The following is a 67,569-nucleotide window of genomic DNA, read 5'->3' as shown; positions in this document are numbered from 1 at the left end:
ATCTAATAAGGCTTACAAGGAAGCCTCAAAATGATCAAACTATTTCTTAACTACCTCTTTGAGCAAAGTTACAAATATTTTAAAAAATACAAAAACGCCCTGCAACCAGTAAAGTAAAATTCACAGTATCTGACATGCAATCTAGAATTACCAGGGATGCAAAGACAAAGGAAAATATAACCCATAACAAGGAGAAAAATTAATTAATGAAAAGACACTGAAAAATGGTACAATCAGTAAACAAAGACATTCAAACAGTTATTATAACTAATTTTCATAGGTTCAAAAAGGTTAAATAGACATATAGAGGATATAAAAATAACCCAAATTGAGTTCCTAGAGATGAAAAATATAGTTTCTGAGATGAAAAATAAACTGGATGGGATTAAAAGAGATGAGGCAATGCAGAAGCAAAGATTGACCTCCCTGCAAAAGCAAAATTTTGTTATTATAATCTGTCCCACTGAGTAGTCCAAATATAAAGTCTGAAATGAAAAATGCCAGCTTGGTCACCTTTTTTCATTTCGAATTTGCTTTACCCTTGCTTTACCCTTTCAAAAATAATTAAAGTATAAAATTATGAAAATTGTATTCAATGGTATTAATATTAAGCATCTATCCATCTTATGGATTGCCCTGCATAATGCAAATATCTAAAATCTAAATATTATGTGTATATATACATATATGTATATATATCTCACTAGCAGAATGAAAAGAAGATATGAAAGTACACCACAAGTTGTGAGGAATATAGTAAAGGAAAGTAAAATAGTATTTTTGTTTTTAGATATAGTTGCTCTACGCAGTGGAAAAATGATATACGGATTAGCATATTTTATTTTCTGAGAAGCATGAATCAATTTAAAAGGCGAATGGGCAGATGAATTTAAAGAATGATTAATTTAAATACATTATCAGTCTTCAATTTTTCTGTTACTGACAACATCCCCTTTAAGATTTTCAAAATGCTGAAAGGTGGGATTCCAAGATTTTTAGTTGCTATAGAAGCAATTATTAGCAAATCCTTTCTTCTAATCTCATTACAGAAAATACTGCTCTTTGTGCCCAGAGAACTCCCATTAGAACAGATAGCTAGTGGGAAGCAGCCACATAGCACAGGGAGATCAGCTGGGTGCTTTGTGACCACCTAGAGGGGTGGGATAGGGAGGGTGGGAGGGAGGGAGACGCAAGAGGGAAGTGATATGGGAACATGTGTATATGTATAACTGATTCACTTTGTTATAAAGCAGAAACTAACACACTATTGTAAAGCAATTATACTCCAATAAAGATGTTAAGAAAAAAAAAAAAAAGGAACTGCATTTCGGAGCAGCTCAGAACATAGGGTGTAGCAGTCTGGAGCTATCCCACATTTCCTGTGTCTTATTAAATATTGTGTATATGTGCTATGTATTTATATCTCCATCTAAATATACATCTATATCTCCTAAAATACTGTCTCACATATAATGAAGGCACAGTTTCCAGATAGTTGTTCTGGTAGTCATTAGACAAAATATAGTCTCATTTATTTAAAAAATGTGAAATGAGAGAAATGTATGAAAAACTTGATCCATCTTCTGACTGAATTTGTGTTATTAGTACCTTCAGAAGAGGAAATAACTAATTTATTGTAAATTATTTTATTCCTCATTTATTAGAGAGGAAATTTATAAACTGAATCTGTTAGGGCTTAAAGGGTTTTTTTCCAGAAGATAATATCTGTGGTTCTCACCCTACACTGAGCAGTATATCACTAGTGAACAATCTGACAAATATGTACATTATTAAGTTATTTTATTTTAACCTGGCTTTTTAATACTATCATCTGATATACATCATATTAATTGACACTGCAATTTCTTCCTTGATTTGTATATTTTTTCTACAAACACTTTGCATTCCATCTTCCACGTATCTTATTTACTCAACCATGTGATGGTCTTCATCTTCAGACATCTTGCTGTCTGAGCTGTTCAACCCTGTGACAGTAAAAGCACACTCACTAGGGACTAGGAGTTTGAGAAGGACTTAGAAAATTGTTTGACACCTGAAAAAAATGGCTCCAGAATATGAAAAAAAATCTGCAAAATTGAGATCAAAACTTGTGTAATTAATATTTTCAACTAATATTACTACAACAGCAGTGTTACTCAGCTTTCATATAGTTATCTATAAATTATATTGGATATGTGACTTGGGCACATATTAATGCATTTGATAACATTTAGGGTAAAGCTTCTAAAAGGGCAATTGCCTAGGACTGAGGAAGGTTTAAAAATGGCCCTGCACAGAATGAACTAGAAGTGACTTGAATGGGAGGCTGAGGCAGAGATGCTGGACCCAGAGAGTTACAGAGCAGGCGTACATTGGAGAGAGCTTTCCTATATAGGAGAGCCAAGAATTTGTTACTTATTGAGTGGGGAACATGAAGGTAGTGGACCCTATAATGAGAATCCTAGGATTGCTCCTAGATTTCTAACTTGGATAAATGACAGGACGGTACTCGTTGGTGAATACTAAAGGAACAGCAACAGCAGCAAAAGTCTAAGAATGGAACTTTAACATATCACAATGCCACCTTTAAAGTAAATTTGGCATTCTTCTTTTTGAATGAATGAAAATGCATTAATTAAAGACATACACGTTCACACACCTGCTAATATCTGCTCTTCTGCAATCATGTGTTTTCTGTATAGTGTCTAAATATCTATTCCAGTTGAAGTAGTGCTTAAACACTGCAATATGCCTCTTTTCAGCCAAAAAGAAAAACTGTCTATGACTGCTTCAACATATTTTAAATATATGTATAATCATTGCCAACTTATCTGCTTTGCACATACTCGTTTCCTATACAATATTTAATATCTCCCTTTATTGAAAATGTCATTGCTCAGTATTATGATTATTTTTCATTTTTATTATATGTCTGAATGTTAGAATTATTGATTAATCTCTTTATGAATGGAATGATCTCAGCACAATGTTAAATACTCTTCTTCTCTACCATTATTATATGTTATTTTAACGATTTTCCATACAGTTACTTCAAATGGGATTTTCAGATTTTTCAGGCTTTTTGAAGTCAGTAGGATAGGCTCCACTGAGTAAAAGAAATGCTGAAGAACAATATGAATTAAACAAAATTAAGTAGTTAAGAAAGCACTAATCTAGTCATTGAGAAATATATAATATTTACATAGTATGTATATATAAATCAATAGTTTCAAAATGAGATAATCTATTGAACAAAATATCTTAAAATGAGAATGAAAAGATGTTGTAAAATCTCTATATGATTAAAGTACAAAAATTTTTATAAGCTTGGAATATAAATAATAAGTGCATTTTTGTCTGGGAGACAAGTTGTTATCTGGGAAACCTCAAGACATTTTGTAGATTATCGAAATCACTTTACTATCAATCTTGAGCATTTCTCCTATCAACTCTATAATTAATATTGGAAATTAGCATAATGACTATTTCACTATCAGGAACATTGAAGAAACTAAAGTGCTAAACATTGGTTTTAACAAAAAACAATTCATCTGAAGAAGATGTTACAATGAACTGAGGAATTAAAAGACCTCAAAGTAGAGAAATTTCACTGACTGCAGTATAAACAACTTGAGGGTAGAGAGTGTTTGTTTTTCCTGTTTGCCCTCCAAATTTGGAAATAGTGTTATATGCATGGTGCAGGGTAATAAGCAAATATTTAACAAATGAAAAGTACTGAATTCGTTACCTTGTGGTACAAATTAGGATTTCTTTTGTACTGTAACAAGAAGATTTTAACTTCAGCATTATGAATTATTAATGTCTTTATCTGATTCCCAGTTCTGTGTCAACCAAACTTATTTGAGTGATAATTAGAGGACTTCATGTTTATCCTATCTTCTAGGATTTCACTTTTGCATATCTGTTAATTCATAATTTTGACATTTTTATAGCACAACCAAAGACTATAAAAACACATCGAGCAAGCACTTGCCAAAGAACTCTAAATAAAACAGGTCTCAGATATGAAATTAGAGCCATGCTTGGTTATACTTCTAAGTGCTTCATCTAAAGAGAGACGTGCAACACTGCTGCATGAATTAATCACCTAGGGTGACTTTTAAACCTACCAACAGCTGGCCCCTCTATCATATCTGATTTTATTCAATAGTCTAAGTGATAATAATTTTTTGATCAAGAACTTTATTTTACTGGTTGTAAAGGTGCGTGCATGCACGCGCACACAATCCCCAGTGCTTTTAAAAATTGTGGGACAGAATTAATCATAACTATTGAGTTTAAATGTCATTTATCAACTTATTAAAGTGCAAGCATGCAGGGAAAATAAGCTAAAGACAAGACTTTCGTTTTTCAATTTATTTTTAAAAAGTCTTGTAGAAATCTTTATGAAATTAACACAAAATGGTGGTACCAAAAATCTTTTGGCTTTGTTTATTCCCTAGTCTGTGGCAATGTAAACAGTGGAAGTTAACCCGGAATTTAAGTTAAGGAAAGCTATATTGTATTAAGTTTAGCCAAACATTGTCTAACTTGCCATCATATTTTTTCAAATAAATAAAATTTCTATTCTCTTCCCTCTCTCCTCATCTCCCTTAAGGTATGTCAACTCTAACCCCGACCCCCCCATACATACACCTTGTTGCCTCCGACATTATCTCCTCTACTAGACGCCCTTTTGTACTTATTGCTACACAATAGTTCAACAATAAAATGTGATAAATGCAGGCAAAGGTGTTTCAAGAAAGAAGGTAAATGTCCTTACACATTTTCAACATAGAAACAGAATTTTTCAAAAATGAGTTACAAAACAGCAAAATTAAAAAAAAATAGTTATAAAGTTTGCAGATAATGTTGTCATCCCTCTTAAAAGAAGAGGGATAAGGCACAGAAGAAATGTAGTGTTGAGGACAATGAAAATAAGCAGTTATTGCAATCTATTTATGCTGCATTTGATGGATTTAGAAGACAGAGGCTTGAGTGCTGTCGTTATTACTTGTTTGCCATTTGATGGTGGGCAAAATATTTAATTTCATTGGGTTTCTCTTTCTATGCCTCTAAAATGTGGATTCCCAGGTTAAGAAAATATTTCAAATCTTTTCCAGGTCTAAAAGTCACAGACCTTAGTGTACCCTTTATAAAGGCCACATTTTCACAAAAAATAGCATTCTTGTAAAACACCTTTATAGAAAGAAAAAGCTATATTTAGAAGGTTCACTCAGTGTCCAAGGTTTTCTGAAGTCGTACTGCTGTTTATAACCAGGTGTAGGCCAGTAGGACAACACATTTGCTTTAATAACTGTCCAGATTTCTTGGAGTTAAAGATAAGTTTTTCATTGTTCTAAGTGTTGACCTAAGAAATTATTGAAAGTAAGAATTGTTCTAATTTACTTCTTGAATTGCCCAGTTCTTACATGGCCTGACATGAAAGGTGATTTAAAAGATTGCATTTAAGTTTGGACATATAGCCTTCATCCTGCTGTTTCATCACAGACCTCTTACAAGATAAACATGTGCAACCATTTTGAGTTTCTGAATGGGAGTGCTCCTTATAGTATTTTCCCCTTATAAATTTCTTGCCAACTTACTCCAATTTGAATGCAGGTAGAAATTTATAAATTTCTCCAAGAACTTATTTTTATTTTTATGAATCTTTCTGATTTTGTGTTAATACCGAGGACTTTATCAAATTCATAGACATTTGATAGAATAAAAAGCAAAAGCATAATTAGGAAAAATCCAAAAACCTCAAAGAGAAAATAAGATGCTATGTTGTTAGTAACAGAAATTAGCACAAATAGACTGAAAAACTGACCACCATTGTAAACTGAGCTTTTAACTATGGGAGTCGCCAGGAAAAGGAGGGTTACCTGACTCAGGGGTCTTCTCCTCTTTCTTTGCCTTCTTTTAACGATCTCGAAAATTAAAGAAAGATTGAAATGACAATAAAAATAATTTATTTCCCAAACCATTTGAGAGTAGTTGCCAACACAATGCAATGTCTCCTCCAAATCCTCTAGTATTTCCTACAAACATATATCCAAATATAATCATGAAAATCAGGAAATTAACACTGACACATGACCACAGAGCTACTAATCCTCAGACCCCTTTCAAGTTTTGTCAATTATCCCCATCATGTCCTTCATAATAAAAGGATCAGCCCAGTGTCACATGTTGCATTTAGCTGTCCTGTCTCTTTAGTTTTTTAATCTGGAAAATTTTCTCAGGCTTCCCTTGAATTTCATGAACTAGAAAATTTTAAAGAATATGGATCAGTTATTTTGTAGGACTTAGCTGTTTGTATTTGTCTCATGATTATTCAGGATATGTGTCGTTGGCAGGAATAACACAGTGGTGAAGCTCTGCTCTTCTCACTGCTTCCTATCAAACAATTTCGGCAAACTTTTAACTTGTAACCTTACTGGAATATTATGTTACTCTTTTGATTAAGGTGTATCACCCAGTCTTCTCCATTGTAAAGTTATTTTTTTCTCCTTCATTATTAATAATTTTTGTGGTAAGGCACTTTGTAATTATGTAAATATCCTGTTCCTCATCAAACATAATTTATTCAATTTAATTATTTAAATCAGTATGAACTCATAGACTCCTATTTTATTCAATTGACTATAATACGTTTCTACCATTATTTATTTTGAGGCTTAGATTGTTCAAGATTTGTCCAGTGGAAACCCCTTCAGTTTGGCTTCTATATCCTTTGATGTTTCCCAATTATTCTGTGATATCGCCCTTCTTTTTTTTTTTAACATCTTTATTGGAGTATAATTGCTTTACAATGGTGTGTTAGTTTCTGCTTTATAACAAAGTGAAGCAGTTATACATGTATCCTCATACCTCTTCCCTCTTGCATCGCTCTCCTTCCCACCCTCCCAATCCCACCCCTCTAGGTCACAAAGCACCGAACTGATCTCCCTGTGCTATGTGGCTTCTTCCCACTAGCTATCTATTTTACGTTTGGTAGTGTATATATGTCCATGCCACTTTCTCACTTTGTCACAGCTTACCCTTCCCCCTGCCCATATCCTCAAGTCCATTCTCTAGTAGGTCTGTGTCTTTATTCTTGTCTTACCCTTAGGTTCTTCATGACAATTTTTTGTTTTTAGATTCCATATATATGTGTTAGCATACGGTATTTGTCTTTCTCTTTCTGACTTACTTCACTCTGTATGACAGACTCTAGGTCCATCCACCTCACTACAAATAACTCAATTTCGTTTCTTTTTATGGCTGATCCCTTACTTCTTGAAACAATAATATGTTCTAGGGTCATCTTATATTTTCCCTGTAGTGGTTCTAGAATCAGCCATTTCTCCAAAGAGCTTTTGTTCCTTCAGTTGGAGAGCTGTATTTAGAAACCAAGATCTGGACACTAGGTGTATTCATTGCTCTTGGGAAGTAGTGGTCCCAGGTACTCTCAATAGGCAGAGCTAGGGGATTTAGGTACATATATACATACACACATATGAAAACACATATTCATAACCACTTACACATATTCACAAACACATTCATAAACATATGCAAACATATTGTCTATGTTTATTTCTATAATGTCTCTGTATTGAAAATCATGTGTTCACATTAACATCCTCCATTCCCTTTCAACACCCTTTCATTCTAGTTTTTGCCCTTTTCATATTTTAACTCCCTCCACAGATATTAAAATAACACTGATTACCATATCCTTAATATCCTTACTTATTTGATCAATCTTCCTGTATTTAAGTAAATTCTTGTAGCTGCCACTTTCCCATCCACACATTTTCTCCACCTGGCACGGGTTATGACTATCTGTACAGAGTGGTTGCCAAGGCCACTTCCTCACGTGGATGCCCTTTCACACGAATCAGACTTCAGCAGTCAACTCCAGGCTCCCTTATGCAGACATCCTCTCCCCTTTCTCAGACTCTGAGACCCAATGCCAAGTCATGTGGTTCCTTGAATGCCCACCTACCCCATGTTGACAAAGGTTATTTTACCTCACTTAATGGACTAATTTGTTCAAGAAGGGAAGGGATCACAACACTATAAAGCAATTATACTCCAATAAAGATATAAAAAAAAGAAGGGAAGGGACAAGGAAGGGGATGAAGGGAGGTGGACAGGGATGGACAGGTATCTTTTTTTTCTAAACAATATTTGAAGAGGTCCTTCATTTAGAAGTTACAAAGACATTATGAAGTATCAGCTGAAGAACTGAAACAACGACATATATTTACACATCTATATCCCTACATCTATGACACACAATGTACACCTAATTTTATAGCAACCAAAATATAATTTAACGAAACTTATGATGCTTAGCCATACACTTTAATACTCAGCAACTTAAAAAAATATGCAGTGCCATTTGGCTGTTAACTATCAGTCCATTTATATGAATGGATTTGTAAAACTCCTAGCCAAGAGTGCTTGGGATAGCGTCTCTACTGGTCCTACTGGATCCTCTTCTTCTTTTGTCACTCTTTTCGGTCATTTGTTGATTCTCGATTGTATCTCATTGGTGACTTGCATGACCTTTGCTAATCATATCTGGGCAAATACCCCAGCTTGGTGTCTCTCAAAGGGCTGACTGAAAACCATCTGCAACAGAATCAACTGTGGTACTAGATAAAATTCAGGTCCACAGGCCCTGTTCTGATTTCCTGCTCAGAAGCTCTTTAGAGAGTAATGAGTATTTGGAAAATACCTTAGCTAATTCTCACACATTAACACTGAAACCATGGTGTAGTTTGCATGTCTACAATTCCTCAAAGTTCACGGTTTAAAACACATAGGTCTCACCAACTACAGTTCTTTTATTTTAGCTTCATCAATTCACATTTGTTATTTAACCAACTTGGAAATCGCTAGATGTGTGATAGCCGCCAAAGTAAAATTTATCTATCTTCTGCAAAAATGTCTTCTACCAAATATCTCTACAAAATGAAATGTAAATACCTTCTAAGATCTTGCTTGGAGGAATCTTACAGATTTTTAAAATCTTCCAGGTTGTAGGGAATAGCAAGTGCAAAGGCGCTGATGTTGGGAAAGCCACTGCAGAAAGAAAATCTGGATATGTGTGTGAGAGAATAGTAGTAGTAAACGAGCTTGGAGAGTAGGGCAGAAGAAATACTGAATAAAGCATGTAGGACACGTAAGAAGTTTAATTTTTATTCTAAAGTGATGGGAACGGGTTTTGCAAAATAATGTGATATGATTTATGGGTTTTTTTATTATTCTGGCTATTGTATTGCTTATAGACTATAAGGATTGGGGCAAGAGGGGAAGAAGCAAGGAGGTTGTGGAAGAGGCTACCTATTGCATTAGATGAGGCAAGCAATGATGGCTTGGAGTAAGTAAAGATGGCAAGAGTAAGGTGAGAGGTAGGTGGATTCAGGATGTATTTTCAAGTTAGACTGGCAAGAATTTCTGATGGACTGGACATAGGAATTGTGGGAAAGTGAGAGTTTAAGGATGAATCTAACATTTTTGGCCTGAGCAACTGGATGAGTTATGGAGCCAGGAAAAACTGGAGTGCAATGGATGGATCAAAGCAAAATATTTAGTTTTATTTGCTAAGTTTGAAATGTCTATTATGCATAGATTGGAGATGTTTAGTGGGAAATTGGAATTAGGAGTCTGGAGGTTAGGTGAGTGGTTAGGGCTAGAAGTATGAATTGGGGAGTCATAAGTCATCTTCCCATTAAAGTAATGGGACTAGATTAAAACTCATGAGTAGTTAAGGTAGATGGAGAGTGAAGGGGGCCAGGAATGAGCCTTAGGGCATTCTAACAGACTTTGAGGGATGGGAGGCATCACCAAGGGAGACTTCCAAGGAATGGTGAGTGAGGAGGGGAGAAATCTAGGAGAGGATGGTGTCCTGGTAGCCAGTGAAACAAAATATTCATTCTGGAAATTATGAAGTTCATTTTCCAAAGTTTCTTGAATTGATGATCATTTGAAACTTGGTATTTTAAAAAGAGCTTTAGCAAACAGAAAAGAGAATAATTTTCTATCATGAGTGATTGATTGCAGTAGCATGGGGAATGGAAAAGTTGTGAAAAGGGAATCAAGAATTTATGTAAAAGACAACTTTAAACAAAAGTCTTCATTTAAAAAACAAGTACACAATATTTAAACATTATATTTTGTCTTTGTGTCAACAGCAGCTACAGCATGCTGTAAGTGAAAGATGAAGGATTACAGTTGAATATCAAATCAGGGAAAAAGGTGAAATAGTTGAATTCTTTGTAGATTTTTAATAGATTTCAAACCTCTATTGGTTTTGAATAATGTCATATTTCAAACATAATTTTCTAAATAATCATAACAATTTTAGAATCAGAATAAAACTTATACAAGCCTTATTTAAATGCACATATAGTTCATTTTTATGGGTAAAACTAGGACTCTAGTCTTCTGATTACCAGTACTATTTCTTATTGCAACACACTGTTTAAATGTATAGATGATTGAAAAAAAGAGCATACCAGTGATCTCTTAAATGGTTTACAAAATATTAAGTAATTAAAATTAGGGGAAATAAAGCTCATGAGGGTTAAATTACAGGAAGAGTTTAAAGGGGGCAAAGAAGTAGGAGATGTATTTCCACATGGATAAATATGATATTTTAGGAGAAAATGACCCAAACTGCATTTATAAGGTCATGATACTAGCTAAATGAAATAAAGACAACCATCATGTGAATAACATATAATTTTGATGGTGAATTTTGAATATGGAGACTGATACAGATTAACATCTGATTATAATAAAAACCAGATAGGCAGGGTAACAAGGTCTTCTTCATCCAATCACAGCTTATCAGGAATAAGGGAACCTCTTGTGCCATTTTAGGACAATGAACTTGCTACAAAGTGAACACTTGACACAAGAAATAGCTTAGAAACATAAATATGATTCAAGAAATTCATGGATGGTGAAAGCTATGTTGGATTATTTCAAAAAGTTAGGGATGACTAGGTTAAGTAACTTCTCTTTTTAATAACAGAATAACTGTCACATGAAAGATCTCACTATGCCATTGACAAAGATAAAATCCCGGGACGCCATGGCTTCACAGTCTAATAGTCTAGAGATACAATGTCCAGTATAGTGTCCATTAGTCACAAGTGGCTATTAAATACTTGAAATGTGGGCAAGTTTGACTTAGGAACTTAAATTTTAATTTTATTGAACTTACATTTAAAAATTTAAAAACATATGTGACTAATGGCTATAGTTTTTGACAGCACTAAGAACATTTCCATTATCATGGAAAGTTCTATTGACCAGAGCTGACCCATAACATTTTTATTTAATTTTACATTTATTCCTCTTTGCTAAGAAAATCCTCTCTCTTACTAAAAAACAATATTAGCAAGATGGCTAGATATAAGCTCAAGATGCAAAAGTCTATTGGATTTCTATAATCCAGGAACAAAGAGAGAGCTTAAAAATTATTTAAAATGGAAAAAAAACTATCTAGGAATAAATCTAAATAAAAATGTGCAAGACATTTATGGAGAAAATAAAACCTTATTGAAAGATATTAAAGAAGTCTTAAATAAATGGAGAGGTACATCTTGTTTATGGAGAGAAAAGACTCATCATAATGATGTAAAATTTTCCCCAACTTAATTTATATAGTCAATACAATTACAATAAAAATACTTAATAGAGGTTTTACAGGATTTCCAATTCTGAAATTTATGTGAATGCTTAAGAACAGCTCAGACACACCTAAAAAATCCATTCATTCCAAAATGGTCCTGGAAAACTTAATTATTCATAAGAAAACAAAGAAATTGGATAATACAGACAAGTCGATTGTAAGTGAATTAATGGCTTGAATATAAAACAAAGATACACTAGAACTTTCAGAAGAAAATATACTATATCTGGGTAGCATTAAACTAGGGAAGGACATTTTAAGTAGAACAAAAAGACACTAAGCTAAAAGATAAATTTGATTTCATTAAAATTGAGAGCCGCTATTTATCACAAGACAACATTGAAAAAGTGAGAAGGCATGAAGTAACTTATTTGTGTCATATATAGCTGACCAAGGATTATTTGCTTGTATTTAAAAAACAATAGAAATAAGTAAGAAAAAGATAAACAGTAGAAAAATGGACAAAAGATATTCTCTGGACTTTCATAGAATAGGAAACATAGGCAACTATTAAACAAATGAAAGGATTCTCAACCTATCGGTAATTAGGGAAATACAAATACAAATTGTTATGGACTGAATTGTGTTCCCTAAAATTCGTATGTTGATGCCCCATCTCCCAATGTGGCTGTTTGGAGACAGGGACTTTAAAAACATAATTATGGTTAAATGAGGTCATAATGGTGGGGCCCTAACTGATATGACTGGTGTCCTTGTAAGAAGAGGAAGAGATACGAGGGATGTATACACACAGAGAAAAGGCCATGTGAGGACATAGCAAGAAAGCAGTGGTCACCTGCAAGTCAAGGAAAGAGGCCTCAGGAGGACCCAAAACTGCCAACATCTTGATCCTGGACTTCCAGCCTCCAGAACTGTGAGAAGATAAATCTCGTTTTTTAACCCACTGAATCTGAGGTATTTTGCTAGGACAACCTGAGCAGACTAATACAAGGAACAAAAGACTAGAATGGCCATTCTAACTGGTGAAGCTATAGAGCAAAAGGGCTGAAAATTGATTCCATATCTTTGGAAAACATTTTGACGTTATTTTTTAAAGTTGAATATTTGAATTCCCTACAACTCAGCAATTCTACTCTTAGTATGTCTACTCTTTTACTTATGTTAAATCTTGCACATGTCTACCAGGAAACATTAAAATAAATGTTCATGGAAGTACTGTCCGTAATAGGCCCAAAACAACCCAAATATCATTAATAGAATAATAAAGACATTTTCTTGTATTTATACAATAAAATATTATACAGTAGTACAAATGAATGAACACTAGTTAAAGTAAAGTGGGTGAACCTTAGAAATATAAGGTTGAGTAAAAAAAGCAAGCACAGAAGACTAAAGTATGATATCAATTTTATAAATCTCAATAATAAGCAAAATCAGATAAAAATTATGTGGATGTTGAACATAAAGCCAAGATCAGAGTGATTTCTTGGGTGAAAGCAGGAAGGTGGGATCAGGGTAGAGAACAGAGAGAAGACTCAGCAGTTTTGATTGTAGTTCTTAGTTTCGGTGGTGTGTTTGCAGGAGTTTTTATTATTTATCATAACTTACATACAATTAAATATATTCTTTTGTATATTATCTAATAATATTTAAAAAATCAAAATCCATTGTATACCAAAGATAACCCTTAGACATTAATTATAGCGAGTCCACTTTGAAACAACATACATAGTTACTCATAAATCTTCTGTAGTTGAAAGCTTTTAGCTATGAAATTCTTCCCCCTTCATATGAGGACTTTATGTTCCATAATGAAGGAAAATTGTTCCTACTTTGGGACAATTTGCCTTCTTTATTTAAGTGATACTAGTCCTTTGGCTGCCTAGAAATTTTAAAAACAACTGATAACTACATCTACTGCCTGCAAGAGAATAAAGGAAAAGGAGCATAGGAGGCAATCTCATACATTATTGATAAACACATACAAAGACAATATTGGTACAGAGCTATTTCTCCATATAGCAACTCTGAATTTTATTAATAAATACATATATGTATATATATCTAACATTAATAAAAGAATAAAATTATCCAATATGAGTACATTTGCTCTTTTTTTGCAATTAGTTCCAGGATTCTATTTTAGATTATTACTTCATATCTGCGAGAGTTGGGTGTGTGTTTGTGTGTTTGGTTTTGTGGAAGTTGCATTGTGCTAAATTTTACATTTCTTTCTTGAATTAAATGGCTTTTGTTATCCCTTGGGAATACTGAAGATAGCAACAGCAGATTACTACCTACCGGTGGAAAAGTATAAACAGCAATTTTAGCTGCTAGTGATTCTGAAATTGCCCTTAACTTTGCCCTTCTAAAAATGCTCCAAGAATTACGTTTTGCAAATCCACAGATTTACTATCCATATTCAAGTCATTTACGTGGACAAAGAATGTAGCCTGCGGTATCAGAAACAAAGGATGTTACAGCCATCAAGCCATCAGCACCCTGAGGGGATTCAGGATGGAGAAAACAGGATACTGGCCCTAGATAATTAAAGTGCATATCAAGGGAAAGATTTCCATGAGACCAGATTCCTGCATCTCACCATATATAGGAAAGTGCTAAATTTATTAACTTAACTTAGTTTCTTTTTTTTTTTTTTTTTTTTTTTTTTTTTTGCTGTATGCGGGCCTCTCACTGTTGTGGCCTCTCCCGTTGCGGAGCACAGGCTCCGGACGCGCAGGCCCAACGGCCATGGCTCACGGGCCCAACCGCTCCGCGGCATGTGGGATCCTCCCAGACCGGGGCACGAACCCGCGTCCCCTGCATCGGCAGGCGGACTCTCAACCACTGCGCCACCAGGGAAGCCCAGTTTCTTTAATTAACAGTAATCTTTTGATGTTCCAACTACCTGGGGTTTTTTTTGCAACAACCCCTAAATATCCTGTGCCCTCCCTTACCTTTTCAGAAGGGTCCCTCAGAGCTATCTGAGAGGCTGTCTCCTGATTTAAGTCCTCAGTATGTCCTCCAAATAAAACATAATTCTCAACTTTCAGGTTGTGCATTTTTTTTCAGTCAACATTTAATTGTATGGCTCACGTAGGTACTATGCCTAGATGTAATGGGATGAGCTGTAAATTATTAAAACTAGATAAATTCTGTCAGCTCTACCACTAGCTGAGATCCAGGCTTTCATCTCTGGATACTTCTGTCATAGACCTTGGCAGATATGGGGTCTGTGTTGGTCTTAAAATTATTCTTAGAATTGTGGGGACTCATTCATTCTTTCAACAAAATTTTATTGATTATATGCTATGTGTCACGTACAGTTCTGGGTCTTGGAATATAGAAGTCAACACACGAAAATACAAGGATAAAACACATTTTCTACCATATTAACTTTCTTCATTCATTAATTCATCCTTAAGTCATTCAACACGCATCTTCTTATTGAATACTGATGAGGGGTCAAATGCCATGCTAAACACTGAGTATATAGCTGCAAATGAGATGGATAGGCCCTGATTTTGATGTCACTACTATCTTTTGTCCTGCCATATAATGGGACAGCTTCATTATTCCCTTTACCCTAAGTTTTTATCACAAATTGCTAATGAAAATAAAACTGTTAGTGGAGTTTCAACATGCATAGGTAAATGAGAACAGAGAACTCCCCTTTCGCATGCCCCATTCTCCTCCTTCTAACTCCCTATGTGAACTCACTTTGTGCCAAGACCAAGAAGATGTGCCCCAATAAGAACTAAGCTGATTTCCTCACACTGACTGGGGCTTTGCTCACTTAGAAGACTTGATGCTTAATTTTGATAAGGAACTAGAAGACCATGGAGACAACCTATAAAAATGATTTGTCTTGGGAGAAAATACTAAAAAGGGTTAATGTGCTGTTCCACATGTCTAACCTCCTGGGATTAAACCACAGGCACCAAGATCACCAAGTGTACGTGGCAACAATGAGCTAAAAATGAAAAAACAAAGCATCATACTGTTATTGTATTCGTCTTCCCCCAAGGCACTCTCTGATAAACACCACAACCTCTAAGGGAATTGAGACCAGCTTCCTTGTGAGGTAGGTTATATATGCATCTTTTTCCAAGAAGTTAAATCATATCCAGCTATCAGCACACTTTACTTAAGGTGATTGTAATGTATGAGATTAAATGTTCCTACCTGATTGGAAACTTTCTTGTCCTCAATTCATTGGCTATACTGGATTATTTTTCTTGGGTCAGACCTTCAGACTTCTACCAGAAATCGTTCCTTTGGGGAAACAAGGCCTTCCCAGAAACTCAGGAAACTGAAATGGAAACAGCAAGAGAGAAGGAAATTATTTGGACATATAGACCTCAATTGTTTGGTTTTAAGTAAACGTCCAAGCAAACATCTTCTAAATGGTATAATAACTTTAGGGAAATTCACGGTTTCTAAGTTTGTGTACTCATGAACTGAACATATTATAAGAGTACAGGTTGCATTTTGTGTCTTCAACTCAAGCAAAGACTTCAAAAAAGGCCCAGTTATCCTTTGTTCATTAAGATACAAAGAGAGGGCAAAAAGGGCAAGTTTCTAAGTCTTTTTCTTTAAAATTTACTTCCTTTCTTCAGTCTTCATCAAGATCTTCAGGAAATTAACTTTACTAAAGTTAATTATTCATAAAATAAACATAGGAACCTGCAGAAGACTATTTCACAGAGACCTGTAATGTACAATATCCATTGCATACATGCACCATGAGCTTGTCTTTTCAAGCACTGGCATACACAAAACTCTGTGTGTGTGTGTGTGTGTGTGTGCACATGTGTGTCTTTTTTGTGATGGAGCCATAGGGAGAAAATAAAGCTATTGGCTGCAATTCAGTGATGTAGAAAGATTTAAGGGTAAAGGAAAAGGCTACATCAAGCGAAGCAATAAAGTCATGAGGTTGTGCCTCCATAATAATAACAATAGCAGTCTTCTGTAACCAAGGGAGCAGGCTCCTCAAATTATAGTCACACCTGTTAGACCATCTGCCCATAAATTTCACACTATCATTAATGGAAAACAAATGGCACTGTCTCTCCTTCCCTTTATCCATTGGCTATTCTCATATAAATTATTTTTCTCTTCAAGGTCACGCTCTTTTCTATCTGTTTAAAAATATTAGGATTTAGGAGGAGTGATACAAATGTGCCATGCCTTGGTACTTGTACCAGTGATGGCTCTGTAAGGAGCACTGGATTGGTAGGAGGCTATAAATTGAATTCCCCTAGAAGCAGAACCTGAGGCAATAATTTGAATGTAAACTGTTCATCTGGGAGGTGCTTCCAGAAAACTCAGAAGTGGAGCGGGAATTGAGAATGGAGGCATGGAAGGAAGACAACAGAGGTGCATTGCTGAATAAATTACTCCTGCAGGGAACTGCTGCCAGTACTTCAGGGGAGTTCTGTGAAACTCTACAGAACATGTCTCAGAGTTATCCCAAGAATCGGTGAGAAACTTGAAGTACTTATCTTCCAGTCCCCTCTGTCCTTGGTTGAAAGCTACACCCAGATACATTAACTCCTGTACATTTCTGGCCTGCCTTAAGGTGGATAATTGCAGGTGGTAGCATGAGTCTATCAGCATATAGTGGAATGATGAGTGCTGGGGAGATATGAGTGGAACAGTGAAACCATCTAATACAGTCGGGGCAGGAGATATTAATTACTGGCTTGCAAGTCCAACTGGATAACCTTAAATTCCTGGGTTAATGGTTTTACTTTGAGGTATTTAAGCATGATGTATGAGTAAAAATTTCCTCTATTAAATCAAGTTGAAGATCCTAAGTCCCTAATCGTCTGGAAAAATGTGGGTATCTTTTTAACAGATTTTTGAAAAGTAACATGATTAAGATTTCAAACTGACCATTCATTCATTCATTCATTCACTAATTCAACCAACATTTATTGAACACCTAAAGTATGCCATGGGTTAAACTAGGCACCAGTGTTACTGTTACTAAAATCATTATCGTGCCACCTAGAAGTCAATGTATTGTGACACTCAAATAAGAAAATCCATAGTTACCATAAAAATTATTATAGAGTGCTATAGGAGGACACGGTAAGACCTTAATGCATGCTGTGGAGAGTAGTATATGGGGGATATCAGTAGGGCTTCCTGTAGAAGGCAATTGAAATGGATATGTAACACGAAAGAAGGGTGAATTTTTGAGGAAAAGAGAAGATAAATTCATGTTTGCCAGAAAATGAATGGTTAAGGATCAGTCCAGAAAGGAGTTCCATTCATAATCAGTATAAGAAATGCTCACTGGGGCTTCCCTGGTGGCGCAGTGGTTGAGAGTCCGCCTGCCGATGCAGGGGACACGGGTTCGTGCCCCGGTCTGGGAAGATCCCACATGCCACAGAGCGGCTGGGCCTGTGAGCCACGGCCGCTGAGCCTGCGCGTCCGGAGCCTGTGCTCCGCAACGGGAGAGGCCCCAACAGTGAGAGGCCCGCGTACCGCAAAAAAAAAAAAAAAAAGAAATGCTCACTGGAGTGTAAGAAAAGAAGACAATGGAGAGGGTGGTAGAAGCCAGACCATGAATGGTCCCTGCATGTACACTAAGTGCTACGGTCTAGTCTTTGTGTTCCCCTCCAAATGTATACGTTGCAATCTTAATTTCCGGAGGTGATAGTATTAGTAGGTGGGGCCTTTGGGAAATGATTACGGTATTAGTGCGCTTACACAGGAGACCCCACAGAGCTCCTGAAGCTCTTCTGCCGTGTGAGGTTGCAGTGAGAAGTCTGGAACTCAAAAGAGGGCCCTCATCTGACCGTACTGGCACCCTATTCTTGCACTTGCAGCCTCCAGAACTGTGAGAAAAAAATGCCTGTTGTTTATGAGCCACCCAACCTGCAGTATAATCTTACAGCAGCCCAAAAGGACAAAGAGAGTTTGGATGTGAGATTTTACTCCAAGAAAGATGGGAATCCACTGAAGGATTTTAACTGGTAACTTAGAAGAGAGACAAGTTTCATAACACAATCAGGTATTTTTATAAGAAACATTTGTTTCATTTTCAGAACGATCACTCTGGAAATACTGTGACTAGATTTTTGGAGAAGGGTGACGGCAGTCCCGGATATAGAAAGATGAGTTAGTAGTCCATTAATGTAAGTCAAACAGGAAAGTGGAGATAAAAGTGTGAATTTGTGGCTGAGCGTTCTTTTCTGTGAGCACTTGAAAAATGTTATGTCAATGCTTCTGACTCCAGAGTTTTAGACAAGAAATATGCTGTCATTGGAATTGGTGTTTCTCAATAAGTGATGCATTGTTTCTGCCTGTCCACTTGCGAGATTTTTTTTGTCTCCACTTTTCAGAAGTTTAATTATGATGCGTCTTGGCAAGGATATCTTTGCGTTTTTCCTCTTTGTGTTTGTTCAGATTCTTGAATTTGTGTTTATGTCTTCTAAAAAACTGGGAACTTTTTAGTCATGATTTCTTTGAATACTTTGTCAGTCCTACTTGCTCTCTTTTTTCATTCTGGAACTTTGATGATATAAATGTTAGTGGTTTTGTTACTGTTTACACATTCTTGAGATCCTGTTCTTTCTCCCATCTCTACCGCTCAGTCTATTTTTCTCTGTACATATGGTACATTGTACTGATCTCTTCTAAGTTCATGATTCTATGCTTTGTAATCTCCACTCTACTCTTGAGCAAAGTTTTTTCATTGTTTTATTTTTCAGTTCTACTGTTCTCATTTGTTTTTATTGTTATAACTTCTAGTTTTTTGTTTACATTTTCTATTTTTCCCATTTCTGTCAAGGAACGCATAATTGCTAATTGAAGCATTTAAGTGACAGCTTATTTAAAATCCTTGTCTGATCATATCAATAGACGTTTTATCTCAGTGTTGGTGTATGTTTATTGTCTTTTCTCATTTATTCTGTGATTTCCTGGTTCTTGGTGTCATGAGTATTTTTCCATTGTATTCTAAACATTGGGAGTTATTATATGACTCTGTATCCCATTTAATTTTATTATTACTTTTTAGAAGGAAGTCATCCTATTTGAGGCGTAGTATGAGGACTGGGGGGTGACGTACAGATTTCCATTGGGCCCTACTGACAATACCCCAGCAAAAGTGGGCACTTACATTGTCTCACTGCAGAGAGATCAAGTAGAAGTTCAGCTAGCCTATGGCCCTTCTGACACCTTCCCCCCAAAAGTGGGAACATTAATATCATTGTGTTGCCTTTTAGTAGGAGTGGAAGTTCATCTCCCCAGTAGTTTTCTTGACACCAGGGGAGGGGAGAAGTGAACTGTTTGCTGTCCTTCCTCCCGCTTCATTCCTTCTTGTTGATGCCGGGTGTGGGTAGAGGGTCAGCTACCTGCTGGCCCCACTGACACCAGGGTAAGAGGAAGAGAAGTGCCAACTAGCCCTGCTTGTGCCATCTCATTCTGTCTTACTGCCTCAGGATGGTTATGGGGATTCAGCACCCCAGTGGGTCTCACTGACATCATGTGTTGGGGGTTAGTGGGGTGCCTACTCCCTCCAATCTGTAACACCCTATTCTTATTGATGTCAGGGAGAGATGAATGCTAAGTCCCACCAGTGGACCCCACGACTGTGTGAGGGCAGCCCAGTGTTAACTAGCCTGTCAGGCACCACCTTTTAAAGTCTGTTTGCTCATGGAAAGGGTTGGAGGCTCAGCTCACCACTGGACCACACTGAAACAACCCTGGTGGGGAATCAGAGCGCTGGCTCTTCTGGAAGGCAGGAGTGGGTGGTGTGGAAGATCAAATCCTACCTTGGCCCAACTGAAACAACAGGACGTAGGGGATGGGTGCAATATTCCACTGGCACTTGGCTCGAGTAGTGTGTATATTCCACTGGCACTTGGCTCGAGTGGTGTGTATATTATTGCCCAAATGGTCTTCTGTCTTTAGCAACCCCTTTCCTCATACTTTGGCTAGGGGGAACAGGGTTTTGTAGGGGTTTTTTTGAAGCTTTTTTGTCTGTTGTTCTGTTGGTGGTTATTGATTGGGGGTCCTGTAATACCCTCTCAAGGATGTATGGGAAGCAACAGGAAACACAGGGGACTCATCACCATGTCATTCCTCAAGTCCCAAAGTCCTTAGTTAAGTCTGCCTTCTCATTTCCACCTTTCAGCGTCTTCCTGTTTGTTTGTTGTTATGTTCAGGGTTTTAGTTTTAAGTGGGAGAACCTGGGAGAAATGGGCTACTTCATCTTCTTGGAAGCAGAGGTCTGGAGGCCTTTTGATGTTAAAAAGTACTGCTGACTGTAAATTAAAATTTGATGATATACACCTTGCCCTTTAAGAATTATTTTGCTAGATGATGTGGCTTCCCAAAGTTGCTACAATTTGATTTTCATACTTCTAAAAGCCAAGTGTTGTGCTGGAGTTGAAATTTAAAGATAAGCAAGAGATGAGGCTAAGATGATCTATGTGGTAACAGATTAAAGTTGGAAACATCAATATACATTCATGTTTAGCTTAATATTGCTTCATATTACCTTAATACACATGGTCATGTAGAGAGATACTTACAGATATGTGCATATACATGGGTAATGTGCACACATATTATCTCTTTGCTCTGTCAGCTGAGAAGATCTAGAAGCAATGACATCCTAGCAGCAATTAGCACACCCCACACCCAGATCCTGCTGTCTAATACCGTTCTCCACTAAAAAGACCTAGTTATCCTTGAAGAAATAGCTGATTCTAGGACTGGGGCAGTAAATATACAAGATTTATATGCAAGACCATCTTATAGTGTCAGAAAGTAAGGAAGTTCCAAAAAAAATATAGGATGGGGATACCTCAGAGTGGCACAAGAGCCAACTGAAAAGAGTTCACAAGGGTCAGGACTAGAGCAATTTGAGGAACAAAGTAACTAAAGTAGAATTCGATTATAACCCAAAGTATAAAATAAAAATCCATGAGTTCTTCTGATATAAATAAATAATTGGATACATAAATGCAGGAGAATAGATAAATCTCCAGTGCAAAGGAATTCCAAATAGTTTATGTAGTACTCCATCTTAAGCATAACTCCCTATTCCTTAGTTGTGGGCTGAGCATATTGACTTCCTTCCAAACAAGTACAGTATGAAAAAGGGAAAACAGTAATCTTACGATGGAGAAACCTGAAAAACACTACCTCAGCCTGGTGATCAAGGTCCACCTCAGCATTCATAATGCATATTGATACTTTGTACACTTGATGTGATCTGACAAAATAACCCTTCTACTCTGTGGTCTTCCTCCCCAAAACACATAATCCCAATATTATCATGAAAAATGCATCAAACAAATTCTAGTAGTAGGCATCCTACAAAAACCTAACAACTCAAAATTGTCAAGGTCATCCAAGGAAAATCTGAGAAGCTATCAAACCCAAGAGGAGCCTAAGGAAACACGGCAACTAAATGTAATGTGATGTTTTGGATGAAATCCTGGAATAGAAAAAGGACATTAGGTAAAAACTAAGGAACTGGACTAATGGATGGGCTATAGTAAATGATAATGTATCAATATTTGTTAATTGATTGTAACAATGTAACATACTAATGTAAGTGGATCATCATAGAGGGAAATGGGTAGAGTTTATATGGAAACACTTTATACTATCTTCTCAATTTTTCTGTACAATTAAAACACTTCTAAAAAATAAAGTCTATAAAAACGGCTGTGTTTTCTTGTTTTATGATTATGTGCCTGTATTTCCTAATAAATACGTAAATTTGATTAACCTTCCTTGATACTGATATTACAGAAAATACTAAGTAACTCTGAAAGAATTTGTAACTCCAATGCAACAAGCAATAATTCTTGGTATAAACTTTTTGGAAGAACCCACTGAATAAATCAAAGCAAATTGTCTTTAAAGGCTGAATTTCTTTTCAGTGTTTAATCTTTTATATGATTAATGCATACCACAAGCATGATTCTGTTTCAAAGAGCAGAAAATGTTGATTGTAGGCAATGTCTAAAGTACAGTGAAATATTAATGCCTGATGCTATAACAACTTTAATGTATTTGATGTTTTCAAAATGATGAATTGTTTTTTCAGTTGATAAAGTATTCACTTTTATACATTTCCTACCCGCCTTTTCCCAAAACACCCACAAGGAAATGATACTATCATCTGATATTAGGTTCATCAATTTAAATTGGAGTTTTTGGTAGCTGTGGTTGCCAATGGTACTGGAATGTGTGATACTTTTACAGATCCTATCCATGGCAAAATCTGATCTTCACAAGGTAAATCACAGTAGGTGCCTAAAGCCAAATGACATATAGCTTTGTAGCTAGATTACCAAGCATTTTACTTAGAGGCACAATAGGATGTAGAAAAGGCCATTTCTCTTTCTGTCTTTTTCTGCTCAAAGATCACTCACCATCTTCCTTTTTATCAGCCATTTCAGAAGTTTTCCACAAATTTAGACTATATAATGTCACTTAATGTGAATGTAGCTCAACATTCTGTTTTAGTACAGCTAATCTCACATTATTTTATTGGTGCTAAATATGTTAATCATCAGCAAATTTTTGTACTTAACTTTTTTTTTGATGTGGACCACTTTTTAAAGTCTTTATTGAATTTGTTACAATACTGCTTCTGTTTTATGTTTTGGTTTTTTGGCTGTGAGGCATGCGGGACCATAGCTCCCCGACTAGAGATTGAACCCACACTCACTGCATTGGAAGGCAAAGTCTTAACCACTGGACCGCCAGGGAAGTCCCTGTACTTAACTTTTAAAAATAATTAAAATAAGCTATTCAACACATTTCCCCTTAAAAAAAAAAAAAGTAATTCTCCTTAGGCTGGCCCTGGGCACATACGTGACTTTGCCATTTTTTCCATGGACTATTTTCTTATCTGTTCAACTGTGTCACATCTGTTCTACCTTCTCAAAAAGAAACATTTAAAGATTCATCTACGCACGCATGCATTCACACATTTATTAAATAAATCGATTGAACACCTACATACAGCACAGAAAAAAAGGCAGAAAACTAATCTGGGTTGCACAGAAAGTAATGAACTCAGTTACAATTTTTGGTGAACACAGGTGTTACTCAATCTACTGGAAATTACATTTCATTATGGGGACTCACAGACTCAAGGAAAATCAAGACCTAAATAATAATAAAGTAATAAAAGCACTAGCCATTTACTGAGTGCCTGCTTGTACCTGACTCTGAAACTCTAAAATCATTACGGATGTTTTGAGCATTGTCGGATATAATTGTAATCTCCATTTTACAGATGAAAATAACAAGGTTAAGAGATATTAGGTTACTTGCCTAAAGTGAGGTGGCCCAGAAACTACAGAACTAGAAATTGAACCTTAGACTTCATAATGCCAAAGTCTGTGCTTTTAATCACAATGTGTGTGTGTGTGTGTATGAGAGAGAGAGAGAGAGAGAGAGAGAGAGAGAGAGAGAGAGAGAGAGAGAGAGAGAGAATGTGTTTAATAGAGAACTTCTGAGAAATGGCAAGAAAACTGCCAGGTATCCATAAAACAATAATTTAGGAGATTCCTACTATACAAGTAATTGTTAATCATATGGCTGAACTAAGGATCTCTCACTTTTGAACCAAGAAATCAAAAGCTTCCAGAAGTTGAGTCTAAATTTTACACTTACATAAGATACTTCATACAGAATGCTAAAGTATAATAACTAAAGAGCTCTGAAAATACTGGAAGCATTCATATTAGTATGATTTCATAATGTGGATAATAGAGGATTTAAGAAATTGGCAGAGGCAACTGCAGACTCATTTGTTATCATTTCTGTAAATAAAATGAGAAAAACGAAAAAAGAATGGCTGGCAATTTTAGGTAGTTTGCTTAATCTCCATACTAGGAAAGACTAAGCAAAAAAAAAAAAAAAATTCTCAAAATCTTATTTTTTGAAAGTACCTACAAGTGTATATGGTCTTTTTATACCAAAAAACTTGGAATTATGAACTGTCAAATAAGTCTAATCTTCTCTGATGATAAAATTGCTGACTTTATTTGAAACTATGAAATGAAAAATGAGGTAATAATCAGAAATTCTTAAGAAAAGGAGTAGAAAAAATATAATTATAAGAGTTATGTTAAAAAATATTTTGAAACAAACATAAAATCCCCATTACTGGTACAGAGCTTTTAAAACTTTACTTTGGTTTAAGTTTTAATAAATATGTTTACATAATTACTGTCATAAGGAAGACACAAATTTAGGTCAGCTTTCTTCATTCTTTCTTTATTAAGCATTATTCTATTTTGCTCCATCATCTTGTAATTATAATATAGTAACTGTGTAATTTTCTACTAAGTGGATATAATTTCCTAAACTGTTTTCCTACTGTTAACAATTAAAGGTGTTTCCAATTTTTTGTTATTACAAATGACATAACAATGAGCATCTTTATATAATAATTTTCTGGATTATAAATTATTTATTGGCATAGGCTTCCAGAATTAGAATTAATGTGTAAAAAGCTATTAACATTTTTATCTTGCTAGACATTGCCAAATTACTTGTCAAAAGATGGAACCAAATTATATTGCAAGAAACTTTGCCAACAGAAGACATTATATATAATTTTCGATTTTGCTAAATTAATAAGTTGAAAACCTATGTTCCATTTCTTTGAATTCTTTGATAACAGAGTGCCGCTGGAGGCTGGGAGGGCAGCCATGTCCGGGAAGGCTCCCCAGAGTTGGAGCGGGGAAGTGGAAAAAGGTAAAAAAAATACTAATTGTATTTTCCCTCGATTGTTATCTCTCACTCTTTTCTGCCTCTGTGTAACTTATATCCAGGTAGCTGGAGAAAAATCATGTGGCAGGGCAAATTGGTATTCCAATAAATTAATAATCACCAACTTCAAATGGATTTTCAAGACTGGAAATACTGCTCTGACTTACAGTACGTTCTTTCTAATTCTCCTTAAGGACTATTTTTTGAGAAGCTTTACCTGCCCTCCTCAAATGTCCCTCCATCCTCTCTACTTCCTTCATTCTGAGCTGGTGAGGTGCTTCACAGCTCATTAAGAACTCAGAAGTCAGTAAATAGTCCACTGCCAAATCCATTAATTCATTAGCATTTGCGTTGATCTTTGTATTCCCTTTTACTACACGAGTGAAAGTTAAAAGGCCATGTGCACTACAGAGAGCATTTCATTTTCTCTCATCTTCTCAAGTACTTCACAGCACTGCATTTTCTACAACCCATCTACTCCTTATGAATGATTCTTGCCAAAATTCAACCTCATTCTAGACTAGTAACTCCAACTTAAAATGTTAAAAACTATACCTGTAACATGAAAGCCTCCCTCCTCCCCTAATCCCTGCATATCTTCTTTAGCCAATTCCTGTCTGAACTTTTCAAAATTGTTATCTTCATATACTGTTTCCATGTCCTCACGTCCCATTTACTCTAGAATTTACATCCATCTGACTTCTCTCACCGTAAGCTCTTTGCCCACTGTCCTGAAATTTTACTTATGAAGGTCACCAGCGATCTCCATGTCAGTATAGCCAATGAATAGTTTTTGTCCTATTTCTAGGCTTTTTCCTTCTTTACAAAAGAAAAAGAAAAACAAAAACCGTTTTTTTTCTTCTATGCTTTTACACTCTCATCATCTTCTGTCTTGGTATATTTTACTGGCTTTCTGTATTTAATCAGATTTCTAATATTCTATTAGTTTCCTTTATCTTCAGTGGAATAAACCACTATATGAAGGATTATTCTCAACAGTTAGTTCTCATAATAACAGTACTAGTAGCAGCAGTCAATACTCTATAAAGCTTATCATGTGCCAGACACTATTCTAAGACACTGTTTAAATACATATATATATATACACACACACATATATATATATATATATATATATATATATATATATATGAGGTTTTCCTCCTCATAGGCCTATGAAATAAGCCTATTATTATACCCATGTTACAAATGAGAAAACTGAGGCAATGAAAGGCCAAGGTCACATGATCAGTACTTGGTGGAGCCCCACCTAAGTTAATGCTGGGTTAATGCTGGACAAGTTAAATAATGTCTCACAGATTGGCCTTAAATGTGAGCAACATTTAATTAATGACTTGTGAAGTATCAGAAAAAAATGGAACATTTTAAATTGAATGGGAACTACTAAGCCATGTATCAGTAACTAAGAATAATTCTTATTGAATGAAATTATTTTTCATTATTCTTTTGAAAGAAGAATATTCTTGTGTTAGTGTTTTACAGTTTTCTTCCATTCACATATTTATTCATTTATTAGACACACATTTCCTACACACCTTCTATGTGCCAGTGTCTGCTGCAAGTCTTGGAAGATTCAGTGGTGAGCAAAAAATTACAAAGTCCTTGCTCTTAAGCAAATGTCCAGTGGTGGAGGAAGACAGAGTCAACATGTAAATAAATTTTGTACAGCGACAGAAATACGACTGGACAATGGGACGGAGAGGCAGTGAGGAGGCAGGTCTCTTTGGTCAAGATAGTAGTGGTGGCGTTTGAACCGAGGCCTTAGTGATCAGAGGGAAATTGGTCTGGGTAGAAGGATTAGCCAATCTAAAGCTGGGAGAGCAAGAAGTAGAGCTTGTTGCATCTGAGGGACTGAAAAAGATAACTGTGCCTCGAACCCCATGAAGGTCAGGGAAAGATGTAGTAAGTGACCAGACCACATGGTCCCTGTGAGCCTGGCTAAGTAGTTGAAATTTTAATCTCTTTACAATAGACAGCCTTTAGAGGTTAGAAGCAGTGCAATAATAGCATCTGATTTGTGCTTTTTAAAAGACTACTTTGACTGTTGAGTGTCCTACAAAAGTAAACTACTTGTGTCTCTATGAAGTGCAGATAGTAAATTTTAAAAAGCCCAATGAGCTCATAAGTAGTTGGTTTACTAACTGTAATCATTTCTCTTAACTAGACTTCATTAATATAAGCTTGGTGACCTTGGGGTCCTGGGGCATATTAGATTAGGGAAACCCAACTATTTTCAAATAGTGATTTGGAAAATTCTCGAAATTGTTGGGGTTCAGGAAGATTATTTTATTGCTGGGCCTGGATGGGAAGTTTAGAATAAGAAAAGAAAGTATGATGGCTGGCTTCCATCTATTCTCCCTTTCTGTGGGAGAAATGATGGTGGGGTGACTACTTTGCTGTTGACCCAATGCTTAAATTTCAGAGCTCGTTCAATCCAGTAAATATTTGCTGAACAACTATTATATGTTAGGCACCTTGCTGAACCTGGGAATATAGAGAATAATTAATAATAAAAGCAGGTATTCCTAATAAGAGACAGGCACTGTGCTAATGCTTAACATGCACCATCTCAAGTTAGATTAATTTACACACTGACCATATAGGGTAGATGCATTTATTATACCATTTTCCGGGTGAGAAATCTAATCCGTTTAAGGGGCTTAAGTTACTTCTCCAAGGTTACACAGCTAGTTAGGGGCATAGGCAGTATTTGGACTCAGGTCTGGTATCAGCACCAATTCTCTTAGCCATTATGCTCTATAAGGACCTTACTCGAGAAGTTCAGGATTATCCATATATGGGTACAACCAACCCTAAGACCATCTGGCAAAACTGGCTGCTTGAGAAGTCCTGGATTTATGTAAGATGCTCTTGCAATGGAGAAGATCGTGAAGGAGGGTCCCCAAAACACACTCTCTATACTAAGGGGTAACAAGAGAGAATTAGCCTACAGCAGTATGATATTGAGGACCAAGAAACAGTGTTTCTCTCTTTTGTGAATAGTTATTAAATTATTTCTACTTCAAAATATCAGAAAGAAATCACAGTACTATGGACAGTTTGTGGAGCCACCCTATCTTAGCGTGAATCCTGGCAGGTGTAGAGTTCATAGTATGACTCTGGCACCTAAGTGTAGTTAAGTAAGCTTTCATTTTTCTTTAGCCTTAAAGCAAAGTAGCTTTCTGATAGGTATAATTTAGGAAAGTCTTCAAAGAAAATATTTGAAGTCCACTATCTCAGAGAAAAGCAATTTTGCAAAAGATCTATCAGCAAAAGCAAGGCCAAACACACTAATTATTTAGTGAGACTTGTATTGTTATATCATTGCTCATGTTGTTTCTTTATGCATTTACCTGGAAGAAGGTTTTTAATGTTCAACAATTCTCAAAGAGATAAAGACCCACACTGATGTGTCAGAAGGAGCTTTGCCCCGGAATTAGATCAGTTTAGGTTTGGCTACTTACTAGAATTAGGTAACATTCTTAATCTTTCTGAGCCTGTTTCCTATCTGCAAATAGGGATAACACTATCTATTACAGAGGGATGGGGTTAAATTAAATGACACATGTAAATGAAATATATCCTTCCAGACTAACATACCTAGTAAATGTTAAGTGATCTGCAAATATTCTGCTTTCTTGAAATGGATGAAACCTGTTATCATGTTCTTAACCAATGGTCTAAATATCAAGACAATATTTAGTTAAAAGTTATATTTGTTCTTTCACTGTCCATCTGCATTTTAACATATTCTAACATATTCTCCTTGATCAATTGTGTCAATATTAGTAACATTTGTCATTTAAGCTATTACTGTTCATATGTTTAAAATATTTCAACATGATATAAGTCATTACTCAAAGGGATGCCTAGCTGGCTTTGTCAAAGATTTATTTGAAGTAAAAATAAAAGACACAATTTTCATTTTTACCTAGTTTTATTGAACAGTGTATTCATTAACTGTATGAACTTTCTGGCCAACCCAATACAGTAGCCAAGACATGGAAACATCCTCAGTGTTTTTTTGTGGATGAATGGATGAAGACAATGGGGTGCATACAACCTACTATTATTCAGCCATGATAAAGAAGGAAATCTGGCTATTTGTCACCACATGGGTGGATTTAGGAGGCATTATGCTAAATGAAATGTCAGACAGAGAAAGATAAATACTTTAGGATCTCATATGTGAAATCTAAAATACTGAACTCATGATAGAAAGGATGGAATGATGGTTGCCAGAGCTGGGGGTTGGAGGTGAGGAAAATGAGTGAAGATGATCAAAAGATAAAAACTTCTAGTTATAAGATAAGTGAGTAATGGTGATGTCATGTACAGCTTGGTCACTACAGTTAACAATACCGTATTTTACGTTTGAATGTTTCTAAGAGAGTAGATCTTGAAAGTTCTCATCACAAAAATAAAATTTGTAATTATGTGAATTAAGGTTAACTAAACTTATTGTGGTTGTCATTTCACACTATATATATATATATATATATATATATCAATCATCACATTGTACACCTTGGACAGATAGAATATTATATATCAATTCAATCTCAATAAAACTGGAAAAATCTCATTTATATTTTAGCATAAATATATCAAATTGGGTTTCTTGACAAGATTAATAATAACTATAGATAAAAGGAAATAAGATATTGTTGTTGCTGTTGTTTGCTTTTCCAGAGTGCAAAACACTAAAAAGGGGGGAGGTGAGTATGGGCTTGCAAATGCTGCTTCATAGGCCCTGATGCTGTGATACAGACATTTAGTCCAGATCTGAAAGAGAACTTGAGTCATTTCAACCAATCTGCAAAACAGTCGTGTTCAAACGTGAAGAGATGAAGAGATATCAGTAAATTCTTTTTCACACTGCAAGAAATCTGCCTTCAGCTTTCAGCAAAACCTCAGTTTTGGGGTTATGAGGGTAACAGTTCTTAAGCAAGCAGTACAATGCTTCCACCAGTGCTTTCTCCCTACGATGAATAAGTTTTCAGTCTCCCCACCAGTGCTCATCCCTTCTCCCCTTAATGTCTTGGCCAAAATTCAACCATCAGCCCAGAAAACTCTTTCCCAGTTTCATTGCCTGTACGTGACCACGTTATTTCAATCACCTTGGCAACATTTATATTACCTACTTCCTAAGGTAGGTATTATATATATGAGATTTTAAATAAAAGAATGCCTGTAAAGTACTTAATGGTCAACTCCTAGCACAATATGAATATTCCATAACTGCTGACTAGCATTATTATTATATCATTTACATTAAAACTGATCTGTACTTTCTTTCACACACCCATGTTCTTTGTCCCCAACTGGGGTAAAGGAAATAAATGAACATTTATTGATTATCTACAGTAAGAGTATAGAATGCAGTGTAGGCTACAGAATTAGGGGTGTTCAAGACTGAAACTGACCTGGATTTGAATTCCAGACCTCTCACTTACTTAGACTTTACGACGCCTCAGTTCCCTTACTGATAATTAGAGATAATAGACATTTCAGGCACCACGGTAAGGATTAAAAATATTATAATGTTTGGATCCAGAAAGGGCATTCATTACCTCATTTAATGTACACTGTTAGATAATCTGATTGAGTTTTGAGAATCTGATAACGGCTCTGCATCCTTTTGCTAAAAATAATTAGATAGGTAGATAACTATTCATAGCATTTTGCATAGAATTCCAGGGCTTTGCTAATACGAAAATCAATCAAAGGCTTTAGTTGGCACAAAGAACTCAGAGAAATTGTTATGGGGCAAGAATTAGAATTCTTCTTGAAATACAGACTATCATCCTGGAGAAGAAAGGACAACATTTTAATGTGGTTAAATTTGGGTCAAAACTATGCACTTCCTTAATGGTGTTTCTACCAGCTCTTGATTTGACTGGGATTGAAATTTCTGACATTACTGTCCCCATCACAGACTTGAAAACCTGGCAGACAATCAAGTGCAACCTACAGTTAAAGGTCGCTCATCTAAAAACATGGGTATGTTACTACCATTCTGACAAGAGCGTTATGAAGATTAAGAAGAAGCACAAATAAACTCTCCTAACACCTGACAGCCAAGTAATACATCTTTCAGCTCTTTCAATTCTTTTTCCTGCTTACCTGACTTATTTCCTTCCCTGCTCTGAGTTCTCACTGTGTTTCATGTCCCACAATGCTGAAGTCATTGTAATGCTTTTACTCAGGAATCTCATTTAACATTTAGCATAGTAAATAAGAAAGCCTAAGAAGTGACTGAGGTAAACTGTCATTATTGCATCATTCTGATAACCTGATTTGTCCAGAAATGTAACTATGTGATTCTCCTTTACTTCCAGTTGCTCACCATTCATGGGCACAAATTGAGTGTATATCAGATATATTAAATTCCTGGAAAATTATCTGTGGTGTGATTTGGGGTTCTATTTGTGTACTACAGCTTTCCTAAAACTAAACTATTATCATTTCTACCCCTCTTCTGTCTGAAAATCCTCAAAACATAATTTCTAATTAATAGTTATACTAGTTGGCATTATAGTCATTCTTTTTTGCTTTTTCTCTGATTGTAAGTCTCTTCTGACTCTTAAGTCAATCAAATGGGTTCTCTACATTTGAGGAAGCTCAAAGAGGAAAATAGGATGAGTAGGGTAAGAAGACATTCACACATAGAATTAGTGGAAGCCTTACCAGTAACAAAACTAGTGAAATTAGAGCTAATTAATTAGCAGCCAGGAAAATTTCATTATGTGTTGTCATTAACTGGTCAACTAGGGTAACTAGGCTTACACACAATAGAAAGAAAGAGTAGAAAATCTATTGTTTCTGCCAGCTTCTCCTGCTCGTTATCAGCTCAATTTTCTCCTAGTTTATGAAACAATAACAGTTTGGTATTAGAATTTAAGTGCCATCAATATAAGATATGGAGATATGTGAAGCCTACTCCACTTTCTTTGTAAACTAGTACTATAGCATCATAAATTCCACATTAGAATGATTCAGTTGAAAGACAAAATTCATGCAGAGTACACTATTTGTTTAAACTTCAAAAAAATCAAAAAAGATTGCTATATCTTGTTAGATATGTTATGATCCCAAAGATATGTTATGAATCCCAAAGCCAGCCAGGCTATCCCTCTGCATTTCTTTGTCCTAACACAGGCTTTTGTCCACCAGCATCCCCATCGGCCCCTATACAGAAGAGAACACCGTCTGTTCATCAAGAGCCCCGGGCCGCAGACACACGGCGCGGAGTTAGAGCTCAACGATGAAGCTGGAGGAGAGGCAGGGATCTCCCAGTTGTGTCCGGCCTGGTGGGATTTTAGAGAAGCTATTTCTTTAGGAAGCGTCCCTTTCTTCAGACAGACTGGGGCATTTCCAGTGGCTGGCCACAGTGCCCCGAAAAGGTGGACTCAGATGGACTTGGGCATCAAGGAAGGTTCTGTGCGGGGCTCACGGGCTGTTCTTCCGTGTTTCGAACATACAAATCAAGTTGGGGGCAGGCCACCACTAGTGCAGGGCCGACCAGAAGGCACGTTCAACAAAGTTTCCCCTCCCTAACCCCTGCAGCCCCTTCTAACAAAAGGAAGACCAAAAGGAAGATGTCCAGGGAAGCCTCATCTAAAAGGTGGAGGAGCAACATTCCTCGGTGCAAGTGTCCTGGCCGTGGCTGCAGTGGGAGGACCACACCATGCCACCCCCTGGCTGGGTGTCATGATGAAATTTGGACATTATACCAGAAGCCAAAGGGTCACTCCACCAAACCCTTAAGAAAAGGATGAGGGACGAAGCATGTGTGCCCTCGAAGCCCCAATCTTCTGGTGCTCCAGTCTTCAAAACTTACACAAGCTGCCTCTTACATGTCTCCTTTAGTTGTCACCTTGGGACAAGGACCTCTGAGCACCTGACTGAGGAAACAGAAAGGCCGCTGCCACAATCATCCTACTGAGCCCTCTCCCCTCCCCTCAAAAAGGGCCAGCAGCCCCCTTCCCTTGAAAGGGCTTTTCTTTAGAAAGGGCGGCCTGGACTTAGCATGAGAGGGGAATGCAGTTTAGAGACACCTGGGACCACGGGCTGCTTTCAAAGCCTCTCCCCGCCCTTCCAGGTCTTGTCTGGTGGGGTTTTCAATATTAACGCCGCACAGATAAATAACACCCAGTGTCAGGATGAAGTGTTCTTACGTGCACAGGGTCAGATGGAGGGTTGAGGCCCCGAGCGTGGTCCAGTGTCACGGGAGTGGGGGCGGGGCGGGGGGCTGGCCGTGAAGAAACAAGAGGAGGAGGGGCAAGGCTCAGTACTGGATCCTGCTGACTACACACACCCACACACACCCACACACACACTTATAATCTTTAGCTGCCCCATGAACTTTTTGTGAACTGTTTAAAACTGGAGGTCTGTTGAACAGCGGCGCCACTGCCAGCCATAATTTCATTGCAACGAGCTAAAGACTCTTTAACTCTTCAGGTTCCAGGCCAAAGATGGACCTGAGCGGAAAGGGACAAGGAGCCGGGGGCCCTGCCTGGCGTGAGGCCCTTCTCCAGAATGACAGCCCAAATCCTGGGCAGGAACACCCTCATCCTGGGCAAAGGCCGTACTGCGTACACCCCACCATCACTGAGAAACGGGCCCACCCCCCATCTCTCTGGGATGTAGAACTAACTAAGGGGATCTTGGGCACAAGGGACACACAGATAGGGTCAGAGACACCGCCACGCTCACCCCATTCCTCTTCTAGAAGCGGCTATTGAAATAGTTGGGGGTCTTTCTTACTTTCTTCTTCTTCTTTTTTTAACCTCCAAGGAAAAGTTCTTCAAAAGTGACTTCCCTCACCCTTGGCTGTGGGTCATGCTGCAGGGGGCAGATGACGTGATTTAGATGACAGACAGAGCAGGCGCTTTGCTGCTGTATATAAGAGGCTCATCTGCCCTTATTTCTCAACGACCCCCCCCCTTTTCTTCCACAGGTGGGTGATGCTTCTGGAAGTGCCAAGATGTGTGAAGTCCATGAAAAGCACTTTACAAGCACCAACCTGTTTCCAGTGGGAGCTGCTAAGCTACACCTTGGCTCTGGGTTTTAACCCTTTTTTCCAGCAGTGGAGAGAAGGGGGCAAGGATGTGGGATAGGGATGAAGAGGGAAGGTGGCCAAGAGAAGGGGTCAGCCGGGGAGACGGAGGAGGGTCTGGTTTCTGAAGAACAGACCAGGAATTGTGGTGGCTGCCCGCTGAACACCCAGTTCTGGGAGAGACCCGGCTTGCAAAACGCAGACTCGCCGCGTGGTCTCCGGCTTTCGGTCTGGCCCTAGGGGCAAGCACAGGAGAGCTTGAGTCTCCCTCGACAGACTTGGGCAGTCATCTGGTCCGGGAGCCAAGAGTTATGATTAGCATCCGAGCTTGGCCTGGACGCTGGGGAGAAGAGCCTGATTGGCAGAAAGAGGTCAGAGGGACCAAGATTAGGAGCTGTCCCCCCAACCTCGGCATCCCTGAGTGAGGGCACCTTGGCCCTCTGTGAAAAGACACGAGGGGGCACACGGGTCCCCAGCTGTACCCACCACCGTTCTGCCGATTCCTGCTATGAAGACACCATTATGGAATGAGGAGAAGGAGAGAACATTTGTTTTGTTTTTTTTCTTTAAAGGCGACTTCCCTTGCCAGGCAACAAACAGATTGCAAAGGAAGGAGCAGTGGCCGTGAGAGGCTGGCGTGAGCGCAGGGAGGAAGGCAGCACCAGGCCACTCCTGCCACCTCTCCTTTCTCTCCACCCCAGCTCCTCCTGGCACCGGGCCACTTTCCACTGCCTCCGCCCTTGAGGCGCTGATGGATTGGTTCAAGTCTGCACAGCACGCTTGTCAAGTGACAGCGACGGAATGGGAAGCAGCGCCACCAAACCATCCCAACTCCACTCCAATACTAACGGTGCCCCTTCCTAGGGCCTCACTCTCTAGGCACCCCATGCCGCATCAGGCACTTATCCAGTTAGTGACCAAGAACACCTGGACGGGTTTTGGGGAGCTTCTGGCTCAGAAGGCCGGGCAGACGGCAGGGCTCCCAGCCAGCATGCCATGTGCCACGGCCCTCCGTAGGCTGGGGACCTCTTCGGGGAAGGGGTGTCTCTCACTGCACGGGCATGGCTGGTTCTCTGTGGAGGACACGCGCGCGCGCGTGCGCAGTCACCACAGCCTCCCAGCTCCCACTCTCATCAACGGCGTGTCTCTGGGCAGGTGGCCGGACCTCTTCAACTTTGGCCCCCTCATCTGTAAATCTTTGGCACCGTGTTTTCCAGAGGATTAAACTGCACTATGGACTTGAGTTCTGCCTGGCAATAGCTGGTGCAGGCCACATCTAACCCATTAAACAGCATCTGACTCCACTAAACATTCTACGTAACAAACAAACCCCAGAATGGCTATATAGTTTCCTTGCGGCAGAGGGAAGGCTGAGGCAGGGACACAGAGGGGGCCAGGGAGGGGTGACCTTCTGCAGAGTGTGTGGCTTTCATGGAAGCCCAAAACTGATGGCACGGGAGCCCTTCCTGGGACTGCTCCAAGCGCAGACTGAGTCACAGACAGGCACTTCTCTACTGGCGTCAAGGAAGGGAGGGATGAAGAAGTTCCTATTTTAGCATTGGGGGCCGCGAGGAGGTGGGAGATGAGAAAAAGCGGTCCAGGGTGTGCAGCGTTGGGGCAAGTCCTCCTGGGATGTTTTCCCCAGTATGTGTAGCAGTGGGGAGAGGGGAACCCCAAGGATGCCCCCAGGTCGGGGGGAGGGTCGCAGGCTTCCTGGGGTGTGGCTGAAGGAGGTCGCCCGACTGGGTCCTGCAGCCGGGCATGGGTGCTGGGGGGGAGTGGGGGGTGGGAGGAGTGATCCAGCCTGTCCAGGCGCTGTCTCTTGGCACACTCCAAGTCATGGCTGTCGCCGCCTCCAGAGGCGTCCCCACTCACGACCCAAGTTTTGCATTAGTAACAGAGCTGCGGAGCAGGAGTGCGGGTGTGACGGGGTGGGGGACGGGAAACTCACGTGGCTGGCCCTGACCTTTTGAGCAACCAGAACCTTCCCTGCCTCCTCCCAGGGCGCCAGGATAGCGCCGCGAGCCACTCGGGTCAGTCGGGAGTGAACTTGGCCGGCAGCGGCGGCGGCGAGTGGGGGAAGGGCGCCCCCTCCCCCGCCTCAGCCCTGAGCACGGATTGGTCGGCAACAAAGGGATTTTCTCTCCCACCACACACACCCGCGCTGCCGCAGGCTCCTCGCCCCTCCTCCGCCAGGTCCCCGCGCGGGGCCGACCCCGCACACGCACCCCCCGCCCGACCTTCCAGGACCCACGGATCTCTCGGCTAGCCCGACCCCAGCTCACCCCGCCCGCGCGCTCCTCTGGGCTCCCCCTTCCCAGGCGCCTGCCGCTGAATCTCTGACAAAAAGCAACTTTGGGTGGGCGCACGGAGAACCCAGGATGTGCGGCGGCGCGCCCCAGGGGAGTGGGCACTGACTGGAGACCGCTCCAGCCCATCGTCCTGCGCTCCCTTCGGCCAGTCTGGAGTGTTCTCTCCGTGGACGCCTCCCCCACCTTCCCCGATTCAAAGATGCAAGCCAGGTGTAGCCAACTGTAAAAGGGGGCTCGGGGGCTTGGGGAGGGGGGCACCAGCAAGGATCGACCGGGAGAGCCGCTGCCAAACCGGGGCTGCCCGCCACACACCCCCTTCCCCCAAAACAGAGCCGTGGCCCCCCGTCAGTTCTTGGACCAACCTCAGACACTTCCCCTTCCCCCTTCCAACCCGCCCCCCCCCACGCCAGGCCTCGGCTTTTTGTTCCTTTCACTTTCTTTCACGGTTGTGCCACACACAACCACGCGTGTATGCAAGAGGGGGCCCCATTTGGAAGCTGGTGTCCCTCAACGGGAGGCAGCAGCCCAGGACAGGAAACCTCGGTTGAATGCAATTAATCGACCTTACTCCACTCCTCCCCGCCCACCCACCCTCCACACCCCCCCGGGTCTGGTCCCTACAGGCTGGGATCCCACTTGGAGTCTACACAACCTGGAAACAAATCCAGAATAAACGATCCATAGACCACGACTCTAGAGGGGGTGTCACTGCACTGCAGCCTCCATCAGGGCTTTGTAGAAATAAAGTGAACTCACTGCAAACTCCTCCCCCCACAAGGAACAAGCTATACCAGAAAGCTATTAACGACAGCTATCATTAGTACACACAGGAAGCACAAAGGAACTTTTTACGAATGAAAGATGCATAAAACACAGGGTCCTGTGATCTGCACCCGGCTTCCCTGCTGACTGTGTGCAGCCTGGGAGTCCTGGGAAGGCTGGGGGTGAGGGTCAGAGGAGGACAGGGGCTCCCACTTTCTTTACGAGGAACAATAGGAACCCCACGTCTGTTCATCTTGGAACCCGGAACACCCCCAAACAAAGCTGTGGGAAAACTGCGGTAGACGTGGGGGCCCGTGAATTTTTCTAGCTGTTCAGAGCTTAATTACTCCTCCTTGATCCGTGGGACCAGACACGACACCACCAAGGTTAAAATGCCCCAAACAGCGCCGAGCAGATGTGAGCGAGCTGGCAGACGCGCAAATGAGGCCTGCCTCGGAGCACGATAACAAGAGACTAATACGTTGCATATCGTTGAAAGAAAATTATTTTTCTCTGATTTGCGTTTGCTTCGGGGGAAAAAAAAGCCAACCAGAGTCCCTCTTCACAAGCACGAGTCTTATCCTGGAAATGCAGCCCGGCTGCATTAAGAGAGCTGGAAGGAGGGAAAGACTGCCAGCGCTTTGGCGTTGCAGGCTTGTTTATCTTTCCCCTTTTCCTCCAAGGCGAAACTCGTTTTGCAAGCAACATTCCTACAGAAAATGGCACACGTCATAAAAAGAGACCAGTTTACAGAACTGGCACCGAAGTTCATGTATCATTCCAGAAGCATCTCCCAGCTCCCCACTAGGGAACCCAACTAGATGTAGAAGTCCACATTATAACCCAGAGAGTAGATCTGGGGGCAGGGTGGGGCGGAGGTGGACCCATAATTTGCAGATATCCTGCAAGCTGTACACTCAGGGGCCGAAGTCACACAGAAGGGCAGGATATAGAGTTAAGTCAGCTCTAAATGATCCTCCAAAGCCCGGGGGCCAGGGCTGCGGAAGCCTTCAACCTTGAGGTTGGGGGGAGTGGTGTTTACACCCAGCTTGCCCCAGGACAGCCCAGGGGCAGGCCCATCTTCTGGACCATCCTGAGCCCCGCCAGCTTGGACCGGCCCAGCGGGGTATTGCTGCCACCCACCAACTGTTCTCCCTCCCACCCTGGCACCTCCCCGCAGTGCCTGGCAGAGGACCAGGAACTCAGAGAAGGCCGGGCTCTGGGCATTTAGTTGATTAAGTCACAGAGTGGGTGGCGCTGTGGGCAGACCTCAAGACAGCACCGTTGGTCCTGCAGCTGAAAGGCAAGCGCGCTCTTAAAAACCGGGAAGGCAAAGGGAGGCGGGTGATCAAAAGCCGACTTGCACCCCTCCCCACCCCCATTCACCCCCCTTCGGGTCCTGAACCTACACACTTGTGTTTCCAATCCAGGAAACAGGGCCGAGGGCATAGAACACAGCGGCCGCCCGTCTCTTGAACTTGTCTGAATAACAGGGCCATTTCAGAGGAAGAACAACGGCCTTCAGAGCCTCTGCAATTTCCAGAAAGCCTTCAGTTAATAATACATTCTTTCCAACAGGCTTGCTTTAGGGCGGAAAGTTATTTTCCCAAATCTTAACAACCCGGTCACAAGCCACTGAGGCCCCAGGTCAACAGATCCCGGCCAAACCCCTCCAGACAGTTGACACTCATGACCCCGCAGGCCCTCTCCTGCCACCTCTGCCTAACAAGTTCCCTAAACCACAACACACCAACCAGCGCGCACGTCCACCACGATCCCAGGAGCCAGAAAGATGCATGTCGCGGGATGCGGGGGGGGCGGGTGCCGCCGCCCAGGGCTCTCTCGCAGCGCATCCGAGGGCTCCCGGGCCAGCAAGGGGCGGCCACCTCTGCAGCTCTCCGCGGGCCTGCATAGTGCGCGCTTTGTGTGAGCGCCGAGGAGGCACAGCGCTGCTCGTGCACCAACAGCTGTCACATTATTTGCACTCGCTGTAAACAGCCTTCACATTCCCCCCTTACCACACAGTTAAAGCCAGACTAACAATCCAGTTAGAGATCAAACCAACAACAGCAGCATTGTGTCTGCCTTCGCACCAAGCCCAGCAGCTGGCAGGTTTCTCCGGAACAAGAGACCCCCCTCCCCCCACCCCTCCAGGCTCCAGCCAAGGCTAGCCGAGGCAGCAATGCGTGTGTCGCTGCTGATTGTTAAAGCAAGAGAACACAGCCATTTCGCGCAGAGTTCTGTGCGGTTCATCAGCTCTCCCAGAGTTTCCTCCTCCCAGGCCCCCTCCCCCATTTCCTCAGCTGGGAATAAAGGTTGTTCAGACTCCCAGGGTCGGTTTCTCTGCTCAGCAAAGTGTGGGTCGGCCTGCCCCGGCCAGGCCTGGGGTCCTGCAGCCCTCTCTACCGTGGTCCCAGAGGCTAGGCAGCCCGGCACTTTCTGCAGCCCAAAGCCTCGTGCGTTTCGGAAAACCGTCCAACTCCCTGAATCCTTCCTGGTCGCCCCACTGACCAAAATGTCTCCTTTTATGATTTTTGGTTAAGTCGAACATTTCCATAATCGTCATTATTAGCGCAAATTACATGCCTGATCGGTCCTTAAATAGATTTTAATTAAATAATCATACAAGGCTCATTTTATGACTTAAGAAAGGCATCAGTTTTCGTTATAAACTTTCCACCAGGATATAGAATAATGATAGCAGACAAATACTTATTCTTTGAAAAGCACCAATAACTGATGGGCAGAGTGTTGGGAAAGAAGACCCTGCTTCACACCTTCTGGAATCCAAGTGGAGACTAGACAGACCACATCTGCACAACTTTCCTCCGGAAAAGGGAGAGGGGATTTCTTCCTCCAAAGCATTACTTTTGTCTTCTCTTTGGGGCCAGGAGAAAGGAACCCCAAATGTTCCTTTTCCTTGCCCATCTGAAGAGATCTCTCCAGCTTAGAAGTCTCTTCTAGAGACCACTCCTCGCCACCCCCATCTGTTTTCCACCCCTCAGTCTGCTGAGAGCCGTGGTGGAAAGCAGGCAGGCTGTGCTTGTTAAATGCTGTGTAAAATGCTGTTAATAAAATAATAAATACAAAGGATGGAGGCTGCTGGTTCCATGGGTGTTTTGACTGGAAATGCCTTGGCACTTGTCATGTGTTTATGGGAGGGCAGACAACTCTAGGATTTACATAGTTTGGACATCTCTGTACTTCATTTATTCTTTCCTAGTTGACGTAGGCCTAGAGCTATTTCAAGTTTGCATTTGTACAGAACTGTTAAATGCCTAAGAGTTTCTCCAATTAAACCAAGTTTTAAATCAGACCCAAGGCTGGAACGTACTCTCGGCCTCGCCCCACTCCACCCCTCTGCCTCTGTGGCTGGAGAAAACAAACAGACACTCAGCAACGATCCCCTGTCCTTGCTCTCCCCACCTTCACCACCCCCACCCCCGGGGGGGGCACCTAGGGCAAAGGTTAAGGTGTCTTCAGATTACAGGCAAGGCCCTGGCTACACACACTGGAAAGCACTGCAGTTGGGCGCATCCTGCGCATACTCGAACCTCTAAAATAGTGAGCTAAGATGGGGGGAAAACTGCTGGCCTGGTAAAACCCACTGTTCACAAAACAATGTCAGCAAAGGCTGAAAGGCATTCTTTAGAGAGGTACCAGGGACTCATGCCTACTGAAGCTCTTTCAGCACAAAGGCTTTTAGGGGAAGAAGGGAAAAGGGGGATGGGGTGGGGGAGGAGAGAAAGGGAGCGCTCCTGTTTCAGAGCAGGCATCCCCAGAGAGTCAAGAACCAAGTGTAGCTTCAATCAAACGCTGACTTCCCCTCTGGGAGTCTAGTAGGAAACCTGATCACAGTAGCTCACTACCGGCCTGGATCCATACAGGTCTGGTTTTCTTCTCATGCTAGTAATTTTTTAAAATACATATCGATAGAAAAGAAGCAATCCCTGACAGACTTTTATTGAAAACCACACTGAGACCTCATAACATCCAGACTTAATCCCTATCAGACAAACCACAGCACCTCTGGCCCCTGCAGTGGGCCAGACCCTTTCACCTCTTCCCACCAGGTCTCTCCCCTCCAGCCGCTGCTGTTCCCTCTCCCCGAAAGAATGACGGGAGGACTTGCCAAAGAGCACCTAGATACCGGTTCTGGAATCAATTCCTAACCATATAAATGATCCCACTTAGGGGGAGAAAAAAAAAATCCCAGCCTTTTCATATGGATTCCTTTAAAGCCCAGAATGCAAAGAACTGTAACAAAGGGAAAGAGGAACCCACGGAGGCAGACCTGGAGGAATAGCCTCAGGAATACCCTTGGAGGGGAGCTTAACCTGCAGGTTGGCCCCCAGACACTGGCCTACGCAGGTCTTGCGGCGGGGGGCGGGGGGGCTCGGGCATCTCATGGGCAGCAGGGGATGGAGAAGCAACCTATAGGAATCTGACCAGTCATTCAAAGCAATTACTAATCCTCCGGGCCTACTATGTGCCAAGTATTCTTTGATCCTAAAGGTGGAAAATTATTCCCAGTCTTACAAATGAAGAAACTTACTGAGGCTCAGAGGCCATAAATAACCTGCCCCCAAGGTCACACAGCTAGTAAAAATGGGCCACGGTCAAACTCAGTCCTGGAGTTGAGGAGAGGAGCCAATTATTGGTCAAATTGTGCCATCCAGAATCCACAAGAAGTTCGGAAGCCTTCCTTGGCCCTTGTACTCCAATACAGAGTAAAAGGATAGCACTTAACACCTATGAAATTCGGTCCACAAGGAGCCCGCACCCTAGTTTCTCCTACACCCAGAAATCTCTTGGTCCATGTGAACTCTTTCGAAATTTCTGCCAACATCCTACCCATCTCCCTACACTGGAACACCCTGGTGTGAGGCCAGGGGTTCCCAACAAGGCTCCACTTTCCCCTCCTCCAGGAGCCCAGAACAGGCAGTGGGAGGTGGGTGCTACTCTTAGGTCTCTATAAAAAGTGCTGACACCTGGAACTAGAAGAAGGCTTGCCACATAAAGCAATAAATCAAATTATCTAGACAGAGCAAAAGCCCTTTGGAAAGACTGCCTACATCTACCTTTCCTAGGACTTGAATGAAAAACTCAGGGACCAAAGTGGGCTGGGGAGGCAACTGAGGGGGAAGCGGCTTGCAAGATGCTGGACCCTCCTGGACTCCTGGGGGTCCCCCCAAAAAGCCAAGTCCCGAGACAAGCCGGAGGTTGGGGTTATCTCTCCTCTCCCCAACTTCTCATCCCAGCAGCGCAGGGTCAGCGCTCAACATCCCCTCCCCACCCCATCTTCAATTTCCTGGTCTGCCCCGGGCTTTCAGAAGCTCCGGGAACCATCCACACCCGATGCCACAGACGCCACAGGCTCCACGACCGAGGGCCGTCTCCAGCTCAGCTCGGTGGGAAGGGGAACGGGCAGGAGCGCCGGACACTCAGCCGCCCCTGCGGCTTCCCGGCCCCGGGCGGGTGGCTCCTCCAGTGGCCGAGGCTCCGGATGTGTGAAATGGCTCCAGGAGCGCCTGGGGCAGGCCAGGGCCTCCGCAGCGGGAGGGACCGAGGCGATGGCGGAGCCGGGTCCTCACCCCTCTAGTCAGCCAAACACGCCCCGGCGGCCCGGCAGCCCCTGGCTCGCAGCCAGTGGCTTTCTCTCTTTTTTAAACTTTCCGGCCTTGGCCATCACCGCCGATTGGGACAGGATTTCCAGCCCCCGCCTTCCCGCCTCCACACCCTCCGTGCAGGCCCTTCCAACCTCCAGGGAGGTGACCCCCGCCCCCGGGCACCGTGAGTCCCTGGCCCCGGCAGACCCTCCCCCGCCCCCGCCACTTGGGCCACCTGGAGCGAGCCGCTTCCCAAAGCGATCGGCGTGCGGCCGAGTCTGGGGCTGCTGCTGCGTCCGGGGAGGAACTCCCGCAGCCTCCAAAGGTCCAGGCCTGCCCGCAGCGGCATGCAGAACCGCCCCCTACTCTCGCTCTCTTCGAAAGACCAGACGCGGGGGGAGGGGGGGCGGGGGAAGTTTAAGGCCTGTCTTTAAAAAAAAATTTAACTCTTCAGATGCAAGAATTTGGGTGCTCTTGGCACGGTTATGAGCGCTCGGGTAGAACAATAGAAATGGGGGGTGCCGGAAATGGTGCAGGAAGACCCCTATAACCCTATAAACCTCTCCTCCCCCCTCGCAGTTACTATTAGCATTAAAAGATCCCAGTGCCTTCAATGCAATAGTGCCTGTTTATAACTTTTCCCTGCTGGGTCCCCATACCCTATACAAGCCCCCTCCTCACGTTTTGAAATCACCAGGGCAAAGATCGCTCCCAAATCTGTGACCTCCCGGAGCTCTTGGGCCTCTCACCTGCTCTTGCCCCTGGCACCCTGACCTGACTCACCCTCTTCCCCCCAGTAGTTCCTCTGGTTTGCACCTAGACAAGAAATTTAGTTTCATTTAGCTTCCGGTCTTTAATTTTAGCAGGTCTCCTTTTTGCATGCAAATCAATATGGCAATTACCATCTAAAAGCTCGCCCAGCCCCGGGTCAATGTAAATTGATCATTGTCCGCCTTCCACAAAATAACACCGGGAGTCTGTGATGCATAATGAGATTATACTGGAAACTGTCTTTTAGATCAAATTCTATTTTATGCTGTCAGGATCTTCTCCTAGCGGACTTCCCCGCTAGTCTAATCACGGGGCGCCAGAGCCCATGGGTGCTGAGGGGCGATGGCTGGCCGGGGAGACATGGTTCTAAGAAATAACAAAGTGCGGGGACGCGCCCCCCCCCATTTCCAACACCCTCGACTAGGGGCCGGCGGAAATGAGCCTGCGCTGGGAAAGGGGGCCTTCTACAGAAACGTTGCGGGGGGGAAAAGTTCGTTGGTTAATTCCCATCCAACAGAAAGTCAGCTATCCCTTCCGGAGGAACACATGGGGGGCAACCAGCGAAAGCCGTCGGGCCGGGCTGGAGGTTGGGAGACGTCCACGGCCAAGTGCTCGGGGCACAGGCGGCTTGGCTGCCACGGGGGTGGCCTGAGAAGACCTTCCACTCCTGCCCCGGCTGCTTCTCAAGCCAGCGCCACCATCTAGGCCCCGGCAGCGCAGCCAGCCTTGCAAACAGACGGAATCCTGCCGGCCGTACACTCGGGCGAGGCAGCCCGGTCGGGCCGGGCTCCTCCAGCCAGGAGAAGGTCCTCCCGCCCCCGCGCGGCCCCCGGGGCACGGGTGTGACCCTGGAGCTTAACAAAGGGCCTTCAGAGCTCCTCGGGCGGGCGGGGGAGCGGTGGGGCCAGCGGGGAGAGGGGCGGTACGGCGGCCCAAGTGAGGCCCCCCGCCCCGCCGGGCTGGGTCTGCCGGGCCCGCCGCCCTCGAGGAAACCACCGAGGTGGCATTGCCGGGGCTGCTGGGCACTCCCGAGGACCGTCCTGGGGTTCGGGCGGCTCGGAGGCCGGCGAGCCTCCTGCCCAGCCCCGCGGGCCCGGCTGTCGTGCCCGACCCAGCGCGGGCTCCACCCGAGTGCGGTCTTCCCAATAAAAGCTGGAATTCCCGGCTGGGCTCAGACAAAGAGGGACCGCGGCAAATCGACGCCGCGGGCAAATCAAACCCAAGCCGAGTTTACGCGCGCGTCTGGGGTCACAGAGGCGCCTGCTAATCCTCCCTACACTGGCCGTCCCCGCACGGTCTCCTCAAGGGGGGAAAAAAAAGGGAAAGAAAGCATACCTCCCCCCTTGATTCCGCCCAGAGGCCGAGCTTCGCACTTCTTTCGGTTCAGTCTCTCTCAGTTCACTAGGCCCTGCGCCACCTTAGCAAACAGGGCTTAGAGGAGCGCAACATCCCTTGCTTCCGACCCAGAATGCAAAGCTACTCCTCTTTTTCCTCCACCATCCATCCTCTCAGGGTCCAGAACTCAAAAATCTTTCAGAAATCCTCCTACCTGCTCAAGACATACTCTCTTCCCCACTCTAGATGCGAAGAAACTATAACCAGAAGCAATCTTAGTAACCAAGGGCCATCCACCCTTAGCTAGGCACCGTCGCCCTCAGTTTCCCTCTAGCCGAAGACACAGTATTTCCCAGTGAATGAGTGTGCGAATGTGGTCGTGTGGCCCACACTTCCGTGCCCTGCTCTGTCTCACCGGGCAGGAAAATCTTCATCAGGCATTGAGGAGTTTTTGTCATTCAGCCTGTGTATCTAAGCATGGATGTATGCATGTGAATGCTTTTTGTGTTTCCAAGTGACCCTCTTCACACCTTTAAATGGGCTTTTGTCTCTCGAACGAACTTACAGAAATTCTGCTCCAGTTTCCAGCTCAACAAACTCTGGGATTTTCTCCTAGAATCTCGCTCTAGGTCTCAGTATTTGCATACCCATGTTTACATTCCTCGCGGCCAGTTCTTTCTCTCTTCTGTATCTCTTGTTCCATGTGGGCACCAGAGCCCAAGTGTCTTGATTTGTCTCAGCACATGTCATTCAGGCGCACATCTTAATCTGTGCATTCCTGTCTAATACGTACACCTCCCCACGACTTACATTCTTGCTTTGCCTATAATGGGGCTCGTTCCCAGACCAATATGGGTTTGCAGTTTAATGTAACTAGAGGATCCCCTAAGACTCCAAACCCTAAAAGGAAGAGGAGGGGGAAGGAGAGAGGAGTGTGACTAATGATTCATTTCTCTATAGGGTAACCCACCCACCAATTTCTACCTCAGGGAAAGAACGAGACCAATGCCTGCGGAGTTGTATTAAATTTTTAGACCCATTCAATGTTGACCCCATGGATGTGTATACAAATGATCGATCTTGTACACATCACTGTCCAACTCCTGTTTGGAGGCTGCCTCCCTGCACATATCTTATTTGAACTCTCCACAAGTTCATGGTTAAAAGTGTTTTTATTTACATAGACAACTCAAGGACCCCTTTGCTCTCTCCGACGCATACCTGTATGCACTGGCCAGGCATTTCAGGCTTGGGTCTTTGGTAGGCAACACTCTCGGTCAGAGGCCCCACTGACTAAAGCTCTGAGCAGACCTTCACATACTGGGCCGCTGGGAACGGTAAGGTCTAACCTCTGCATCTCCCCAACTCAGTTCCTTAAGTGAGGGTGCCCACCGTGTGTGTTCACACCTTCCCCATTGAGAAGTATCGGGTCAAATTAGATCACCTAGCAGCTGCGTTTGGTTCGTCGAAGAATCGAGCCCAATGTACCAGGATGTGAGACTGCATACACAGAAGAGAAAGGAAAACCCTAAGCCCAGACTCCCGCCTCCTCTCCCCAGGGGGCTACTTTGCCTCCAGGAATTTCTACTACACTCCCCACCCCCACTCTCCCTATCGTCTTTAAAGGGTTAAGAGAAAGCCTCGCAGCCTTCCCTCCACCCTGGTCGCTGGGCCCGAAGGCTCGCTCGCTCACGGGAGTCTGCCGCCGCCTCCGCGGCCCGCCCCCCGCTTCCCGTCCTTCAGCCGGGAGGGAGCCTGCATGCCTGTCTAGACCCATCTATCACAGGCACACCAACAACACCCGCGAGAGCGCGGAGACCCTACCCAGGACCCCCTGCCCGCACGGTTCCCGGCGGACAGAACGCTGGAGCGTGACCGCGCCTGCAGGGTCGGGGTGGGACTCTACGGGCTCGGGCTGCCCCGAGCGCACAGCGGGTCTGCCCCGGCCCCGGCCCACAGCGCTCCCGCCAGCCCGGCTGCCGGGGCACAGTCACAGCTCTGTGCGCTGGGCAGTCCTATTTTTATCTTGTCTAATCCCAAACTGGGCGGGGAGCACAGGCGTCGTGCTTAGAGAACAAGAGATAGGCGAGGGAGGCGGGGAGGAGCAGCCAGGCAGCGACGCGAGCGGGAGCGAGTTAAAGACACAGTCGAGGCGACCGAGAGCAGGAAGAAAGAGCGGGCTGTGCGGGCCTCGAGGCGCCGCACGCAACGCGCCGCCCGGCCAAGTTACACTCGCCTCCCGGTCGCCCCTCGCCGCCCATCCCTCCCCACTTCCCAGAGGCGCTCTCCGCAGCCCGGGCCGCGGGGCCCCGGCCTCTGTGGGAGGCACAGGCCCGGCCGGCCCTGCAAAGGGCTGGAGAGAATCGCTAATGAGCTGTGCGGCCCATTGATCCGGAGAAAACTTCCTAATTAACTCTCAGTCACCTACTGGTGACAGCGCCTCAAAGGACAGCGCTGGGGCCGTCCGAGCCCCAACCCCGACCTGCCCGCGGAGCGCCTGGCGCCCGAACCCCGCGCGCGCGCCCCCCCCTCCACTACCCCAGGCAATCCCGGTGAGTGGCGGCGTAAACCCGCACACTAAAGGCCAGCCTCGGGTTAAACCTGGACGGCATATTAATCACCGCCATCTCCCCCCTTCCTCCTCGCGGTGAAATCATGCCCAAAATAAACACGGGAACCAACACTGCAAAGCCCAGACCAGATAACAGGTCGGGGGTGGAGTGGGAAGGGTCGAGAAGCAAATGTATTTTCCAAGTGTCCACGTACAGGAGTCTCGGAGGCCGACAATTAAAATGACCTCCACACAAGCAATTCTGTTGGCCAAACCGAATCCAACACCTCGTAAGGATTGATTTCGGCCCGCGGTGTCCGTTTCCAGTGCCACAGGAAGTGTCAGATGGCTACAAATACCCAAGTCTGTCTGCGTTCACCACCCACCACCTTCTGGGGTGGGCCATTTCCTCCTCGTTTTTATTCCCAAGTCATTTTAAGGATTTTTCTCCAGAGACTACCCCTAGAATCAAATACCACTACCCCTCCTCTGGCCTTCTCTCAAAAAAGAAACAAACAAGCAAAAAAACCCAGCTAAAACCCTGAGCTGTCTACTCTAGACACAAGAGGCTGTACGAATACCTATTTGAAGCGCGCTGGTTTCTTTTTTTAAGGTTTGTTTTTAAATACACATAACCCTCCCCCCTCCTTCGCTCTTCCATCCCCGCAACCCCCCAACCCTTTAGACGCCGGCGGCGCGCGCCCTCGTGCGCGCGGGCACTCACAGCCTCTGGCTGGAGATCGCGGACTTTCTGGAAAAGATTCATTAACTGCAAATTAAGCCTCGCCCCGGCTTCGGCCTACACGCGGCCAGGCTCAGCCGTCTCAGGGACCCGGGGACGTGCCCACTCGAGAGTGCAGGCGGCGGGAAGCCCGTCGGGACCACGCGTGCCTCGAGCCGCCCTACTCCGCACACGGCGCCCCGGGGCTTGCTTGGTCAACAGCAGGAGCACGTCGCCGCCGCCCCGAGCCCCCTAGTTGGCGGAGGCTCTGCAGCGCAGCCGCCCACCTGTTCCGAGCGCGGGCCCCGCGGCGCAGCGGCGCCTCGCTCTCTCCGCCTCGGCCGAGGATCGCGCCCGGGTGCGCAAGTTCCTCTTCGCCCTCAGCCTCTGCGCCGCACGCCCTCCGAGTGGGACCAACTTCCTCCGGCCGCAGACTCGCACACGCCCTACAGGGCTTTCCACCAGACTCCACGCTACCCAGAGGAGGACCCAGGTCTCGCCCCCGCGCCCGCCGCCGCCCCCGCCCCCGCACGATCTACCCCAACCCCTGGGGTAGATCTTAAACTTAAAACCAACCCCACGACGTCGCGGGGAAGGTGCGGGTGGACCAGGGTGGCAGATTAAAATTTTTAAAGAACATTTACAAAACAAAGCGTCTGACCTGACTGGCTGGCGGGCGGGCGGGCCGAGTCGGAACCCCTCGCTCTGCTCGATTTCCTAGTATTTTTTTAAATCCATGTGATTCACGCTTTGGAGCAATCCAAAAACAAAAAACAAAAAACCGGGATTCCCCTCCCGAGTCGCGCGGCACTGGCGGTAGGTCGAGCTCGGCTCGGCCCGGGCCGCCCGCCACACACACCCTCGCGCACGCACACGCCGTCGTTCCACGAGCAAGAACGAGCTGCCCCCGGAGAGGTGAGACGAGGCAGCGGCGGCTGGAGGCTTTTACAGTTCTTTCCCGAGTCGAAAAAGAAAGCAGACGGGAACCCGCCGCCCTCCCCTTCCTGCTAGCGAGCTAACGCCGAGCCGAGCTTCCCAGCTTCCAGCCCAGCTCACCCCCCCCGCCCGACTCGCGGCACTCAGCGACGACCGCGCTCCCGCGCACACAGACACACACTGCCTGCAAACTTCCAATCCGCGAACTCCCTGCTCTCCTCTCAGCCCCCAGCGGGGCGGCAGCCCCCCCACCCCCGCCGCGCCCCTCCCTCCCCGAAGCCCACGCCGGGCCGCTTAGGTTGGCTGCATTTTTAATAACTTACAGCTAGGAAATAAAAACGAAAGCGAGCAAAGCAGCCAAAGTGAAGCGCGAGGCACAAGCTTCGAGGGGTACGCCAGAGAGTCAGAGGAGCCACCCGCCGCTAGTCTGGGCCCCGAGGGAGGGGGCCGACTGCAGCCCGCCGCACGCACGCCCGCCAGCCCGCGCGGCCTCCGCGGGGAAAGGTGTTCCGGGCACTGACCTGAAATCCCCAGCCGGGGAGTAAGCAGGGAGCCTGCGATCCGGCGCTTTGAAGTTTTCCCCGGAGCAGAGTCGAGGCGGCGAGGAGGAGCGACGGGAGGTGGGGTGGGTGGGGAGAGGTGTGCGGGGTTGGAGGAAAGTGGGGTGGCGACGTTGGCGATGGGAGAAGGGGCCGGGCCGGGGAAGCGCGGCAAACAGCAAAGTTTGCCGTCCCCCGCTGCCCGCAACCCGCTCGCGGCGCCGCGCTCGCTCGCCTCCCTCGCCGTCTGCTGCCAGCCGGCTGCCCTCGGGGTCGGCCACGCCGAGGGGTGGGCTCTGGGCCGGGTGGGGGCGGGGGCGGGCTCAAAGCCTCCGGGCAGGTGGCGACAGCCCCGCGCGATCCTCCGGGCTCCGGCGGCTGGGCCGGGCTCAGCAGCTCTCGCGTCGCCGCTGCTGCCGCCCGCGCTCGGGCAGGAGCCCCAGCGCCATGCTGACGATTAGCCGCGAGCGCCCGCTCGGGCTGGGTGTGTATGTGTGTGTGAGTGTGTTGGCCAAGTCTTCCCTGCGCGGCGACAGCGCGGCTTGGGCTCACCGCCCGGCAGCTCGCGGGCTCCCCCTCCGCCGCCGCTGCCGCCTCGCTCCCGCTCTCGGTCGCGGTCTGGGCTCCGGCGCGTCTTCCCCGCTGCCGCCGAGCTCGGTCCGCGTTCAGCAAGGAGCGTAGCTCTGCCTCCCCTCGCCGCTGGGAGCCCAGGCTCCGTCTGCCGCCGCACGCCGCGATCCCAACGCGTCCCCCCTCCCTGGTTCCCTCCTCTTCCTCCTCCCCCTCCCTCCGCCCTCTCGCCCGCCCGCCCGGCCTCCCTCCCTCCCAGCAGCTGCCTCCCCTCCCCCCGCAGGCGCAGCGCTCGGGCGACAGCCAGCCGCCCGCCCGCCGCCGCCTCCTCCAGCTGTCGCAAGTTTGAGCTCCCCCAGCCTCCGCTCAGCCTCCGCTCAGCCTCCGCTCACCCTCCGTTGCAGCGCCTGGGCGGTGGGGTGTCGGAGCGGTGATTCCCCAAAAAGGTTTGCCCGAGTTTCCCCAGCCGATTCCCGGCGCGTTTCGCCTATCTGGGTTCGAACCCCAGACCACTTGGGTGGCGTCCCCCTCGCCCCTTGTCCTCCCCTCCCCAGCTTGGACCGAGTTTCCTTCCTCCTTTCCATACTTCCTTTCTATTTCCTTTTTTTTCTTTTAGATTAACTTTAGAAGAAATTTTACATCTTCTTAAAACATAGTTCCTTTAGCTTTCTCTTTTATAGGCTAAATCGTCAACATTCAATTTTCTTCATCATTTATATTTGCCAATAAAATACTACTTTTTATGGATTCTCATTTATAGCTCTTTGTGTTATACAGAGTTAGATATTATTAACATATCTTATTTTACATGATTAGAGTATGAGAAAGAGGAGAACAAAAAGAAAAAAAATGTGTGATGTGATGTGTGTATGTGGGAGGGGGGAGATTTATCACACACACATACACACAAACATATTCATATCAAAATAAGGAAGAAGTACTCATAACTATTACAGCCTGCGTTTCTCCAGCTGATCACATGATCATAGCTGGTATGTATAACAAGCTTCTTCCACTACCATCCTGTACACCCTATACCCTCAGCAAGCACTCCTGTTGGTCATAGATTCTTGCCTGCTAAACTTACCCAAACCTTTATTCCTGAAGGAACTGGACCATAGCAGCCCAACCTGAATTATGATAGTTTTCCACTGACTTTAATCATAGGAAATGAAAGTATTAAAAGGCACCCTGGAGGATCTTTTGCATTCCATACAGACCCTCCTTTACCCACATTATTTGGTAGCAACCCAATTTCATCTTGATAGAAGGATCTCTCCAACTAGTGCAGAAACCCCAGTCTTTGCCTGTTAATTCAGAAGTCCCATCTGGCTAGGTCAAACTCTCAACTTCTATTTCAATGAAAGTATTGTCAGGTTCCCTGGCAGAAGCATTATTTTCCTTGGTACTAAGATCTCACTGGACTTAACATCATGGAGATGAGAAGCAAATATTTTGCTAGTGGATCACTTGCAGTGATAGTGGAGGAGCCTCTCCCATTTTCCTCCCTTGATTCCCTGACCCAGGAACTCTGACTGTGGGAGATATAGCACTATATGTGAAGGAACGGTGATCATACAGAACACTCTGGAGATATCACCTCAGCCCTGAAAGGTATTGCCATCTAGCTGGCACCATAACTGAGTCTCCCTTAGACCATTCCACCATTACATCTGTGGCTCTGTAAGGAAAACCATGGTTAGACTAATTAATTCCATGAGAATGGACCCATTGCCACATAACTATATCTCTGTATTTAAGCTGCAGGATATCAGTGAGAGAGTATGAACGAATTAATAGAAAATGACTATCATGCAAAGACAAACAAGGGACTTTGTATCTCTTCTGAGGAAGGGATTCATCTGTTTTCAGTTGGACCTGGGATATTTGTACCATGTTAGGTGGAAGCACGACTTGGCTGTTTTCAATATTTGGAGATGAATACAGTTTAAGGAGATTTGCATGGGTTGACAAGGGGTGAGCTATGGTGGCCTTTTGATGTGGCCACTTGGCTAGGCCTTACCACACTTTCCAGCATTCCTTTTCTGTATGTCTCTGGGTAGGGTGGGATATAGCAGAGTTTCTTACAGGGGACTGGAGGGGAAGTGAAGCAGCAGTCATTTTATGTCCTCACTGGTCTGCTGGCTCATCTCATTGGTGAGAGACAGTGGCCAGGCCTGCCATTGCCCACCTTCCACTGGGCCTTCCTTCAGCTTCTTCTACTCTGGGACCAGTGTGGGTATTTAGTTCCATGAGGAAGGGGCTTGACTTCTGCAGGAAAACTACACAGTCAAGGTCAGAGCCAATAAGGGCTCACATAGGTTTCATTCTGTTTTCGTGGCCTCTAGCTTTTTTTTTTTTTTTTGGTGTATGGGTTCCGGATTGTTGCTACTTTACTTTACATCCATATTCTCTCCCTCGCGGCCTACTTTGTGACCCCCAAGCTCCAGGATCAGACACAGTCCTAAGAATTCAGCCTTACACAATTGTCTAGGTCAGACTGTTGCCTGTGTCTGATACTGGAGCTTGGAGTCCACAGGACATGAAGTCAGGGAGAGAAGACAGACAGATGGGCCTCATTTCTTAGTAGTTCTGCTTCTTCTGGGGGACCTATACTGAAATATTCCCTTTGTATTCTGGAAACGAATATTAAGACATTCTTTCTTAGAAATATAGAAGAAAGAAATATGATGTCATTAACTTATCCTTAACTTTCCTAAAGATCCAGAATTATGCTGTGCCTTTTTCTTTGAAAGTCAGAAGTAGCATAACACCCTAAATGTTACTTATTTGCTAGCAATACTTAACAGAGAAAAAGAGGGATAACTTTGCAGTCAGGAGAAAGACAAACGGCTTGGAAAAGACACAAAATAATTGTCAGCTCCTGAAAAAGTCTTTTTTAAAAACGTTTTTCTCTTTTTAAAACGGTAATAACTTCCCACCACAGAGAGGTGCTCTCACACTTACTTCTCCAATATTTGCAAAGCATTCAAGTCCTAAAATGTGCCAACATTTTTCAAACACAGGATTAAAAATAGAGTATTTTTGTTTAAAAATAATTATATGCCATAACATGGAAACAAATAATTCTGTAGTCTTTGGAAAACAATGGTTTGCCTGTGGATAAAGTCACCCTCCCGCCCTACCCTCAGCCATCATGTCAAAGGAACAATAACCTCCTAATGTGTTAAGTTCTCCATGCATTGTGTTTTAAAACAATGCTTTATGAGCACACCATTGGTGAGCTTTCGGCATTATCTCAGTATATGGTACATCTACAGAAATTTTTTATTTATACTCCTGTCCTTTTTTTTTTTCCTAAGGTACTTGAAACATTTTGCTTTGTAGTAATTTTTACTTATTTATGTTAAATAATATCATCTTTTGTAAGCCGCTGGTGATTTTGCCTGAAAGGCTGACTGTTGATAAGAAACATTCTTCTCCTTTTATTTGGCTGAGTATTTTGTAACAGAGGAAACATGACACTGTGGTCAGGCATCAGGCTTCAGAGAAAACTACTAACTTCAAAGTCTAGCTCTGCTCCCAGCCTGCTCTGCAACCAACAGCATGCCTTAACCTCTCTGTGCCTTATTTCTTTTCATTGGAAAAACTAAGATGATAACAAAATATCTACTTCCAAGATTTGTTTTGTAGATTAAATAAGCTAGTTCATGTAAAGTCCTTCACATAGCACCTGGCAAATGCTCAATAGATATTACCCATAATAATATTGTCTTCTGTGCTTGCCAATAAACTATGAAACTATATGGATCTAAAGGACAAGGCTTATAATTAACCAAAAAGAAGGAGTAAAGACCTTAGTTAATAAAAGTAAAATAATGTATCTTTTAAATATAGAGATATTGCTTCTACACAGAAATATTGCTAAAATAATAAATGTCAGACAAATAGATGCACATAACTGTTTTATAACTAGCAGCTGGATCCTTAACTCTCTATAACTTTGAAATGGAGCTGCAAAGTACAATGCATTTCCCTCAGTAGTTTCTCCAGATTCCCTTTGAATTTGTGCAGGGTCGATTGATACATACAAGCACTATTTGATAAAACATATTTTTCAAAAAGTGAGAACAGCACGTAATTACCTCTACATGATATTTCTTTGGTAATTGCAGATAAATTGGTAAAAATATTTCAATTAGGCAAGCAGACTATTGATTGCAACTTACTAGGCTGTAAGAAAAAGTGATTTTTCTCTCAAGTTTTAATATAAGTACTTACTTGTTTTATTTACAACAAATACAAACCTTCTCATTTCAGCAGCTCAAAGTCTTCATGGAAAAATCACATGATTACTAATCCTCAAGACTGACTCTCTGTATTTTTTGCAAGTTTTCGCCTACTTATTATGTTCCTGCTGGGAAGTTCCTAAAAATTACATTTCCTATAACTGGGAGTATTACTAGTTCTTTCTATCAATCTATTTTTTAAGGGCAGAACCTTCAGAACGTTCTGAATATATTCTTTTTAGAAAGGAAAACAAGAAGGTCACAGATTCTTCTTTTTCCTTTAATATTTCTCAACCACACACTCACACACACATTCCCTTTATATCTTACAAATTCATGAGAAAGCTCATTCTGTTTGCAATTTTAATTTTTGCTTTTGTTGACATGCAGTCTTCCTTAAGGGAACTTGATTATCCTTTTATACGGAAGGTAAGCTATGTACTATATTCATTTTAATTGAGGATGCACTGTTTGGAGATTACATCATCTGGTTATTTACATTTTTCCTTTCTTCCTTGAGTTGATCTCAAAGGAAACATGTGTGCATTTATAGTTCATGTATTACTGATAGCTATCCTGAGTATAACAGCATTTATACTCAGCTCTAGTTATAACTTGTTTCACCCAACCAAAACCACACTTTTCTACTGATTATAAGGTGTTAAATTCATCACAGATATCAAAGCGAGAGAGTACAGTGAGACTCAGTAAGCTTATGGAGGGGAGCTGGGGGTTTTATACTTAACTGAGGGAAACTTGATCATTGATGACACTGGTTTATGACAACGTCAGGATGGCATTAGGCAGCTCTGACGTGATAACTCCAGGGCACAATTTTTCACCTATTGGGAGGTAGTGTGAACATCTGAGCAGCTTAGCCAGTCAACTGTGTCTCCCTACAGCCATCATTCTTCCTCGAAAATCTAATGATTCTCTTAGTTCCATGGCAGAATCAGGTCACTCTAGGTAGTTCTATGTTATGTGAACAAAAGAATCACTGAGGATAGTAAAAACTAATTTTAATTTATCAAGGATCATACGTTAAGTATAATATTTTATAAATCATTTATTTTACTCTAAAATTAGTTGACAATTTTTTCCCCATAATTTGATTGGCACATTTGATAATTTGCACAGAAATGTACATGATAAGTGAACATAATGATGTTAAATAGTGGAAGATTGGAGCTGATGCAAAAAGAAAAGGTAATTAAATATATAGAAATTATAACATTATTCAAATTCCTACCCAATCTGCAATCCTTCCTCCAATTATATTTTTTCTGGAATATAGTCTTTTAAGCCAAAAGCACTTAGAATGGTCATTTTAGAGATTATGAGAGAGGAATTATAGCCCAGAGAAAACCTACATGCAATAGGTAGCTAGGGGCAGGCTTATTGAATGACATTATTCAGCCAACAAGTTGATACATCATCTTAAATCTGAAATTTTGAACAACTGCAGATAAAATGTCCTAAAACATACGAGGCAGGATGGTGTCTTCAGTTTCCCTCACCTACTTTATCTTTCTTTCCTTTTCTCACTCTTACAGGAAGAGAATCTCCCTTTAACTCATTATGGTTATGCTATAAAAGACTGAGTGATAAAAAAATAAGTTTATTTCAAAGGTGCCTCACTCTGAATCATCTGAATGACAGGAATCATTATACTGAAGAATGGGACTCACTGAGAGCATATATAAAGGAGCCTTATTTTTATCCTCCACTGTCCATTCCCCCTGTGCTGTGAGACTTGTTTTGCCTTTGCTTCCTTGGGTGAAAAGCAGTGCACATCCCATACCTGCCATGGTCACTTTCAGATAACAAGAATCCACCAGTAACTTCCAGTTCCACACACAGTCTCAGTTCAATAATTATTTTGTTCAATCCACTGTATTAATTTCAACATTATGAATTTCATTTAAAGTTGAAATTCCACCCATCCCCCATCAAGGGAGAAGTTTTCAATCCACACCAGTTGTTGGAGTGTGGCATGAAAGCTCTTACTAGATTAATAATGTTGTGTGTGCCTGGTAGATGCTTAAAGCTGACACTTTCTCTTATGGTGCGTGGGTTCTTCCGAGCCCACTGCCCCATCACTGGGAATTTCTCACACGTGGTTCCCTTTAGGGTTACCAAGAGCAACTCTATTCTGGATGGTTAGTTTTAGCCATTGCCTATATCTTGTCCTATGCAAACAGCCTACCCAATCCATTGCCAGGAAACCCTATAGAAATTTAGGTCTTATAATGTCAGTAATTTATTTAAAAATAACTCATCATCACATGTGTGACATTTATGGAATACATATTTGTATTATACCCTCTAGGTATTTGGTTGACACTTGAAATACTTTAATCAGGAATATTCACCCTAAGGGTAGTGAGTCAGCATTTGAAAATTAGGAACTTTCGATTTCTACTGAGAGAAATAAGGAACCCCTGGAAAAATCATAAAGAGGTAGATTTCAACTAAAAACGATTGGACTATCATTGCCTCAATCTGCAACAGAGGACTTGTTAAACAGCCTAAGGGAATTTACAAATATGTACGTATTTGCTAAACGGGTAGTGGTTGAGATATGTTTATTGACTAGCAAATTTGTACAGATACTTGGCCTTTGGACAAGTTCTAGAGAACTCAAGGTGTAACATTTTCCCAAGTGGGGGTTTTAGCCCAGGTGTTTATTCCTTCGGTGCCACCATGATATGAAGGAATCTGTCATCGTACTAGAGGAAAAGGTACTAAATGTAGAACTGAATACCGATGAACTTATGGGATATAGGACTGAATATGGCTGCAACAGTACAGCTCAGGACTGTCTGGGGTCTATTTGCCAATTCATTTTTCTATGAGTGATAGAATTTGGTCTAAGCCTTGCTTTCAACTGTAACATCTCACCTGGTTGTGCGATTTTGAGAGAGGATAAGTACAGCGCTCATGTTGCTCTAATCATTGGAAGCCTCTAGCCTCCAGAGTGGCAGTGTGAAGAAACTGTCAGAAGGCTGATTTCAACTCAGACACCTCTGTCCTTGATCTGACCTAATACCACCTAGCTATCCAGTCTTTTGTTCCTTAGGAGGATATGAATCAGACAAGAATACACTGTGCGCCTCAAGCTCAAGGGGGGGCCATGGTAAGCTATCTGAGTGGTCTTCTTAAACTTGTTATTTTTTCACATTATATGAAGAGGGAAGTACCTTCCACTTTGTTTCCTTGAGGACTGCGATTGGGACTCACAGCACTTCAAGAACTCTCCCTTAAAATCTTCTCTTAATCTCTAAATCCTGACACTTTTGTTGTCTCTATGTAGTTGAGAAGCTTTAGATTTAAAAAAAAAAAAGTTTGCTCTTTACTCCATTTCAAATAGTCGAATCACAATTCAACTTGGGATGTGGGAACAACTGGCATTTATTGTGCTACAGTCTCAGTCTGAGAAGGAAATAGTTCGATTTTGTTATCCTACTATGCATAATAAAATGTAACTTCTAGAAAAATATTTTCAGGTAAGTTTTTTTATTTTTTATTTTTTTATTTTTTTGCGGTACGCGGGCCTCTCACTGCTGTGGCCTCTCCCGTTGCGGAGCACAGGCTCCAGACGCGCAGGCTCAGCGGCCATGGCTCACGGGACCAGCCGCTCTGCGGCATGTGGGATCTTCCCGGACTGGGGCACGAACCCGTGTCCCCTGCATCGGCAGGTGGACTCCCAACCACTGCGCCACCAGGGAAGCCCTCAGGTAAGCTTTTTTTGATATTTCATCACATAATCTGTAGTGAACCAATAATTTTCAGGCTACCACTGGGCTATTTGCTACAGTAAAACAGTGATTTAATCTAGTAAACCAATTGATTATGCAAAAGTATAACTTAAAAATTATCTTACTTATACAAATATAAATGTAACTAAAAATTATTTCATTGTTGAGGGGGGCAGAGAGATAGTAGAGCTGGTTCAAAGAACATTTTAAGGCATTTATAAATAGTGGAATAAGAAATAATAAAAATAATACCATGAAAGACATGACACTAATTAAAATTCTCTGGGGCAATAAAATCATAAATTTGGGTTTATGTTGTTTTTTTTTCTTTTCTTTTTTGCTGGTGAGAAACCTGTAAACTAAGACGTGGCTTTACAGTGGTGTCTGGGCACTAATCAAATAGTAAAGAGCTAAATCTAACTCAAGTACATTTTCCTGGAGAATTACATAATCTTTGGGTGATTCTTTTAAGCAATGCCCCTGCATGACATTGAAAGGACATACCACATTCCCTTTGTCTTATTTGCAAATTGTGGATAATTTTTCCTAATAAAGGACAATATATGCCTCCTGATGTGATTATGTAAGCACTTTAACTGTTTTAGATAATTAAATGAGAAAATAATGATGGCCACTATGTATAACATGGTATAAAATACATATTTCATATTCCTCAATTTCTTTGGATCTCACTAACAACAATAAATTTGGAATAACTGGTTTTTAAGGTCATATCTGACACCAAGAGCCATTCGTTTATTTTTCTAACTGCTTGAACTGTTAGCAACTTTCAACACTGTGGCCTTTCTTTTCAAACAATCTCTTCTTGGTTTCACTGACAGCTCTTCATCCTGCTTTCTATCCTAAGTATCTGGTTATGTTCATCTTTGTACTCTTCTCAGCACTATTTATAGTGTTTTCTCATATTCTTCTTTGCTGGGGATCTACCTCTTCTTCGCTAAAATCCTACCTCTTCTCCTGAGCTGTTACATGTCGGAGCAATTAAGACCTGGTCTGAGACCCCATTTTTTTTTCACTCTGCATTCTCTGTCCTGGTAATCTAATCCACGTTTACTGCTGTAAATGTCATCTCTAGAAAAATAGGCTCCAAATTAGTAGCTCTAGTGAGAACCAGACATCACCAAAAGTTGCTTAATCAGTATCTACATATGGATAAATAAAAGCCAACTCGAAGTCAGCCAGTCCTAAACCAAACTCATCTCTCTCTTTTGCTGTTTTTTTTCTTCACTATTTTCATTTTAATGAACAACCCCATAGTAAATCCAGTTGAATAAGACAGTAACATAGGCATTGTCCTTAATGCTTGTCCTTAATCCTCTCTTCTGTATATAATTCACATTGGGATCTTTCAAGTTTACTCTCTAAATCTGTCTCAAAGGCATTCATATTTTTCAACATCAGTACCACTTTCACTCTAAGCCAAAAACCACCATTTCTTGCTTAGACTAATACTGATTCTATCTAAATAGTTTCACTAACGTGTACCTTTTGCTCTCCACCCAGTTCTCCACACTACAAAAAGAATAGCCATTTTAGAAATCACATATGTTCAGGTTATCCTTTAAAACCCTACAGTGGATTCCTATTTCTCTTAGGAGGAAGGGAAAAAGAAATCCTTCATTTGCCACACAAGTCTTGCACGATCTTTCACCCAGCTGTGTGAGCGGGTGTAGTGTAGTTGTTATAGACAAGAGTTGTGGAGCTACACTGCCTGGGTTCAAACCTAAACACCTTCACACTTTAACCGGCTGAACTATACAAGATGTTTCCCTCTCTGAGCCTCAGTTCTCAGAGAAGTTATTACTTGTACCTACTTCATATAATCATTTAAAAACTCGAATAAGCTAACACAGATCAAGTACTTTGAGCAGTGGCTTTCACTCAATTAGACATGAATTTACCATAGTATTAGTATTACTTTTCTTTCTCATTTCATGATTATCTCACACTCAATCTCTGTAGTTTTTTAATTTGCTTTAGTGCTGAAAACCCATGCTCAGTGCCCCCTCTCCCTTTCATTTGTACCTGCTACCTCCTCTACTTGGAATGTTCTTTCCCCCCCCCCTTACCTCTGGGGGCCTTGACATTTATGGTGATTCCCCTTAACCCTGGCCCCGCTTCTCCAAGTCGTACCTTCATTACATTATCTTCTTTGAACCAAGTGAGTTGAATTTTCTTTCCTGCCAGAAGCCTGACTGATGCAGAAGCTCTGCCCGTTGTAGACACTTAGGATTTACGCTGGTGGAGACTCATCTTCACACACATGCATCTAAGATCCTTATGGCACAGGGAGAGGGTATAAATATTAATTCACTAGGTCTTACATCTCCTTCCTGCAATTGACTTCTGCTCATGTTTAACTGGTCAAGCTATATCATATTTCCACATCACTCTTCAAATGGAGCAGAAAAGTACAGTGTTACCATTTTCTTGGAGAAGAAGGGGAACTAGAACACATATTACCCTGTTATGACTACAAAGCAAAGCATAAGTAAGGGCATTAGAATGTGAAAGTACATAGACTGTTGGAGGTTGTTGATCTAGTGTGAGATGAGCTTGACACATATTCTAGGATTCGATGGAAACACCTGTGAGGTCAGCTCAGTGAGGACTCTACGTGTCATGCAAAATTTGTGTGGTGTCCTTTTCTTAGAATTGAAAAGGAGACATAGGAAAAGAAATCTGGGAAGGAGAAGACAGGAGCATATCTATATTTTGGAATATCATAATTTAATCATTCTATCCTGCTCGTAGCTTCTTTAACTAAGGGAGATTATATAAACTGTTTTCAGATAAATTTGAAATATCCTGAGCTCATTATTTCAGCATCTGGAATGTAGAGTCAACCAAGATAACAAATTGTATGATTTCTCTATTAGGCAGAGGCTTCTACAGCATGAATCAAGGAAATTAGAAGGATCAAGTTACTAGTTTATTAAATTAGCACTGACATTATCACAGTCTCAGAGGAAAAAATATAACAAGATTGTTTGCAATAGAAAACGTTTTGTAAAATAGCCCTTAATCAGAATAGTCATTTGGAAATATTCTAGCAAAAACGTATATGTAAAGCAGCACTGCACCTCAGACTTGAAATTTTCCAAATAATTAATAGCAAGTAAAAATTTTATATAAATCCATGGAAATAAAATTGGAGTGGCCAAAACATTACTGAAGAATTCTGAGATAAGGACAGTAAATTCATGAAGCACAAATAAAATGACATAAATACCTCTATGTTCTGAATGTAATTTAATTATTGACTCTCACATACATAGCTAGAGTATCATCAATCACCATAGATAATATTTTTTTCTGAGCCATCAAAGCTAATTATAGTCAGAAATCTCACTCACTGAGACTAAACATTACACTACATTAAAAATCAATCTATTATGTGATGTCAGGAAGTTCTGTTGAGTGTAGTGATTTTTTATGAGCCTCAAAATTCTATGTTAATTACCTGAATATTTTACATAGATGTCTCAAATAGTCCTTGTAAGTAATAAAAACAGTGGTGATTTGTATTTCACCATTGCTAAGATAATTTTCAAATTAGAATATTGACAGAGGGGAATAAACCGAAATACAATAGGAAAATGCAAGAAAAAGGCAGAAGTAGAACTAAATGAACCACCTTTTCACTGAGGGCTTCTTCACTTTTCCCTAAAATATGTCCCACTGATTCTAAGGTTGTGTCTACACTATGCTAAAAGATATTTTAAGTTTCCAATAATTGAGTCTTCCCAAGTACTTGTATGAATCAATTCAAATCTGATACTTCATGTTCAAAGAATTTTAGAGACAAAAATTCTTAGGAGATTGGAGATTATGTAATTCATTATAAACACGGAAGCTGGAAAATAGGGTAAGTAGAAAGGTTTCACCATGAGTGGCATAGTTAGACTCTGTGTTTCCCAACTAGTTAAGAGAAATATTTTTACCAAATCACAAATAAACAGTGAATGCTTACAATTATATTTATAACTAAAATAATTTCTCTCCACTTAAAACAGTAGTGTATCTATTCAACTAATGATATTGCAGCAACTGGACATTCTCATGCAAGAAAATGAATATAGACACAAAACTTACACCCTTAACGAAACAACCCAAAGTAGATCATAGACCTAAATATGAAATGCAAAACCATTAAACTTCTAGAATACGAATAGGAGAAAACCAAGATGACCTTGGTTATGGCGATGGCTTTTTAGATACAGCACCAAAGGCACAATCCATGGACTTCATTAAAATTAAATTTTTTGCAAAATTGTTGTTTCTGACAACACTAAACATATTCTTACCATTAAATCCTGCAATTGCACTGCTTGGTATTTATCCAAAAGAGATGAAAATGTATGTCCACACAAAAACCTGCACACAGATGTTTATAGTAACTTTATTCATAATAGCTAAAATTTGAAAGCAGCCAAGATGTCCTTCAGTAGGTGACTAGATAAATAAACTGTGGCATATCTAAACAATGGAATATTGTTCAGCACTAAAGGGAAATAAGCTATCAAGCCATAAAAAGACATGCATTTTAAGACATTTAAAAAAATTAAAATAACTACTGGGTATACAGAAAAATACCTAAAATGAAAAAGGGTCTTTTATTTTCATACAGTAATAATGAAGTAAGAATTTTAGTTTAAGATCAGTTATACATTTAAAAGCCTTTACATTTTCCAAAAGAAATTAATGTATTCCTATTGAACATTTTGTTAAAAATGCCACAGACAAGACTATGAGACTCTCTAAGTATTACTTCTATCATCTTACTAAAATCAGTAAAAATAAGTTTGCGTTAACACATTCCAGCTTCCTCTCTCTAGAAATAGAATGAGAAAAAAAGCAATAATAATAAGAGACAGTAGCTTCAAATCTTTTTAAAAAGTTATTCCCAACTGCACATCCATTATCAGTCATAGAAAATGTAGGGCTGCGGTAGAAGTCATGGTTTCCAGCACTCTGAAAAGCACATTATTTTAAAGATGGATCAATATAAAAGAAGAAAAATACTCAAATCATCTGAAGATGATGTAGTATTAAAAAGCTTTGGGGGAAAATGAGGCTGCAATTTGAACAAAATTATCTACTTACAAAGAAAGGAGGACATGAGTTATTGTCTAAGAGTTACCATAAAGACACTAAAAAGAAAAGAAATACACACACACACACACACACACACACATAATCCTTATATAACTAGTAACTTAAAATTAACAAATAATATGTCTTCGACTTACTTGTGATGAATAAACCTCACTTGAATTAACAGAGGAAAGCATTTAAACATAAGAAACAGAAAAAGAGTTTCAACAGTTTTAAAATATACCTAGTTTATGTTGTAAAGAAACGCTATTGACAACAAAATGCTCCTAAAAGGAACTTTGGTAATAGAGTCCAGTTGAAAACCACTGTCTATTTACAAGGTAGACTTGGGGTGCTGCACTGAACAGTGTGCCCCCAAACTTCATGTCCGTGCAGGATCTGTGAATGTGACCTTGTTTGCAAGGGTCTTTGCAGATGTGATTAGTTAAGATGAGGTCATACTGAATTAGCATGGGCCCTAAGTCTAATGGCTGGTGTCTTTATAAGAAGAGGGAAATTTGAACACAGAGATACAGACACAAACAGAGGCAAATAGGCCGTGTGATGTCAGAGGCAGTGACTGGAGTGATACAGATAGAAATGCCAAGAATTGTCAGCAACAACCAGAAGCTGGGAGAGAGGCGTAGAACAGATTGTCCCTAGAGCCTTCGGAAGAAGCATGGCTCTGCTGACACCTTGATTTCGGACTTCTAGGCTCCAGACCATGAGGGAATACAATTTCTGTCATTTGTGGCATTTTTTTACAGCCACCTTAGAAATTAATATACTTGGTAAAAATTCAACCCAACAGTCATTTTTATTTTGATATATATCACGAAACTAAACCCTAACTAATGCGTTTCCCATTTTGCCTCCATCTCTGATTTTTTTTAAGCTAGCAAGTATTTGTTTCTTGCTTATACCTTCAAAATAAAAGTTATGATTTTGATGACATGATAGCTAAAATCTTTACTCATTATTCTGGTCCATATACATTTATTCATGACATCAAAATTCATTTATTGAGCATCTAATATATATTTTATTCTAAATCTCATCTTTGATTTCTCTAGTAGTCCAAACCTTCTCATTTGTGATAGAGTTTCAAAAATCACTTGGCTAAATGGATAATTTATTGAGTGTCCAAAGTATTTTCTTGAGTTAATAATTTTCAAAAATTGTATTACTCCACTTCAGAAGAGAATGACAGGGCTTTTCAAGAAATTATCATTTATTATATAGAAAAGATTCCAAGTATTCTTCTGGATCACCTGCCGGTTCAGTTTCTAGTTGCAAAAAGGCACCACATGACATACTTAGCCACAGTCTTGGATGATTGCTGTTGGCATCAGGAAATTTCTGCTCACTAGGACCTATGGACCTGTGATTATTGCTACTACTTATCAACACCATCCTCTTAGAAAATTATCACCTTAGAAATATTTCGACTATCATGAATACTACTGTACAAGTACTAATTCTGCGAGTATTGATTGCTGTAAAAATGTAGCAAATGATCTGGAAATGATCTACCAGTCACAATCTGGACAATCACAAATCTAATTACAGAGTGCAACATTGAAAATATACTAGAGGAAAGGTATGGAACCCTGCAGAACACATTACTAACGTGTATAACTTTGTTGTAGGAGATGGGGATGCTATTTGTATTTTACATATATATATATATATATATATATATATAGTCTATATTTTCAGACTTATTACAATGAACATGTGGTTCTTTTGCCATTTAAAACATAGATTTAAGAAATTGGAAAAGTTCTTTTTCAAAGAGAAGTTGTTCTTTTTAATCCTATGATTGCAGGCAAGTTTTCTATATTAAAGTCTTGAGAATTGCTTTTCTTCAGGAAATCTGTCTTTGCCTTCAACTGATGGGATGAATCCCACCCAGGCTATGGAGGATAAACTGCTTTACTCAAAGTCTCCTGATTTAGATGTTAAACACATCTTTAAGTAGACATTCACAGCAAGATCTAGATTATTGTTTGACTAAACAGTTGAGCACTATATCCTAGAAGGCTGACATATACAATTAACTGTCATGTTGAATTTCTAATCAGGAGAGTGGCAAGATGAGTCCTGTGTTTCAGAAGATATCTTTGGAGAATGGAAGGACATCGGAAAGAGAGCACGGATGAAGGTGGACATGTCACTAGGAGGAGGATGAATGAATAAAGATCAGAGATGATAGAGATAAACTGGGTTGTTCTTGTTTTGGTGGAGAGGACTATGTGGATGGTTTGAAGGATGAAAAGCAGTAAGATTAACAAGGGTTGGTAAATGATTGTATATTGGATGTAGGGGAAAAAAGGAAGACATAAAACTCTACCATCCTCCCATAATTAATTGGATTTTAAAATAGAAGCTTTACCATTCTTTCATTTTAAAGCAAAGACAACCTATTGCTAATTCCCACTTATAATTATCTCCCAGAACTCTTAATCTGCAGTATTCATCCTCTTCTGAATAACATTCTTCTGAAGACTATTTTAGTTAATTTATTTCTCTTGGTTGTTATTTTTTTTATAACCAGGCTTCAGTTACTTGTGAGGTAAAATTTAAAATTGGCAGTGAGTTCCAGACGAGTTATACAGGGCTTTGTAGCTCTGAAAGCCTTTCACATATATAAAACAGTAAAATATTCCTTTGTTACGAGGATATGACCCAGTTAAGTTTTACAAGTGATGCTTAGTGTAAGAAAAGTATAATACTCCAACATATTCCAAACAGGACAGGTAACTTTGGTAACATAGACAATGTAATAACTTGACAAGAAATAAGGGAAAAGTGATGAAAAGGACAGCTCGCTTTTTGTAAATACTTTCTTTTTCTCTAAAGAAAAATTAAAATAATACTTCTGACATGTCATTTTCTTGTTCTTATTACCAATCTCTTTAATAATTACTAAAAGAGAATTTTCATTCCCTGTCAGGCAAAATATAATTTAGCATCAGAATGATTCCACCTCCTCAGCATCATTAGGCTACTTGATAGAGGATGTGATTAATGCCTGTGTAGAATCATTAACTGCAGGAGGCCTATTCCAAACAGTAGGAACAGAATCCTGTTCACTCGTAGATAGAACTGTGATAATGTGCTTTTCATCTAGGAGTGGTGTGTGGATACTTAGAAATATGATTTCACTTGATCTAGAATAATATGGGATAACTCTCTGAGTTCAAAATGCTATTAGGTCAGCTAATACTGCAACCTGTAGTCACCTTATAGGAAATATATATTTGTCAATAATATTACTTATTAAAACAATTATGATGAATGAAGCAAAAATTTAAAAAATATATATATATAGCTAACTTCTTGAATGTAACTATGGTTATGGTAAAGAAGTGTTTTCACAATTTATTCATGTTTCCAGACCAGAGAATTATAGTTTTGTTTTAAAAACTGTAACCATGCTAAAATTGTAGGAATAATACATCTTACATCTATTTAATATTAAACGGAGGTAAAGATATCTCTAAGAAGGTTAAAAATGAAGATTTAACCTATTCATAAAGACATATCAGGAGGTGAACAATTCAGTTCAGATAGTCGGTTCTTTTCTTTTACAAATATTCTAAGAATTGACATGAAACTTCTTTAGACATCTAAATAATTTATTTAAGAACATTTCCTATTTGGTGTTCAGTATGGCGAAAAGACTGCAATTTTAAAACTGTAAGGTAAATGAACCCTGTGAATTGAATCCTGATAAACTAGTGTGGTTCTTCATCATACACTCCTAAATAGGAAAGCACAATATTTAAGGCTTAGGATTATTACTCAGGTTTAAATAAGCAAT

The 67,569-nt window shown here is 41.8% G+C and overlaps 2 protein-coding genes across 2 annotated transcripts; both read right to left on the bottom strand.

Annotated features, from left to right (window-relative positions):
- Positions 1–15,858: 15,858 nt before the first annotated feature.
- On the bottom strand, positions 15,859–57,809 carry LOC308611253 (uncharacterized protein; the record flags this gene model as incomplete). Its single annotated transcript, XM_081260113.1, has 5 exons — positions 15,859–15,974; positions 18,383–18,510; positions 49,234–49,289; positions 50,030–50,951; positions 57,769–57,809. 5 exons carry the CDS (start codon positions 57,807–57,809, stop codon positions 15,967–15,969), a joined length of 1,155 nt encoding a protein of 384 aa, XP_081116239.1. The 3' UTR covers positions 15,859–15,966.
- LOC308611249 (uncharacterized protein) lies at positions 33,291–49,212 on the bottom strand (the record flags this gene model as incomplete). The annotated part of the gene is made up of 4 exons (XM_081260110.1): positions 33,291–33,354; positions 34,220–34,297; positions 48,576–49,107; positions 49,162–49,212. 2 exons carry the CDS (start codon positions 49,210–49,212, stop codon positions 48,754–48,756), a joined length of 405 nt encoding a protein of 134 aa, XP_081116236.1. The 3' UTR covers positions 33,291–33,354; positions 34,220–34,297; positions 48,576–48,753.
- Positions 57,810–67,569: the final 9,760 nt, after the last annotated feature.

Source organism: Mesoplodon bidens (genome assembly GCF_964165515.1).
Source record: "Mesoplodon bidens genome assembly, contig: HAP1_SCAFFOLD_287, whole genome shotgun sequence".
NCBI classification, from domain to species: Eukaryota; Metazoa; Chordata; class Mammalia; order Artiodactyla; family Ziphiidae; genus Mesoplodon; species Mesoplodon bidens.
Note: the sequence above shows the minus strand (reverse complement) of the source record. Positions and strands in the feature narration are given on the sequence as shown.